This window comes from Nomascus leucogenys, chromosome 18, assembly GCF_006542625.1.
Source record: "Nomascus leucogenys isolate Asia chromosome 18, Asia_NLE_v1, whole genome shotgun sequence".
Classification (NCBI taxonomy): domain Eukaryota; kingdom Metazoa; phylum Chordata; class Mammalia; order Primates; family Hylobatidae; genus Nomascus; species Nomascus leucogenys.
In genome coordinates, this window is record NC_044398.1 from 41134923 (window position 1) to 41195870 (window position 60948).

Sequence of the window (60948 nt, forward strand, 5' to 3'; positions counted from 1 at the left end):
ATATACATACATTTAATTGAGGACACTGGAGAAATTACTACCAATTTGTACCAGTCAGGATAGGCCAGGTTTGATGATAACAAAGAAGCCCCAAGTCCTGGGGGCTAAAAGAACAAAGGTTTGCTTCTTGCTCAAGTGCTCCATCTACTGTGGGTTGTGGGAGAGCTTGGCTTGTATTTATCACTCTGAGACAGATCCATCTTGATACTTATTTCCATGATTGCTGCGGTGGGGAAGGCAGGGCTCAGTCAGGCACTGCAGCTGGGTGCTTCAGCCTGGGAGCTACACACATCATTTCTGCTCACCCTTCATTAGCTGTAGGCAGGCACTGGTTGTGCCTGACTTCAAGGGAGTGCGGAAGTATCCTTCCTGTGTACGTGAAATAGAAGAAATCCAGAACCAGTCCATGCAATGTAAGGTTCTACCACAAGCAATAAAAGTCAGTAAAATCACAGCATTGTGGCAGAAATAGCTAATTGCTTAGTCAATGTTCATTCTTCTCTACTTCCTAAGAGCACTCTTGTATGTCAATACCTACTGAAAAGTATCTAACTCTACAGATACCCTAATAGCTAAGTGGGGGACATATGACCCAATTTTGGGTGTTTGGATGGAATCAGAAGTCACTAGGGATGGAGCTTAAAGCAAAAAAACCTTTTTGGTGATCTGACAATGCTGGCTTGTGCCTTTGGCCTCTGTCCTTCCTCTGCCGTCCATCTTCTTCCTCCCGTCTTGGACCCTGGAAACGGTGGGAGCACAGCAGCCATCCTGCGATCCCAGCACAGGAGCCTCACTCTAAGGATGGCGGGGCAGGACCACTCATGGGGCCTGGTCTTGGTGATGGTGTTGAGCCTCTAGATCAGCCGTGGGCTGCTTTCCCCACATCTCTGCAGACAAATAAGCCAGCACTGTTAGGTTCTCTGTTACTTGAAGACAAACCCAATCTAAATGATGCAAATAAAACATTTTTATTACCATACACCATAAATAATGATGTATTCATACAGTATAATTCTGGGCATTTTAGAAATAGTTACAAAAATTGTCACATTAACATCACCTTTCAGGTAGTTAAATGGCATATAACTTTCTATAACGAATTTAGAACAATTTTTCTACAGGAAAATTGAGGGAAAATAAAATATTATCTACATTTAAGACCCACTTTGGGGAATAAGTTGTATGCTTTGAACTTCTTGTAAAACTAATCAATCTAACCTAATATCATATCCTTTGTAGGGACATGGATGAAACTGGAAAACATCATTCTCAGTAAACTATCGCAAGGACAAAAAACCAAACACCGCATGTTCTCACTCATAGGTGGGAATTGAACAATGAGAACTCATGGACACAGGAAGGGGAACATCACACTCTGGGGACTGTTGTGGGGTGGGGGGAGGGGGAGGGACAGCATTAGGAGATATACCTAATGCTAAATGACGAGTTAATGGGTGCAGGAAATCAACGTGGCACATGGATACATATGTAACAAACCTGCACATTGTGCACATGTACCCTAAAACCTAAAGTATAATAAAAAAAAAGAGTTGCATTAAAAAAAAAGACATTAAAGTTAGTTATTCAAACATTGATAGTGATAAATATAGCAGTAGTATCCATTCCTTCTCCAAGTAATCAAGACATTCTGGTTTATTGATGTAAATTATTTTTTAAACATGCAATTCATTTAGCAATACATGTATTGACAGCTGCACCTTCAAAAAAACTTACAAAACCAGGGAACACAACACTAATTTCTTACTAAACTAAAAGAAACTTAGCTGAGATAGTGTTTTGGAAATCATGAGGGACATAGCCTGCTCTTTGAAACGAAAACAAAAGCATTTATTGGGGCATAAAATTAAATTCATTATTTGGCAAATTTCTTGCTCAAATACCATGTCCACATGCATCACTGTCCCAGCAATTCTGTTTTGTCGTGAATTATATAGAACTTATTTTAATGTGTTTGCTTTACTTAAAAAAAAGAATGAATTATAGTAATCTTTTCATCATCCTTTCCTCACCGGAGAGGAGCTCTTAGCAGAGCTGTTCCAGGTATAAGAGCCCCACAGCAATCCTTCCACCTGTCTGAAATGCCCGTGCAGGATCTTGAGGGCCTCTGGCCAGCGTTTTCTTTTCTTTTCTTCTTCTTTTTTTAAATCTCCCCCATTCATTTAAACTTTATTTATATGAATAAAAGAACTCGAGACAATTCAGCTCAATTTTAATGTTTCCCAAGCATTATTTTGACCAGGTACTTAAGTTATGAACATTGACAGTGTCCATTATATAACCATACTTGAAGTTATTAAGGACTTAGCCATTTTCTAATATTAACCTATTTCCTACACTGCTTTTCACATATATGCCCATTAACAAATGGAATGTCTGTTACATTTATTGGCTTGTGAGTGTTTCTGGAAAACTGCAGTATGTGTGAAGGCCAATTTCCATGCTGGCATTGCATGCATCCAAATATTAATGCACAGAGGTGCAGAATTAGAGCAACAAGAGAGCATATTCAAACACTAGCACGCCCCATTCCCCTTTTTATAGCTTGTTTGCTTAGTACTTCTTAAAACAAAAAGAAAGACTTGAATTCAATGTTCAACTACCAAAGAAGGAGTAACAGCAGGACACATACTCAGGACTCGAATGAAATTGTAAGCACTAGCTGATGCAAAACAGTAGACATTGGTATATATACCTATATATATACACACACATATATATACCTGTATATATATATATATAATGTCTCTATATATGTATAGACATTGGTATATCTATATCTATATCTATATCTATACAACCTTATTATCTAAAACTCTTCTCAACCAGGGCCTTCCCAACAAATTGGTAACAACATGATTTATGTTGAAATATACACAAGAAATAAGAGTGTGTTCTTTGTCTTTGGGAATTTAAGAACTCAGACTATACAAATTTGAATTCAGGTCCATAGGAAGTGAGAAGCCTGTACTAAGCAACTGTGCTACATTTCTGCTGCAGTTAGGTTATTTTGGACAATTATACCTAAACAATCCTTGGTTTCATCCAGCAAAATGTATACAGTACAAACAGGAAAGCATGCCAGCCAGCTAGGGGTTTAATAACGCATGATTTTTATTCTCTTGCTCTGAAAACTTGTATCAAAAAAATTTAAACTACTGAAAATAACTCAAGATTTATGGGCCTCTTATGCTTTAAAAAAGAAAATAAAGGTACACACTAATTTGCTCAGATACAGCAGGCTTAATGGTTCTATATTTTGAAAAGTTTTTAAGAATGGTTTCTTTTTTTTTTTTTCTTTTTTTGAGACGGAGTCTTGCTCTGTTGCCCAGGCTGGAGTGCAGTGGCACGATTTAGGCTCACTGTAAGCTCTGCCTCCTGGGTTCACGCCATTCTCCTGCCTCAGCCTCTCTGAGTAGCTGGGACTACAGGCGCCCGCCACCACGCTTGGCTAATTTTTTTTATTTTTAGTAGAGACGGGGTTTCACCGTGGTCTCCATCTCCTGACCTCGTGATTCGCCCACCTCGGCCTCCCAAAGTTAAGAATGGTTTCTAATGTAGCAGAGGGAAAACATCCACTATCCCTTTTCAGAATTTAAATAGAGGGCAGTAAACATTCTTTACACCCAAAACCTATGGCAGCAGTTCAAATTTGACCAAGGTAAATGTAGAATGGAGATGTTCTAAACACAGCTAGGACTCAGCAAGTCTAACACACTAAAATCATGTGATTACATTTTAAAAGAAAATGCACAAAAACCAAATAGAAATTTTGAGATTTTTTTATTTGAAGGTAATCTTAATGCTATTAAATTCACAAATGCTAATTTAAACACCCAATCCTATTTACCTAAAACACACATTGCAAACACACAAATTATCTGTTCTCTCTACATGTCAGCACCCATTCATATCATGGTTTGGAAATGGGGAGAATAGATTCCCCTTAAACTGCAAGTCAGCAGGTGTTTCTTTACAGTTAACTTTAGCAAAATTTATACAAAATAGTAATTAACAATGATCTTCTTTACTTGTAAACTCACAAGGAAACACCTTCAAAACTGCATTTTGTTAAAGTTTCTGTACCAAAATGTAGAAAAACTGAACTATACAAATATTGAAAAGTTAAAAATTCCTTGATTTTTTATTCCTGGTACCACTACCACAATTTACAGGGCAATATACTTGATATAATGAAAAAGAAAAAGACAAAGCTACAACAGATAAAAGACCTGAGGAATGTTCATCTAATTGACACTATATTGCATTAATTGATAGCTGCACTTTTTGCAAACTGTGGCTATGACAGTCCTGAACAAGAAGAGTTTCCTGTTTAAGCTGCAGTAACTTTTCTGATTATGGATCATCGTTCCTTCTGTGACAGATTTTTACAGTTCCTCTAATGCATTTGGGATGACTGTCTCAAAGTAACCTGCAGCTTTCCTGACAACTCCTCGCTCTCTCTCCTGCTAAGAACTGTAGCCCTTTTCTGCTGTTTTTAGAACCTTCTGCTACCATATCCACCACTTCCACTACCAGATCCATAACCACCACCATAGGGACTGCCCAAGCTTCTTCCACCAAAACTGCCCCCTTTCATGGGTCCATAACTTGATTGCTGTTGTCCACTATAATTTCCAAAGTCATTATATTTCCCACCACCACCATAGTTACCACCGTCAACATTTCCTCCTTCATTGTAACCATCATATCCTCCAACACCGCCACCATATCCACCACTTTGGTTTCCATATCCTGGTCCACCACCACCATACCCGCCTCTACTACTATAACAAGGACCACTGCCATAGTTGCCACCATCACCTCCAAATCCATTATATCCACATCACCTCCTCCATAACTACCTCTGCTGCCACCACCTCCACCACCATAGCCTCCTCTTCCACCAAAGTTTCCTCCACGGCCAAAATTACCTCCACCACCTCCAAAGTTTCCTCCGCAACCCATACAATTGCCAGATCCATCTCCACGACCCCTCTGTGATCCAGCAGACTGCATCACTTGTTTAGCAAAGGCCTTTTTCACTTCACAATTATGCCCATTAATAGTGTGGTATTTCTGAACAACAGTTTTATCAACTGTATCATGATCATCAAAAGTTACAGAAGCAAATCCTCTCTTTTTTCCACTCTGCCTGTCTTCCATAACTTCTATGGTTTCAATCTTGCCATACTTTTCAAAGTAGTCTCTCAAATTATATTCTTCTGTATCTTCTTTAATACTGCCAACAAAAATTTTCTTCACTGTTAGATGGGCACCAGGCTTCACAGAATCCTCTCTAGAAACAGCTCTCTTTGGTTCCACTACACGCCCATCAACCTTGCATGGTCGAGCACACATTGCTGCATCCACCTCTGTAACACAAGAATAAGCCACAAAACCAAAGCCCCTGGAACGTTTTGTTTGGGCGTCTCTCATTACCACACAATCTGTGAGTGTGCCCCATTTCTCAAAATATTCTCTTAAACTATCATCTGTAGTTTCAAAGCTCAGATCACCAATAAACAGTTTTCTCAACTGCTCTGGTTCCTTTGGATCATGGCCCTCCTCCCCCTGGCGGCGACGGCGACGGCCGGAGTCGGGCTGGGGGCCACCAGGCGGCGGTTTTACCTCCATTTTGAGACAGGACTCACCTCTTCCAACTTGAGATCAATATGGGACCGAGAGGAAGGTGGCCAGCATTTTCATCTGGGCAACTCTGCCTGGATCAGCACACTTTCCCTCTGCAGTTCCACACTTACTCTGAACTTAATTGATAGCTTGTTGTGACTTCAGGAAAAACCACACTGTCTTGCAGTATCTCAATTGAGCCACTGACATGGACCTGGAAATGGCTTTTTAAATGGTTAGATGAGGCCGGAATGTATTTTTAGATCAAAAGTGAGGTAAGGAGGAGTCAGGAAAGATGAGAGTTGCTGGTAATTTTGGTGCTCTAGATGCCCTAGACCTGGGGATGGGGGGATGGTCAGGGATGCTGGTTGGAAAACATTTTTTCCTGAGCTGTGGACGACATTTCAATATTTCTCACTCCACATTTCTACCACTTTTGGTTGTTCTTGAACATTTTTTTGCATATTTTACTTGCATGCAAATATTCTCCCCAAATCTACTGTTTCAGTGCTAAGCAGCCCAGCTCCAGTACCGTCTTGTATGGGAGCTTTAGAAATCTCACCATCTTCCTGTGAGATACAACAGCTTTCTGTCTGTGTTTGACTCTGCCATGTCTTGAGCCTGCCCTCTCACTGGTCTGCCAGCTCTTAGAAGGCTGGCATCATTCTTATTCTTCTCTGACTGTCCCAGGTGTTTGGCACACTGGATGAACCTAGAAGGAGCTTCATGTGTGCCAGAAGCAGGATTGCTTTGAGATCCCTGGAGTTGTCTGTGGCCCTTGTAAAATTAAACGCCAAGAGAACCTTGGTTAACAGAAGAAATGGAGAAGGAAACTTCTAGTTTTCTATGCCAGAGGTCAGGGCATTGCTTCTCTGTGAATTGCTCTGACTTGATGAATTGAAACTTTCTTTACTTTTGGGCAGATAAGAGTAATTTGGGGGCAGATAAGAGCTTCTGGGAAGTTGTCATTGCAAATGACTTGGCAGTGATGCTGCTACACAATGGTTATACAGGACTCATTTTTTTCCCAGTTTGAGTTACTTAAAAAAAAAGCCCTAAGAATTACTTGATTTAAAAATAATAGGTCAAGACCTTCTGGCACTACTGAAACTTCTGAGTGGGCCTCAGATTGTTGCTTGAGAATCTATTCAGACAACCCAGCAGTTGGCAGATGTAACACTCATCATGCCTCTGCACTCTTTTGTCATTAGTTGATTACCTAACAAATATCAGCGGGCTGGGTGTGGTGGCTCAGGCCTGTAATCCCAGCATTTTGGGAGGCTGAGGTGGGCGGATCACGAGGTCAGGAGATCGAGACCATCCTGGCTAACACGGTGAAACCCCGTCTCTACTAAAAATACAAAAAATTAGCCGGGCGTGGTGGTGGGTGCCTGTAGTCCCAGCTACTCGGGAGGCTGAGGCATGAACCCAGGATGTGGAGCTTGCAGTGAGCCGAGATCGTGCCACTGCACTCCAGCCTGGGCGACAGAGGGAGACTCTTTCTCAAAAAACAAACAAACAAACAAACAAACAAACAAACAAACAAAAACAAATAGCAAGCATGAAGTTGTGTGCCTGAGTGAAGCCCTAGCAAAGGAATCAAAGAGCAAACTTTTACATGCAGGTCGGCAGCTGTTGGTGTGCTCCACAGGGAATTTACCTTCAGGGCACACTCGGGCCCCAATGTGCCACCATCACTGCCAACCTCCCTGCCCAGGGGAATCTGCTCCCAGGCAGATTCTCCCTCCTCATGCTGCTTGTCCTTCCCACCTCCCATTTACTTAAGTGCATCAACACAAAGCTGTCCAGGGACTCTCTCCTTTGTTCTGGAGATATCATTCTGGGAATAAAAAGGAGAGTGGCTGGGCCATGAACAGTGTGTGGGATGGAAAGTATCAGAAAATTCAGGTGTCTGTGAGGCCAGGGGAAGCCTCCTCTTTGGAGGCGAGGACACTGGCTCAGTCTGGGCTGTGTCCAGCCTCAGGGCCAGCTGGGAGCAGGTGTCATTTGCTCTTCATCCCACTCTGAATGGGCATGTGTGAATGCTGGTACAACAGGCTTTCTCAGGCTATTTTCAATTGTGTGCAGCTGGTGTTTGAAAGAGCATTGCATTTAGGAATAGGGCTACTTGATGCTCGGGGGGTGAGGAAGGACGGAATGAGAAGACTGTGGTCCCGGCCCATCCCAAACCACTGTGCAACACCCTGTCTCTGAGGTAGCCAAGAGTGGAAAGTGCCTGGAGTCCTGCATACCCTCTGCTGCTAGTGGCTTATTAGCCGTGAACATATTGCTGCCCGATTTCTGAGATAGCACTTGTCACATCCAGAGGAAGAAATAACTATCAGATGTGAGAGATATTGATGGTGGCAGAGGGTAGAGAGGGCGCTGGGGGAATCCCAAGGGTGAGTGTCGTCTGTGGGGCCCAGGCCCAGGCCCAGGCCTAGGTGAGCAGGCAGTGAAATTCTCTAGGATACAGGATGTAGCGATGCTAAAGGCAGCCATCACTGCATTAATTTTACAATGATTTTACTTATGTTTGCACCTGCACTCTGAGGGAGTTTCCAGGCTGGACGTGGTGGGATGTGCCTGTCTTCAAGGACCTGCCCTTCCACCAGGGGAGCCAAGATGAGCACTTACACTAAATTTGTATTTGCCACAGTGAACAGTTCCTACGCTCATGGATGGCACTGACTGTGATTTACCATTGGGGATGTTCCATCCTGAAGAGGGCCTTTCCTCTCCTTTGCAAAAGGATTTAAGAAGCAGAGAGAGACACATGATCCTCCCTAGCCCGTGGTCTCCTTGAGCCCCATGGCTGCTGATGCCCGGGCAGCAGGAATAGAGCTCCCAGGAGCTCTCCCACCCAGCGAGATTCAGGCCCCAACCCACAAGGCACAGCCCCGGGAGTGCGCTTACTATTCTAGTCTTTTTCTGAGCATCCTTTCTCTAGATTAGAGAAAATCCGTTTAAAGTAAATTAATGGTCAGATGACCTCTGTGAAACCTCTAAAATGATTTCTCATACCCATTAGGCTCAGCTCCTTATATCAGGCAGACAGGAACTGTATTTTAAATCTCTAATAGCACCTAGTATCATATTCAGCACAATAATTCTGATGAATAAATTTCTTTACCTTTCTTGGTGAAAATTATTCACCCTGAGGGCATCTGTTTGGGTCTTGAAAAAGGCATTAGATATTTTCTTTATATACTGTTTGCTACATGCACACACACACACACACACGAGTTATGAAATCCAATATAACATGAACATCCATGAACTTACTACTCAAGTTGAGAAGCTATCTCTGTGTTCTTCCAAGATCCCATTCCTCCCTTCCATGAAACCCTGAATTTTGTGTATATTATGGCCATAACTGTCCAGATGTGTATGTATCTCCAATTGTGTTGTTTAGATTCTACAGTTGCTGGCTTTGTTTAGGAGTGTGTACCACAGTGGTTACAAATAGTGGTTTTGGAATCAAACTGATTGTGTTGAAATCTCAGATGAAGCATTTACTAGTTGTGCAACCTTGAATGCATTACTTACCCGCTCTGAACATCAGTTTCTTCACTCCCAAATGGTGGTAATCCTGCCCAGCTCATCCCTCTCCTGGAGTTGCCCAGGGGATTGAATGGAATGAGACCTTGTCCATTTCTTCTTGGCCCATGATAGGCCCTCAGCTAAGGTTGAGGGTAACCCTTTGCCCCAGACATCCCTGGGAACTCCTGTCAAACACATGCACCCTTTACCACTGGCACCTACTCCAAGCCACCAGGCCTTAAAACAGCAGCAAACTAGGAACCCTTGGGATGAGCAAGAGCACCAGACTTAATTTATAGCCTTTCCTGTGTCCGCACAGGAAGACTAATGTGCCGGGCAGAGGACAGCAGATGCCATTACCAGATCATTACTTAGCAAGTTGCTTGGTCTTGGCAGGAAATGGTTCATCATTTTCAGATGAGTAGAGAGCTGCAGAACCTTGTAACTGTCCTCCCTCGTTCTGCACCCCTGTGGCAGATGGAATGGTCCTTGCCAAAGCTTTCTCTCCCATGGTGCCTTATCGAGATAAGTGACTGGGGATGTGGGATGGTGATGATCCACTGAATGCAAGAGCCCTGAACTCAGAAGGGGGCTGGGGTCAAAGGCTTCCAGGGCTAGAGAGTGAGGCCGGAAACCCCAAAAGATAAATGAGGACTTCTGGAACAAGATGAGAAGATCAATTAAGCTGTTTACTTCGAGCATGCACATAATGTTCCAGAAAAATCCACTTTGGCTGCCAAAGTAGCCCTTTTGGAATTTATGAAGACCCTTGCCAGGGCCCTCACACTGGGGCTGAGTGCTCAGGTCTTGCATCTGTCTTTTTTTTTTTTTTTTTGAGACAGAGTTTCGCTCTTATCACCCAGGCTGGAGTGCAATGGCATGATCTCGGCTCATTGCAACCTCTGCCTCCCGGGTTCAAGCAATTCTCTTGCCTCAGCCTCCCGAATAGCTGGGACTACAGGTACCTGCCACCATGCCCTGGTAATTTTTGTATTTTCAGTAGAGACAGGGTCACCATGTTGATCAGACTGGTCTCGAACTCCTGACTTCAGGTGATCCAGCTTCCTCGGCTTCCCAAAATGTTGGGATTACAGGTGTGAGCCACTGCCCCCGGCCGCATGTGCTGTTTTACAGCAATCCAGTGGGGCAAGATCACCAAGCTCACAAAGGAAGAACCTGAGGCTTCGGAAGCAAAAGTTATTGCCCAAATTAAAATACATAGTAAGAAGCTGATTTGATTCCGAACCAACATCTGTTTAACTTCAAAGCTCAGGCTGGCTCTATTTCACCATCCTGTGTCCCTCAGCAGGGTGACAAGTCACCATGAACAGGACAGCCACTGGCCGGCAGTGTCTCAATCACTGATTGTCCACTGTGCTTAAGCACCCACAGGGCCCTTGATGCTGAATAGATGGTGGATTTTTGGCCTTTTTGTCTGTCCCGAATCTTTAGAAGCCTGTTGTCTATGGTGACAGTGATTTCAGGTTGGCTAAGTTTGACAAGCAATGAGCAACAATACATCTGCTGTGTGTTTGTTATTCTACGTGCCAGGAAGACACAGAGAACGTCTCAACCAAATTGTCAAGGCAAGAGTCTTTCAGGAAAAGGATATGGCTAAGAATTCTAAAAGGGGTGGGGGTTGGTTTAACAAGAAGGAGCAGGGAAAGACTCCAATCTCCAATCTAAAAGATTGGTATAGGCATAAGATGTCAAGAAAATTAGCAGAAAACATTGTGTTGAGCCCTCAAGATTTGCTTGGAGCAGAGGAGACCACACTCCTGCAGCTGGGTGGTCAGGTAACTGGGTTTCTGACCTTACAGGAGCAGCCGTGTGACTGCACACCTGGCTGGGGCTTGAGGCTGGGGGTTGGGGAGACATGGTGACCCAGCGATCTACTACCGTTCAGCTGCTGTTTCCCCAACAGGAGCCCTAGGGTTGCAGGGAGGGGCTGTTGGTTTTGTCAGTCTATCGTGCTTGGGGTGAGGAAAATATTTAGGATATATTTTAAGTAATCTTAAATTAAAAATTAAAATTATTGTCACAAAACTGTATGTGATTCTTATTTTTGGATAGAGTTAAGAACTATTCGGCCAGGTGTGGTGGCTCACACCTGTAATCCCAGCACTTTGGAAGGCGGAGGTGGGCGGATTACTTGAGCTCAGGAGTTTGAGACCAGCCTGGCCAACATGGTGAAACTCCATCTCTACTAAAAATACAAAAATTAGCTGGGCATGGTGGCATGCACCTGTAATCCTAGCTACTCGGGAGGCTGAGGCATGAGACGAGAATTGCTTGAACCTGGGAGGCGGAGGTTGCTGTCAGTCGAGATTGCGCCACTGCACTCCAGCCTGGGCGACAGAGTGAGACTCAGTCTCAAAAAAAAAAAAAAAAAAAAAGAACTAATTTATTAGTATCTGTGGAGAGTAGATATAAGCATTTCTCCACAATTTTTTTATTTTTTCACTTATATCTTCCCATCCCTGCTTTAGTTCTCCCTTCCTCCCACTGAATTAGTTAAAAGACAATCCAGATTTTTATACCATTTCAGTCATAAATGTTTAACTATGTGTCTCTAAGTGAAGGAGACTATTTAAAAAAAATAAACATTTTACCATTATCAAACTAGAAATATGAAAAATAATTCCTAAATATCATCTAATATTTGGTCAATACTTAAATTTTTGTGATTCTCTTCAGGTGATTAAAAAAGGAAATAAACAAGTGTACACCTTATATTTGGTGTGTATGTACATATCTATCTATCTCAACCAACAGTTCTCCCTTCTTCTTTTTACTCCTTGTTATTTATATGTTGAAGAAACTAAGTCATTTGCCCTGCAGGATTTTCTACACTGTGGATTTGCCTGACTACACCCTGTGGTGCTGTTCCTCTATCTTGTTCTGGGTAAGTTAATAATTAGATCTAGAGGCTTGATCAGATCTGGAAGTTTTTGCAAAACTATTTCCCACTTATTGCTGTGTTCTTCCTCCTGCAGCTCACAGGGGCACTGGGAGGCTGAGGTCTCCCCTTTGGGATGTGTAGATTCATCAGTGGGATCAGGTTTTGTCAGCCTCCTCCATCCTGCAAGAAATTTCTCACCAGCTGTCCCCTAAGGATTTGGCAGCTAATCATGATCATTGCCAGATTCATTATTTTTATTAGGGTTATGAAGTGCTGATATCCTCACACAATAATTATTTCTGCATTTGTTAGCTGAAATAATCCTATGAATAAGAACTTTTGGTCATCAACTAATTAGTTTCCCCTGAAAATAGTTTGTACAAGAAAGTCCAGATAAATGTTCTATTCTTTCCATTTATATATCAGTCTTCAGAATAACAATTTGGTGTTCTAGCAATCTCCAGTGTGACCAATACTGTTATTATGAACTCATGGATTTTAACTTTGATATAGTTTGACTGGTTGCAATCATTTTTCTTTTTGATGCTTAAATTGTGCCATCCTCTGCCAGTGAGAATCCGTTTGGACTGGACTCTCTGTCTTTTTGACATTTCCCTGATAGTCTTAGTTAGCTTTCTTGCATCTCATACAATTTCCAATGAGACCTGGAATCAGACTTTTTTTTCCCCAGTGGATTCCTAGGACAAATATTTATAAACTAAAGCCTGGATACTACTTGGTTTTCATTGCTTCTGGGTATTTTTTTTTTTTTTTTTTGGAAATCAAGGAAATAATATTTTTACTGGGCTAGAAAATATGTATTTATTTTTATTTAAAAATAAAAGTACATCATGATTTTTACTTGCATTTCTGTTTCTTTTTTTTTTTTTTTTTTTTTTTGAGACAGAGTTTCACTTCTATCACTCAGGCTGGAGTGCAGTGGCACTATCTGGGCTCTGCGACCCTCTCTCCCACCTTCCTGCTCAAGTGATCCTCCAGCCTCAGCATGCCTCTCCCTCAATAGCTGGGGACTACAGATGTGTGCCACCACTCCTGGCTAATTTTTGTGTTTTTTAGTAGAGATGGGGTTTCACCATGTTGCGCAGGCTGGTCTTGAGCTCCTGAGTTCAAGCAATCCGCCCACCTTGGCCTCCCAAAGTGCTGGGATTATAGGCGTGAGCCACCGCATCCAGCCCTTTACATGTATTTCTAAGTCACATTTAAAATTACAGGGATCTTAACTTCTTTGAGTTAATGTTAATTTTCTTTACTTTTACACTAAAAGTTCTTGATTCCTAATAACATTGTGGTGACGTGTGTGTGTGTGTTTGTGTGTGTGTAGTTTCAAATAACAATGTCAACAGCACCACTTGTTATTAATAAAAAATAAGGCTACAGAATACTATTTGAAATTTCTCTGTATTCTTTTTGTCCTTAAGATATATTCCTGCAGGGATGAACAGTTCCATATCTGTGTCTTAAACTTACTTAAAGTAATTTTTCTCTTTACTTTCCTCTTATCTGGTCCAATGTCATTAAACACCAACCTAATATATAGCTAGGTTCATTTATTTTGTTTTGATTTGTAGTCATTTTTTCCCACTTTGGTTGAATTTTATTTTGTAACGATGTAACACATCCACAAGTTTCCAAAGTCAGAACTCTAAAGCAGGTGCCCTCCGAGCAATCAAGCTCTGTTCCTGTTTCCTGCTTCCTATTTTCTCCTTCTCTCACAGGTAATCATTTTTCAAAAATTGAGTTTTGTTTTCTTCATTTCACTTAAAAACAAAACAGGCACTCACATATTTATACTCACTTCTGTCTTAGACAAAAGATATCACACTACACTTGCTATTCGGCGCCTTGCCTTTTGTCTTTAATATATGCGGAGCTTTCTTGCTTCTTTTCACAGCAGCACAGTCCTCGACTGTGTGGGTGTATCACAGTTTATTCACATTGTCCCCCATGATGGACACTGGGGTTATTTATGTCTTTTTCTATTACAAATAGTGTTGTAGTAGGCAGCTCTGTGCCTGTATTGTTTGCATTTTTTGGTAACAAGTTGAATGAGCTTAGAAGTCATCTTAGTTATAATCTTCCAGGGGTTAGGTAAGTAGAATTATTCATTTAACATATAGGTATTTATTGATGTTTATTATGTGACAAAACCTGTGCTAGTTTTGGTGAAAGAGGGCTGGACAGAGTGATGAACAATACAGGCATGGCCCTGCCCTTGTGGGGCTTACAACATAGTAGAGAAAGCATGTGAGTAATGGTAGAAATAAATGTATAACTAAATGTGTGATGAACGACATGGAAGGAATGAAAAGAGTGAGCTAAGAAGGCTGAGATGGTGGTGAGCGGCCAGAGAAAGCCTCCAGAAGGAATGGCCATTAGGTGGGTGTCTGGAGGAAGAGGAAGAACAGACCAGGCAGAGATGCAAAGCAACGTCTGCCGGGCCAAGCCAGCACAATGGAAAAAGTTCACAGGCAGGAGAAGGCTGATGTTTCAAGCAGGAAAGGGCAGTGGGTCTACATCATGAGCAAGGAGAAGGGTGGCAAGGGATATGGTGCGAGGGCATGCAGGGTAGGTGGCAAGGATCTGGGGGGACTGGGAATCCATCTTAAGTTACAGGAAGCCACCGGAGAGTTTACACTAGTGGTGTGATCCAGTTCATTCTGTAAAATGCCATTCCGACTTCCGTGTCCAGAGGGACTGGGGAGGGATGGGAGTGGAGGCACAAAGACCAGGAGGGGATGGTTGCAGGAGTCCAGGAAACTGATGACGACAGCTTGGCTTAGGGTAGTGGGGTCAGGGTGGAGAAAAGGGAATGGGTTGAGCTCTTTTAGAGGAAGGGTAGATCAGAATTATTGGATGGAACTTTTGGACTGAATGAGAGGGAAGGAGGTGTCCACAATAACTCCTTGGTCTTGAGCACACGAACTGGCTTATCGACCTGGATGACTTTGAAAGAGGACTGGGTTGGGGTGGGGTGGGAGAGGCCATAAATTTGGGACATTTTAATTTGAGATCTGCAAGAAATCCAAATGGAGACACAGGGAAAGTCTCTGAGTACGTCTGTTGGGACCTTTGAAGTTGTCATCTGGAGGTTGCACGCATTCGGGATGGGAGGAGACTGCCCAGGGGAAGGGCAGTGAGTGCGAAAAGAGGGTCCAAGGCTTGATCCAAGAAATTCCAACATTGAGGAGCTTGGAGAAAAGGAGGCGCTGGTTGAGAAGATTGGATCATTGTTAGCAACAGTGGGAGTGAAAATTATTTTTTTCTTAATGATTTACGTTTACAACATTATAGAACAACAGTGATTCTGGAGATATGTAGTCTGACTCCCCCATTTAATTGAAAAGGAGTTGGAGAATTCTGAAGTTGCTGTCTGTTGCTTGCCAGCTAGCACAGCCTGCCCTGTACAGATAGTTTGACTCCAGAAAGAACACTGACCCCAGTTGGCTTGCAAATGCAGAAAATAAAAAGAAAAGAAAAGTTAAAACCACAAAGTGGCTCCCCTGGAGCGTCATCATACCCTTCTCCTGGGGTATAGCTCTCTGGGTATCCTTGTAGGGGCTCACTGGCCTGGGACTGGTGGCTGGGCATGGCCATCATTCATGTCGTTTGTTATAGTTTCTTCTTTTCCCTCCCTCTCAGTGCATGGCAGGACTGCTTTTCTCAGTCCCCTCGTGGTTGGTTATAGCCTTGTGGCTATTTCTGGAGAGTAAGTTATGGGTCGAAACGACCCTTCACCTCCAGACCAGAGCTTTTAATTGCCAGGGTGGGATTCTCTACAGTGTTTTGCCTTCTGGCACAGTGACTGAAATCTTGTAGATATTGACGGCCCCATCAGGCTGGATTCAGTTAGGAACAGAGCACCTCTGACAGCCTGAAATGAACATGCAGCATGAGCAAGATAGAAATCTTTTTTGTCTTAAGCCACTGACATTTAGAGGTTGTTTGTTACTACAGCATAACTTAGTCTATGCTGACTGACACCCTGGATGTTCTACTGTCTGCTTTTCAGAGGATAAATGGACAGTCTGTGTATTTAGTTCTTCAAGGACGAATAGATACTCTCATTTTCCCTGATTCCAGACTTTGCATAGTTTGCCAAATTAGGTTTTAACGTTGGAGATGCTGACACCCAAAGTCTTAACCAGAGGAGCTGAGGTTGCTTCTTCCAGACTTTTATTCTCAAATGAATATCATGCACTAAGGAGGGAGTATTGGGATACATCATGTTGGGCATTTCTCCCAGTAACATGGAGACCAGGAGACAGGCCTTCCTGAAGGAGGTGGTCTGAGGGAGATGGTTCAAAGTGTAAACAAACAAACAAGGAAGCAAACAACAACAAGCATTTGCCATCAGGAATAGATGAAGAGAGAGGAAGTGGTCAGGCCCCAAGGGGACGTTCCCGAAATGATGGTTAAATTTCCATGAGGTCCAGGTAACTGTTTCTTGTTACTTCATGCCTTTTTCCCCCGAAAGGAACTGGAAAAACAACAATTTCCTCCTCATCCAGTAAGAGAAAGAACAGATCTAACAAAAGCGAAAGGAAGCAACTCATCTCAAATTGGAGACAAATAAAAAGAGGACTGCAGGGGCTTTCTCATACAGAGGGGTGCCCGGAACTTCACCACCAGGACTGTGAGGAATCAGGAGTTCAGGCAGCCTGCCCATGTCTGGCCTCTGTGATTTCTAAGAGAAAACCCAGAAGTAAATTGTGTAATTTGCCAAAATAGGTTTTAATAGATTTTAATGTTGGAGAGGAATGCTTATACCCAAAGTCTTAACCAGAGGAGCTGAGGTGGCTTGAAGGATGCCCTTCTCCCACAGGCCCCCCTCCCCAGTCCCTTCTTAGCCCTGTCAGGAGCTTTAAGTATGTCTGCCAGCCACTTACTGCCAGCCTGCAAATCCTTTGCTGTTTCTACGGGGAACTCAGCCGCTAAGCACACTTAATGGATTCAGTTTTGGAGTGGCCAGGATTTTGCTGTGTGGCCAGATATCTATAAAGAAATGCATCTCCGAAGAGAGTGACAGATGTTCCATCTTTGTTATATATGAGTTTGTGAGAATAAAACCTTAATGAGGGTGATTCTTAACTGCTTGGACTCTGGGAGGCAGCTTAGCTTTTTCACACAAGCTGTTGAAATCTTTCTTAAATGTTGAGATACCACACATCTTTCCTGCCATGGTGGCTGGGTCTTCTTTATGCCAACAGGCAGGGGTCCCAGGGAGGGAGAGCTGGGGGAGGGCTCCCTAAAACTTTGCTACTCTGCTAGAGGTATAACCACAGACAATTGATGGGCAGAGTTCACCATCATCACCTGACCTCTTCCTGTAGTTTCCAGGACACACTTCCTGGTTCCTTCCTCTTAGCCACTGGTGGGGCTTACCTTATAAATGGCCAATAACAGAAAATGCATATAACATTTGGGATAAGACAGCAATAGTTCTCAGTTCTCCACTCAATTTTCCCTGTCCTGCATACCTAGCAGGTTGTGAGGCCAACAGAGACACTGGAGGTGGGAACACCGTGTACAGTGGGAACCCATGTTCCTTTGTCGTTACTGCTGCTGGTGGTGGCTGCAGTTTAGCTAGGAGAGCTAAAAGGCAGAACACCTAAGAGAGTGGAAAGAGCCATATCCAAACCTCATAGTTACGTAATTACAGTTTTATATAATAGGTGCAGAGGAGAGCTGTGCCATTCCCCTGCCTGCTCCCTCTGCCTCCCATAGTCCTACTTTTGTTAATCCTTCCTGAGACACCAACCCCCAGCTCATGACACAGTGGGGCAAAAGGTGGCATGAAGGCTGTGCTGTCTGAGATTTCAGAGCCCCTTCAAAATGGGTTGATGAGTGATAATCAGGATTGAATTCCGTGGTTGTCAGTTACAAGCTGTGTGGCCTCTGCTAAGGGACTAAACCTTTTTGAGTTGTTTTCCCCTCTATCATATAAGATGGGGTTGATAATCATAGCACTTATCTCTATAGAGTGGCCATAATAGTTAAATGGAATAATGCATATAGGGTCCCTAGCCTGCTGCTTTGCATATAGCAATATATGCTTATTATTTTTGTTTTGAAAAAGAGAAAGTGAGAGAAGAAAAGATAGGTGTGTTAGTCCATTCTGGCTGCTATGACAAAATACCACAGACTGTGTGGCTTATAAACAGTAGACATTTATTTCTTACAGTTGTGGAGGCCAAGAAGTCCGATGTGATATTTGGTGAGGGCCCATTCCCTGGGGCATAGGTGGTGCCTTCTGGCTGTGCCCTCACATGGAGCAAGGGGCCGGCAGCTCTCAGGGGTCCCAATCAGGACCCACACTCAGGACCTAGTCACATCCCAAAGGCCCCACTCCTAACACGATCACATTAGCTTCCAGCATGTGAATTTTTGGAGAGCACGAACATTCAGACTACAGCGGTGGGAGTGGCACATGATGTGATGGGTAGATTTTGTTCCTCATGAACCTTAAAAAGTTCCACAGAATGCATCTGACTCTCTAATCTCAGAAACTGGTGGTCCAAAGGGGACGTCACTGTCTTTAGGATCTGTGACCCCGCTCCACCTAAGTAGTGACTGCTTTGAAGAGGAACTTCTGCTAAGAGCTGGATTTATCAGCCCCTCAGACAGTCCTTGGACGGTGCAGGTTTTGGGGGGCTTTTGACCTCCCCGAGGGGAGGAAGTGGGTATTGGTCCAGGACAATCCTCCCTTTGTGTCTGCTGGCAGATGCCAGGCTTGCACATACTTTTTTCCTTTTTCAAATATGAGCAAACATTAAAAAGAAGTTCCCATGAAATAGCTCTGCAGTTCAGAGAGAATAACATGTTATCTGGAGGATGGAGGACTTAGAGAAAGAGCAGATCTCTAAAACGTTTTTCTGCAGGAAACAGAAGAATGTTTTATAAAACATCTGCCTGGTGTCCTCAAAAAGGCAAGAAGACTGGAATTCCATGAAATGCGAGCAAAATGCCACAGAGAAAACATATGGATTCTAGGAAGGGTGGAGCCAAACGTGAACCCCTATGACAGAGTTCAGGGCTCTCCCTGCCGTGCTCACTGTTGCCTTTGTGGGAGAGCTGTCTATAGGAACCACATGTAGGGGCAGGGGTGAGCTGCTTCTACAAGGCCACCTGGTCACAGAGCCATGACAGGCACTGCCCCAGAAACACAGGACGTAAACCACTCAGCACTGAGCTGGAACCTCCTGTCACCTCTACCTCTAGTTCTAAATTTATCCCCTTTTTAATTTTAATAAATTATCCAAATTTATTAATATAAATATTTATTTATATATATTTATATATATATATAAATAAAAAATAAAAAAAAAATCACCCTGCACCTGACACATGTTCCTCGAGGAAGCAGGTTGATTCCAAGAGAAAGGGGAAATCATTTGAAAATCTGGACTTGGATTCTCAATAAAATGTAAGATGTAAGTTTATGAAAGAGAACAATCTTTGACAAGCGGTCCATGGACTTAAAATGAAAAACACAGTTGCCAAAAAATAAAAATGGCACAGAAGACACAATCAGCAGATTGGGTGATGCAGAAACTTGCCTGAGCAAAAGATTGGCTGGTCATTGCCATGTGGCTGTTAAAGCACAGCACAGAAGTCCTCCCACAGGAAAAGAAGAATTATAGAGGCACACAGAAGATGTACATTAAGATGAGGCACCAAGGTTCGATCCAAGAAGTGCAGATACTCCCAGTGAAGATCACAGAAGGGGGCACACAGCCGACTGCGGCAATGCACAAAGCTACAGAACCGCAGACGTGGGTCCCGTGCAATGTTCGAGAGTTTCTCAAATGGAACAAAACCAGAAACAAATGGCAAAAGGGTAAGCAGGCACACCTTGAAAACCCCAGAATACTTAAAAAAAAAACAAACTTATGATATCACAGAGAAAATCAGCACTGCAATTACAGAGTATTTAGAGAATAATAACCAAAATTTAAGAGTATGTGGCTGAAACTTAAGGAACATATTTATTTTATTGAAACTCTTCCAGAAACTGTTGCAGAAAGGAATAAAGTTTCCTAATCTCCTTAACAGAGATGGCCTAAACCTGATAAAAACATAATAAAAATAACATTTAAAACATAAAACTATACCACAATCTCCAGGATGAGTGCATTCAGTGTTATAAAGATGTCAGCTCTTTCCACTGATGTGCAAACTTAGTATAACTCTAGTCAATAGCCTAACTTAATTTCTTTTCAGAACTTAGCCAAGGGATTCTAAAGTTTATCGGGAAATGAAACATGCAAGGAAAGCCAAGAAAATTCTGGAAAAGACAACAATTGTCTGGTAATTGCTGTAGCTATTAAAGAGTATCACCATGTTTCAATGATCAGAATAGCCTTGAGCCAACCCCAGGGGAGACTGATCAATGAGGAGAGGCAGAGCAGAAACATGCATCCAGAAACAGATGCATATATGCAGGAAGACTCCTAAAATTAATAAAAATGGTGTTTAAGTCAGCATAACCAGGGTTTATTACTCAGTATGATACATTAGCCCAGCTCATTACTTATTTGGCAAAACACTGGCAACAAAAATTACAACAGTAATAAGTATCAATCTTTATCAGATTGATTATATGTAAAATAAAAGAGCCATAAAAACATTAGAAGGAATTGCAGGATAATAATTTTGTAATTTTAGGCTGGGGTAGGCTTCTCAAACCAAGATTTTAGAGTCAGAAACCTTAAAGGAAAATGTGATAGAATTGACTCAAATTAATGAAAAAAACTCTTCAGAATTGAAAATATTATAATAAAAATTTCAAATAAAGCTGAATTGGGAAAAATAAGACAGAAGATGAATATTACCAACATGCACGGAGCTTTGCAAACCGATATGAAAACTACCAACACTCTAATTGTGGTGGGTGCTGTGGTCCATACCTACATCCCTCCTTCAGGACTGAATTCCTGTTCCCCAGCTGCCAAGAGGTTGGCAGCTAAAGGCTCACAGTGAGTCCTTTCCCAGAAATTGACCTCTGCTGAAGAAAGCTGCCTCCTATAGGGTTGAAGGCCCCCCTGAGGGGTAGTCTGCCTCCAATGTGACCCACCTCTACAAGGCTGTCCCAGCTCCAGGGCACCCCTGCTGTGGGCTCTGTGCCTCTGTCTCCACCCTGCCTCTACCCTGCCTCTGCCCTGCTGCCCTCCCTTCCTCCAGGCATTGCTCTGAGAGCCCCAGACAGCCTGCATGCACATCTCTGTTTCAGAATCTCTTTCCTAGACAACCTGACCTAAGAAACCAACTAGATAAAAATGGAAAAGCGACATAAGCACAGATCACATACACAAAAAGGAAAAAAAAATCCTAAACAAGATGGTCAATTAGCATTGAACATGTGCAACAATGCCCAGGTGGAGTGAAGCAACATGAGAAGCAGGGCTGTTTGGGAAGGTAATGAACACAGCATTTCTGAATGGAAATTGGGCAGTATGTGTGAAAATCTAGAAGATTTTTCTTGGGAAATCTCTTATGAATTTATCCTAAGGAGATAACTGTACAAACAGATGTATTAGCCAGGATTCTCCAGAGAAACAGAAGTGTGTGTGTGTGTGTGCGCGTGTGTGTGTATGTGTGTATGTGTGTTTATAAAGAGATTTTTATTTTGAGACAGGGTTTCACTCTGTTGCCCAGGCTGGAGTGGAGTGGCATGATCATAGCTCACTGCAACTTTGAACTCCTGAGCTCAAGCTCTTCCTCCCTTAGCCTCCCAAGTAGCAGGGAGTACAGGCCTGCATGACCATGTCCAGCTAATTAACTTTTTTTTTTTTGGTAGAGACGAGATTTTGCTATGTTGCCCAGGCTGGTCTTGAACTCATGGCCTCAAGCATTCTTCCCTCTTTAGCCACCCAAAGTGCTGGGATTATAGGTGTTAGCAACCATGCACAGCTTTATATAAAGAGATTTATTATAAGGAATGGGCTTACATCATATGGAGGCTGAAAAGTCCCTAGATATGCAGTTGGCAAGCTGGAGAGCCAGCAGGAGAGCCCTTGGTGTAGTTCCAGAGTCTGAGTCTGAAGGCAGGAAAAGACCGAGGTCCCAGCTCAAGGTAGTCAGATGAGAGGCGTTTCTTATTCAGCCTTTGTATTCTATTCAGGATTTCAATGGATTGAATGAGGCCCAGCCATGCCGGAGAGGGCAATCGGCTTTACTCACTTTACCAACTTGGATGTGAATCTCATGGAGAAGCTCCCCCACAGACACACCCAGAATACTATTTGACGAAATGTCTGGATATCCTGTGGCTCAGTCAAGTTGTTACATAAAATTAACCATCCCAACAGGTATGCACAGAAACATTAGTTGGAGCACGGCAGTTTGTGTTCATTCACAGCACCCTGGGTACATAAATAAATCCACAGCCAAACAAAGGAGTGCGCCGAGGCTGCAGCAAAGCAAGCAGGAGGGCGTGGCCCAGGAGATGTGAGCTCCCATACTGCTCGCAGCACTGGGACCCAGCATCCCCCTCAGCAACAGCCCAGAATACGCAGGGCATCGAGAGCCCTGCCCTGCAAAGGGAGGGCAAACCTCCCATTCCTGGTGCTTTAAGTGGACCCAATCCCTGGCTGGAACTTGAAGGCAGGCCACAAAAACAGACTGTTTCCAGCCCTTTACTTCTCGTACTTGTCTCAGCCCACCTGCTCACACCTTACCCTTCGGGTTCCTAACCCCACTATCTGTACACAGGTCTTATATTAGCATTTTCCCCCTGGCCACTCAATTTGATGCATGCTTAGATTCACTTTTGGGGCTTCATGAAGTTCCGACTTTCTTTGGGCACTGGACACTGCATCGTGGTATTCCTACGTTCTTTGCAAAAACTTCCTTACTCCAACCCACGTCTCAAGGACCTCCCACCCATGACTGTGCAGAGTTGGGGATTTGACCTAACCCAGCAGGCTGGCTTCTCCTGCAGATGCGCCAGGCATCCCGTCACATAGTCAGCGTGCCTGCTTCCGGAGAGGGACCACTCACGGTGTTGGGCTTCCTTCTGAGCTCAGCCCTGAGATGGTCCTAGGAGTTTCTATCCCCACATTCCACCTGGAACTCTCATGGTCCTTGACAGCCACAGGTTTCCAGTGGCAGCCCATGAGGCCTCCAGATAGGTGGCAGGGACTGAAATACTTCAGAGCTTTTCCAAGGACAAAGATCAGCAATTTGTTTTTAAAATAAAAAGTCAATGTTAAAGTGAAGTTGGCATCAGGTAATTGAGATGCTATCAGGATCCTGAGTGGGGACTGAACACATGCAACCACACCGGGTAGAATTTTTAGGCAATTGCTGACTCATTTGAGAAAACACAATGGGTAAAACTGTTTCCCTTGTGACCGCTGGAATTTCTGCATTTTCAGAGGTTTTCTGTATTTTCATAGGAGTCCCATTTCTTTTTAAGAACCACATCACCAGTGCCCCATTAGTTAGCTTTCCACCCCAACAGGCTGCTCGCTCTTTTGCATTTCCCTCCCCTTCTCTTTTAAACCAATTAATTTAAAAGCTTTACAAAAACAATACATGTTAACGTGAAAAATTAAAGCAGTACAGAAAACTGCAACACAAAAAGGAAAAGCTCCTCTGCCCTCAGCTCTTACACTCCTCAGAGGTGGCCACCATGAACACTGGCTTATTTCTAGAACTTTCCCTGCATAGACACTCAGAGAAACATAGATTGATAGACTGATTTATGCAAAGATGGCTGAATAATGATGTTTAATGCTCTGTTACTTGCTTTTTCATACTTAATTTATGCTAGACATGATTTCGCAGCAGTTGTCAAGGAGGTCTATCACCCTTTTCGACATTTGCATTTTGTCAATTATAAATAACAAATTAATTAATTAAGAAACACTTGCATTTGGTTCTACTGTAGAAGTGTGCCATCATTTGTTTAAGCAATATTCCACAGATTGACTTGTAGATGACTTCAGAGGCCTTCATATTAAATGTTCCAGTAAATATCCTCAGGCATGTGTTTTTAAAGAACAGGGCTAGTGTATCAACAGGAGATTGTTTTACAGGTCTTTATAAAATTAAACTGTTTTCACTGGTATAAAAATTTAATAATTGTCAAATAAAATGTTGCTCTTTTAAAGTTTCTTCTCATTATCAAATGACACTTTTTTTTTTGTCTCGGTCTTCTATAAACCTGCCCTTAAGCTGTGACAAAATTAATTAAAAAAAATCGATGTTGGTCCATGGGATCCATAAATTCTTTTTATAGATCGTTTAACACAATTCTATGTCGTGGGCGAGGCTCCAGGCTGGTGCGCAGCAGTGCACTCCTGGGTCTGTGAGTGGGCATTCCTCAGAATCCCCGCAGCCTGACCTGCTGCCCTTTGCTGGTTTCACTTGAAGCTATTATTCCAATTGACTCACTTTGGCTGACATCTGGATGCGTTTTATAACAGACTGTTTTCATAATTCCACAAAAAGTTTCTCAGGATTAATACTTGTTTATTTTCATTTTCCACTGGACCTTAAATTAGATAGCAGCCAATACTGGCACAACCCCTTACTGGAAGCCATTTTACCTAAGTGGAGGGGATGGCAAATCCATCTAACCTTGGGTTTTCTGTTGCTTTAAAACCTCTTGCCAACCAACTACTCCAGAGTGGCTGTCAAATCAACCAATAGCAAAATATTTGGGGGTATTTGTCGGTTAGCTGGGGTAGAAGCAGCCAGATGTGTGGAAGGTCATGCGGTTACCTTCCCCGTGTAAGTAGGGGCCGGGGTACCCATGGACATGTGTGCATGTACAACATAGGTGCATGTACAGCCAAGCATACAGGTGCCAAGATATTTTATTGGGATATTATGTGTTTTCTTCTCTCTGTTGTAGGTATTTTTTTCCTCCGAAGATTTTTTCTTTGCTTTTTGAGATTGTACTTTCAAAGACATTCAAGACATCCAGATTTTAAATTCAGGGTGTTAATCCAGGGTTTTGTTTTTGAAGACCTGGGATCATTGAAGGGATTAAGTTAGATTTTCCTAGAGGAAAGAGGCAAGTGACTGCCTTTGAATTTAAGGATTGTGTGTATACGTGTGTGTGTCTGTGTGGTGGGGAAGGGGGTTGTTTGTCCTTTAACATTTGTTCTTTTAAGGTTTCTTCTCATTATCAAGTGACACTCTTTTTTTTTGTTCTATAAACTTACCACTGAGCTGTGATAAAACTGATTATTTAAAAAAATCTGTGTTGATCTGTTGTGATCTATAAATTATTTTCTTAAGATTATCATGGGCACAGCTCAAGGCTAGTGGTAGAAGAGCACCCCTTCCCAGCAAATTAAAAAGCCTGTTATTTTTGCAAAAGCATTAGACGCTTTCAACAATGTTGTCAAGAGCCTTTCTTAACTCTTTGGTGACTGGTCTGAGTCAGTCACAGGTGGAAGGTGTGATGTGATCAGACAGGCCCTGACATTTCTTGTGAACTCATGAAATCCTGCATCTTTTCAAAATGTGCAATTTTGTTTTTGCAATTAATTTTTATTATCTTCACACTGTGTTGGATGATCAGAGGATTATTATTATGCCCTGCCCCAGGGGAGAGTATTGCAAAGGTACATAGGGCATGAACGTGGGGAGGGCAGGAAGTGTGCCCAAAGCGTGCTATAGCACAATGTGTGTTCCACTCCTCATACAGCAATGAACTGGTGAAGGAGTTAAAATCTTATTGATTTCCAAATGATCAACAGTTTTTAAAAACATAAATATGCAGCATGAGAGCCTACATTTGTACAAGTGTATGGTTGTGTGTGTGTGTGTATGAACATGCTTGCATGTATGTGCTCACAAATGGGGAGGAAGCACAAGAGACAAAAGGCAATGGTTTGTTTCCTTTTCGAATTTAGGAAGTATGTTCAAGACAAGGAATTTCTTTTTCTATCTTCATCAGACTACTGGAAAATGGAATAAAAATACAAACCATAAACTTTAGGCACTCAAGTTTCTGTGTTAAATGTAGCATTCAAATGTTATTCCAAACCTCTATGGTCATAAGATTTCTATATTTTAAGTTGGGTGGTACAATACTAGCTCTAAGTAGGCGGTAAAAGTTAAGGAAATGTATTGTAATTTCTAGAACAATCACTCCAAATGTAATGCAATGAGGTATTGCTAAAAAGCCAACAGAAATATTAAGGTGGAATTCCAAACACTTCAAATAAACATCAAGGAAAGCTGAGGATAATTCATTTAAAGTGTCTAGGGGCAGATAACAGGCCTTAAATGAATGGTTAAAGGAAAGTCAGCAGAAGAGAAAAGCAAAACAAAAACAAAAAGAAAGCACTCTGTATTTCCTCTCCTAAACATTTTTTAAAAAGTAGCTTGCAAGATATAGAGAAAATTCTTTTGGAAGAACACTTGCCTAAGTAAGGTACCTAAATATCTTACCTAAATAAGATATTTTCAAACAACAAATACTGATACTTTTAAAGAAATACAACCACAAGCTATGCAACTTAGAGATCAAAAAATGAGAGGCAAGGAGAATTGATACATGGAGAGGAACAAGTATAGCACCTCGGGACTACTGAGTTTATTAGAATTGATGTTGTCAAAAATGGAACTGTCATATGGATGAGATTTTAGAAATTATACAGTATGCAAAGGATGGAGGGGGATTTGAATACTATGGTAAGTACAAGCAACAGGCAAATGTGTTCCAGTGCACCACTGATGCATTTCAAATGGAGAAAAGAGCACTTTGGAACAAAAAAATTATAGTTAGAAAGGATTTTTAAAATAGTTTTAAAAAACTTTCCGGAAATGACAAAAGATCTGAATTGTTAGATAAGAGTGCTTATCATGTCTTAGGAAAAAGAAAGTAACTATTCACCAAGACATGTTCCATGGAAGCGACTATACTTCAAAAATGAATATAAATCCTGTCAGCACCAGAAAGAAGAAAACCATTTATAAGGGGAAAAAGATCATTCTTGCTCCAAATTATCCCAACAATATTGGGGGAGGAAAGACAAAAGGGAGTGAGAGAAAAAGATTGTGATCCAAGAATTCTGTATATTTGGGTTGCTAGTCATCTGAAAAAACAATGAAATAATTTTCAAACAAACAAGAAAAAAATTAATCCTTCGTAATATACTCGTGACCTTTCTTGCCATGCTAATATGGAAAGCTTTGGATAAGCGTAGTGTATTAGTCAGGGTTCTCTAGAGGGACAGAACTAATGGAATAAATATAAAATTCAGCTTGTTTGGTTTCTCTGAACAACGCTGTAATAAGCATTGGTGCCTCATTTTATGGGCCCTAGAGGATACCTACATGTGATGATTAATATTGAGTGTCAGCTTGATTGGATTGAATGATACAAAGTATTGATCCTGGGTGTGTATGCCAGGGTGTTGCCAAAGGAAAGGGGAGTTTATTAAGTATTAACTCACACGATCGCAAGGTCCCACAATAGGCCGTCTGCAGGCTGAGGAGCAAGGAGAGCCAGTCCGAGTTCCAAAACTGAAGAAATTGGAATTTGATGTTTGAGGGCAGGAAGCATCCAGCACGAGAGAAAGGTGTAGGCTGGGAGGCTAGACCAGTCTCTTGTTTTCACATTTTTTTCTGCTTGCTTATATTCTAGCCTCGCTGGCAGCTGATTAGATTGTGCCCACCCAGATTATGGGTGGGTCTGCCTTTCCCAGCCCACTGACTCAAATGTTAATCTCCTTTGGCAACACCCTCACAGACACACCTAAGATCAATACTTTATATCGTTCAATCCAATCAAATTGACACTTAGTATTAACCATCACATGTAGGTATCCTCTAGGGCCTGTAAAATGAGGCACCATGGATAAGGATCTTTGGACAAAAATGCTTATTACAGCATTGTTCAGAGAAACTAAACAAACTGAACAATTTTCACTAAGGGAACTGTTAAATAGGTTCTGTTCATCCATAGCATAAACTATAATGCAGTGGATAAAAAGAGGAGAGAGAGAGAGAAGTAGCAGGATTTCCATCTGATATTGTTGAGTGGGAAAAGTAAAATGAAGAAAGCACATACAACATACCTACCATCCACTCATAAGTCTTACATATTGTATATATGTACATACACATATACAAAGATGAATGGACATTTGTAGATGATTTTGAGAGCAGGGGGCAATATGGAAATCAGCACAATTGGTTATTAGCATGGATGGCTGGAGTGTGGGGAGGTGGGATTAGAGGGTGATGTGGGTGTAGGGAGGAAGGATGAAACAAAAGGCAGAGAAAAGGAAGTAGGAGAAAAAAAGGACTGCAAAGAGAAATAAACAGTATGTTTTATGTATTCATGTAAAGATATACATGCATGCCTATAAGAAGACATGAATAAGACATTACATGTATTTTTCACTGAAATATATAGAGAGATTTTTCCATTAACTTTTAGCATGTTAATATTTTGCCAATTCACTTCAGAATTTTTAAGAACAATAATGTCAAGCTCAAAAGGCCTTACCCCTTCATTCCTGCCTGCTCCTCAGCAGCACTGCTTTTCCTTAAGCTGGTATAATTCATTAACATTATTATTGTATAATTTTACTACATTTGGATATATCCGTATACAAATGGAATCATATTTCACATATATTTTGCTTCTTGATTTTTACATTTGGCCTTGTGTTTTTGATATTTATCCCTGTAGATGCATATAGATCTAATTTATGTATTCTGTTGCATGATATTCCATTGTATGAATAAACTACAACTTACCCATGCATTTCCTGACTGACAGCTATGTTGTGTACATTTTTTTCTTGTTAGAAACAATGGCACAAATCAATGTCTTTGTACATGTTACTATATATATATGCGTGTGGGAATTTCTCTAGGGTACAGGCACACATGCATGTTTGCATATGCCCATGTACATTATATGTTATGCTATGCATATGCACATTTGTATGTGCACAGTAGAAGCATGTGCAGATGCACATGTATATGCTGCATACACATATGCATTCATATGTGTACATGTATACATGTGTGTTTCACAGGTACACATCATGTAACATGGACTAATTGAAGATGCATATATCTTGTGAAACAGCACTTGCCATCATAGGAATAGAATGTATGTATCACACCCACATGCACACACACCTGCCTAGGAGGGCAATTGCTGCATGATACGAGACATACATCTTCAACTTTGCTGGTGGCTGTTGCCACGTGACTCTTTTATTGCTTGTACCACTTGCTGCACCCACAAGCAGTGTGTACCCTGCTATACCCTGCATGACACTGGTATTTTTGGACTTAACGAAAAATTTCTAAGCAATCCAATGGATAATAAAACTTGTATAAATATCTGCTGTACATGTTAAAATATATTAAAAATATCTAAAAGTAGTATTCTTGACTCGAAGACTATGTGCACTTCCAATTTTGACTGAAAAATTGATATTTTGTAGGTCAAAAAGGATGAAATATTGACAATGACATGGAATTCAACCTATTGCCAAGTGGTGCTCCCATTGTGTGGCTGTGGTCATTTTCTTTTTCACAGCTTTGCTGATTCTGAACATTTGGTTTTATGTGTTGTTTGCTTATACTTTCTTATATTTTACATTAGTTTGATCATTATCTTTATCTTCTTATTTTATTAACTACTTGAAAAAATTTCTTTGTGCATTGTGAATACTTATTCATTGTCATGTGTCTTGTTAGTATATTCTCCCAGCTTTTATATTGTTGTTTGATTTTGATCATGTGGTTTTGCAGAACTATGCATATCTTACATAGTAAAATGTGTTCATCACTTCCTTGATGATTAATTAATTCTGGGCATGTGTAGAAAGCCTTTATTTATCCCAATATTATAAAAATACATTATCTACTGGTACTTTTGTGACTTCTTTTATTATGTTTAAATATTTGCCACAACTGCCAAAAGATTTGGTATAAGGACTTAGGTAGGAGACTACATTCCTTCTCCTTCCCCTGCCCTGCCCTCCAATTGAGCCTTTTTTTTTTTTTGGGCATTGCTTGCTTATGGCTCTGAAATGTTACATTTATAAAATCCAATACTTCCATTTATCCTTGGTTGTGTTTCTGGATTCTATCCTGTTCTATTTCTTTGACTATTTCTGCACTGGAATCACTGGATTTTAATCATTCTAGCCTTTAACATCTGACTAAGCCAAACTTGCTACCTTACCCCCCTATTTATTTTTCTGATATATAAAAAAATCACTAAGTTTCTAAAAAGGAACATGTTTGGAATGTTTTGCGATTGCATTAAATTATTTATCACTACATGACATATTCTGAGAGTTCCTCTTCCAGACAAAAGTACATCTTTCACTTTACTTCAGTCTTCTTGTTTGTCTCTCAAGAGAGTGGGTGAGTCCTTGCTAAACAAAACAAAACAAGACCCAGAAACTATAAGGGAAAAGACTCATGCATATGAGTACATAAAAATAAAACTAAAATTCACCAATGAAAAATATGGCAGAAGTTAAATTTAAAAAAAGGTCAAACTGGAAAAATACGTGCCAAACACGTCAGAAAAAGAACATGTCACTAATGTAAAGCCAGGGATTACAAATCTGTCACCAAAATGCCACACTCAGTGGAAAAATTGACAACACACATGGCAGTCCATAGAGAAAGAAAAGACTAAATAATAAAGAGACAGCATAGGATTGCTCACCACTGAGCCTGGAAAAAGGTAAACTATCTCATATTAGCCAGTGTGGCAAGGTAGGGGGAGGGCCTCTGATGCTTTGGGAGAGCAACTTTGTGCAATGGCAAGTGTGTGGTATTACCTGTAAAGGCAAAAGACGGAACGCACCTAAATGCCAATCTAGAGGGACTTGGGAAAATGCACGATCATTCTTCCCTAAAAGAAAATACAACCCAGTTTTGAAAGAGAATGGGTGAGTCTGAATGTGCTGAAATGTATTGTTATAGCAAAGAAACTTGGATTCAGAAGAGTAGGCACTGACTGCTCTAATTTGATATGAAAAGGATATGAATGCAATGAACACAAGTGAATACATGGGCTTATATATGTGTAAGATGTCTGGAGGCCCAGAAAAACTATTCATGATGGTTACCTCTTGCAAGGAATCTGGGGGTCTGGTTGTGAGGGAGATTTGCTATCATTTTTAAATATTTAGATTTTTTTAAACACACGCTTGCCTTACTTTCAATAAGTAAATAAAAGAGGATTGGATGACACCTTGAGAATGCATCTGATGTATGAAACATCCATGTTTGTTAAACAAATATAATAGGACATCTCTCTTGGAAATCAATTATGATTTGCAAAGTTGGCCCCCTAAGTTCCTAAGTTTTGTAAAAATTTGAATTCAATCCCATTATACTTTTAAATTTGGGGAGCAGGTGGTTAGCAATCCAGATGTGAGAGGAACTGCATGCCAGCAGTCACTTTCAGTTTTAAGGAGAGAGGCTGACTAACCTCGGTGAGAGGGCCCTTAACAGAGAATGACAGATGTGGCCGAGAAGAGAAAGCCGCAGACACCACTTACAGCTTTTCCTGTCACACAGGGACACTTGCTCGGCCTCTGCTCCTTTTCCTTCGGCCTCTTAGGGATGCACATTTTTAAATGATTCTCTGCTACTCTTCTGCACTGAGAATGACTTTTGTTTCTAACCTCTTTGGTATAAGATTTTCAATTATTTCTTCCACCCTTCGTCTGACCGAGGTTGGAGTCTATTTCTTCTTCCTAGATCTTCCCACAGTTTTGGCTGTGAGGCCATTGTGGGAGTTCCACAGAAAAAGGTTGCAGCCTAGTCACTGAGCAATTGCTCATATATCCTTTGTGAGTTCCGAGAGTGCTGAGAGCTTTCCAGAGTAGTCTGGAGATAACACCCTGGACCTGTCCACGCTCACTTTTGAAACAAAGCAGATGTGCCATAATTAGTGGTGGGTTCCATATTTTTTGGAAGACGTAATTTTTTTTCCGGAAAGAATGCACAGAACAGATGCATTCCACTGCAGCAGGCTGAGTGCTGTAACAGGAACATGCACAGAAGTTTATGGGAATGGAGGTGAAGGAGACTGGGAAGGGAACAAAGGAGGAGGATGAATTCTCCAAGTGGAAAGTAGTCCCAGAACAGAATTAGAGAAGGCAGAGGTATGAGAGAGTGGAAAACAGCCTCTAATGGAACAGGTCGACTAGGTTAAAAACATACACGTAAGAAGCTCCCAGGGGCCTCTGCACTAACAAGGGATCTTGAGGATATGAGAGTGATGGGGATGTTTTCCACTCCTTCCCTTCTGCTAAGTCACTCCCTTTGGGCGCAGAGAGATCTTGCTCTAAAGTGCAGTTCCTACACTCACCAGGTGTGTGTCAATATGGAAATCTCTCCCTTTCTAGAGACTCCACTTCCTCATCAGCAAAATGTAAATATTTAGCACGAGTTTCACAAAATCTTGTTCCTGGCACGTAGTAGTTGCTCAATAAATATAAACTATTGCCCCTAGAGGAGGTGAGTATGGTTCTGGGTCCCTGGCTGCTTGGGGCAGGGACCACTGAGGATGAGATCCAGATGTTCCTTGTCACCAATGCTGTAGGAATTAAAGAGTCTTTACAGCCCCTTAGTCCCAACATGTCCATCTCCTTGAGCTGAAAATAATCAAATTGAGGCTGACAGGGAAGTCTCCCCAGGTTGCAGAGTTCCTGTGGGCGAGCCTCCTCCATCTGGGGGACACCTGCACACCTGCAAAGTGCTCTGACCTGGGGACGGTGATGGTGTTGCAGTGAGAGGGATCCAGACCTGCCCTTCGAGAGCCTGCCTTCTCTCTGAGGGTCAGGTAGATGGCTTGCTGGGGAGGGCCACCATCCTGGGCGTGGATAGGGTGGAGGGTCAGGAGAGGCCTCACAGGGAGGACTTATGCTACAGAGGGGTTATTTTCCTCAGGACTTAATAGGAATAAAACACCTAAGCTAAGTTTTAAAGTAAGGCCATGTGCAGTGGCTCACGCCTGTAATCCCAGAACTTTGGGAGGCCGAGGTGGGAGGATCACTTGAGCCCAGGAGTTCGAGACCAGCCTGGGCAACACGGCGAGATCCTGAAAGTTAGGAAAGTTAGGCTGAGAGGGTCGAAGCCCAGCCTGCCTGGTGCTCAGGCCACCCCTGAGCCCTGGATGGGGCTGCCCGGGTCCAGGGGGAGGGTCTGGAGTGAGCGGCAGTAGACGAGCTGGGGCCAAGGTGAGCCCAGGCCTTCTTGGGTGCCTCTCTCTGGACCTGGCCCCCCTATGGCAGTGATTTCCGGTGGCTAGAGGGGCAGGGCTGGAAGCACAGAGAGGTGCGGTGGGGGACCGCGCCCCTTGTCGGGCCAGGTGTGGAGTGCAGGAGGCCTTTGCAAAAGGCACCTTGCAATGCACTGACAATTTCACAGCGTTTATGATTTATAGCCGGAGAAAGTCAGTCGGAGTGGTCACCAAAGAGTAGATTAATGATTCCATTATCACACATCTTAGGTTTTTAGCTTTCTGGAAACGAATGTTCTTTCCTTTAAAACATGACGGCTGGCCTTCTCTGTGAATGGTGGGCCTCCTAGCGTTTCCTCTGGAGCTGGTTTCTGGTGCTGGTGCGCCTGTGAGATGGGCAGAGGGGCTCTGCGGCTGATCTGGAGTTTCCAGAAGCAGCCTTGTGTGTTTTTCCATTGGATGTGACATTCCATAACTAAGAGATTAGTGGACCCTTTATTATTCTCAGTCTTCCTAAAATGATGAGAGGAATTCCTCCCAGACTCTAGAAGATGCTTTGGAATGAGCTAGAGAGATTTTAAAAAATAATCTTGATGAGGCTTTACAAAAAGAAAGATCGATGGCCAGGGCTTATGTGCCATGTAAATTGACACTTGAGACAAGCTACCTGACAGCCATACTCATTCAAAGATGAATAAAGAGAAAAAGAAAATACACTGTGCGTCCTGGGAAGAGCTTCTGGGGCTTAATGGAAATTAGGAATTACCCTGATAACTAGGGGAAGGTTCACTGATAAGATTAGAAGAGAAAATTTCAGAGTAAAAAAAATTAACATATTTGGAAAAACACAAGAAACCGTGAATAAAATGCATTAAAAAATCCTATAAGTACTGTGGCACTAAAATTTTAGTTAGAAAATTGGCAGAGCAGTGTGCTGGTAAAAAAAAAATTTAATTAGTGATTAATTACATACTTCTAACTTAATCTAAATTTAATTTCTAATTAAAATTAGGAAAAAAATGCCCACAAATATATCAAGCTAATTTTAGCCTCCTGTCTGCCAGAGAGCATGCACAGGGCTTTGAAGTAAACAAATTCTGCTTGCAGCCAACTTATCGTGTAAATTTGAATTCAAGAAAATAATATTTACATGCACGCAGGAGCCTGGGTAGTTTTTTGTCTCCAAGCCCTCCCTGGAGCTTTCATAACTATCTGATGAATGCATCAAGGAAATGTCAGAGAAGCTGTGGTGAAGGTTCAGTGATGTAAGTGAATAATCGGAGTGTCCACGAGCCTCCTCTCAGCCCCTCTCTCCTAAATCTACTAATTTACCTCCTCCAAGGCTCTCATGTCCACCTCCACCCCCTCCCTGACCCCAAATCCAAGCTACAACCTGCTAGATTTTTGAGACTTCTGACTAGTCTCCAAGGTCTTTCTTGGACTTCAGTTGGGGAAGAGAAAAGTAACACACAGGCGTGAACACATCACTCCAGCCTAGAATGTCTCTGGGGCTCCCCTTCCAGCCCTGGGGTGGGGGCTCCCCTTCCAGCCCTAGGGTGGGAGCTCCTCTCCAGGTCTTGTTTATCCTTGGTGCTTCTGCCATCTCCAGTGCTTTCCCTGACCCCTGTCCCCTCCCTCCACAGTAGCCATTTCCCTGGGGAAACCTCTCTGCCCATGCGCAGCCCACGCCAGTCTCCACTCTTCCAGCAGCTGGCACTGGGCCAAGTGGTCGTGCATCTAAACCATGGCCATCCCCCTCATTTGTCCCCGGGCATGGGGAGTGGTCTGCTCATCATCCTAGCCTTAATGTAGCCCTTGGCCAGTATGTAGTACCTGTTCAGTGGTGTTTGTTGAAGGAATGAATGAATCCTGCAGGGCTGTGTTGCAGTTGTCCACAGGCTTCCCAGGACTCCACCCCACTGGGCCTGCGTTTTGCTGTTCCTTGAGTTCTCTGCATGGATTGAGTGTGCACCGATGCTGTGGGACATGCCAGCCACACTGAGGTCTGGCGGGCAGTTTGGGGATGAGCAGGTCCCATCTTGACCTCATCCTTCAGTTGGAGGGCCACCAGCCGCATGAAGTTTTCTGTAAAATCCTGGGGTTGGGGTGGGGAAGGTCCGATTTCTTTCCTGCTCCCTTGGAGCTTTGTGCAAAGCCTCAGTATAATACTGCTCACTGAATTGTATATATTTTAATGTTAGTTTGTGCCTCATTTTACTGCCCCCTGCTTTGCACCGCCCTTCACAGACATGCGCAGACACCGAGGGGATGCCGAGAGGGCTGCAGCGGCCTTTCTGGAGAGAGAGATGGCAGCTGAGGCTGAGGGCCGGCCGGGGCAGCAGAGTGGGGCTCTAACCTGTCTCTGCAGAGTCACCCCATTTTCAGCCTGCAGGGCAGGGAGGCTGCAGAACATTCTTTTCTAAGATGGAGGCAGGTTTATTGACCTTCAGGTTCCTGGAACTCTGTGATAGATCCCACAGGCTGGAAAGTGTGGTGACTTGCCCTCAGGGGGCTTCCAACTTAGAATGGGAAGGAGGAAAGGATTCCTTGTGCTCTAGAAGGCTGTTAAAATTTCTGTCAAATGCTCTGGTAGAGGCAGTTTCAGAGGTCCAGGAGCACAGAGAGGAGGAATATTTTACCTCTCACTATAAGGGCTGGAGCTGGGGAGGCTTGTTGTGGAAGACATGGCATAAGGCCAAGAAAGAGAGAAGATGAGAACAGACAAAGGCCCCAGCAAAGGTAGAAGAGCCAGGGAGTAGTCCTATGTTGGGAGCACAGTGTCCCACAGAGTGGCAGGAGGTGACTTCAGGTTGTAGCAGATAAGTTGGGGCCTTCAGTGCTGGCCTAAGGAGGCTGAACTTTCTCCTGTGAGTGAAAGAGGAACAGGTGAAGATATTCTACCTGACGGTGGAGTAATGGCTGCATCAAAGAGAGGAGACCTGCGGAGAACCATGATGAGTTCACGTGCGAGGGTGGTCGAGGGCAGGACCCTAGGGCAGGAAAGAGCTTTGGGGAGCAGAGCGAAGCCTCCCCTCACTCCAGAGTGAATGACTTGGGAGGAGGAGGAGGCTATGCTGAGCAGATGCTGCAGTCTGAGCTCAGGCCCTCCCCGTGCCAAAAGACAAATGAAACTTCTATGACTTCATCTTACTCAGAGACTGAATCTTCCAGGAGTAGTAGACACAAATTTTCCCCTGTCTGTCCCTGTGCCTTTTGTGCAGATGCAAAAACATGAATCCAACTCATGCTCGAGAAAGGTTTGTTCAAGGAGCAGACAGATCCTATAACTTGCAAAATTGATGAGTTTGGGCTAACATCACTGGGTTGCTGCTCTGAGAGTTCTAGAAATGCTATAAAAAGACAGCTTAGAAAAGCGGTGGAAACATAGGCTCTGGAGCCAGCCTTGACTAAGTTCAATTCCCGGCTCTACCACTTAGCAACTTGTGACCTTGGGCAGTTACTCAGCCTCTGAGTGCTTCAGCTCTTTCGTGTGTACAGAGCAACATAATAGTATCTGTCTTCTACAGTTGGTTCAGTGATTAGAGCTGGGCCTAATCAGCACTGTGTATAGAATTTGGTTTTTACTTTCGTTTGCTATTGCTGCAGAATTCAAATGGTTCAATGTTGATAAAACCAAGGTAACAAAGGGGAGTTGAAAAGAAAATAATTTAATCATAAATCCAGCTTGTATATAAAATTAAACATGAAAAAAGTCTGGGCTAGTAAAAACAGAGTTTCTGGCAGAAGCATTATTTTCCATTGTAAATACCATGGTTATTAAGTCCTTGTGTGATTTTTTTGGCATGTTTTCATTTTTGGAGGATATTTTTAATAGTTTTGTTTCCTTCTGACTACCCTTACATGACTTCATAGTGCTATGTAGGGGAAATTATGGGAGTAGAGAGGCCTTAATATAGAATATTAAATGCATGGACTCAGAGTGTTTTAACAGTGTTGTCACTGGAGTACTCAGAATGCTGTTTCTAGTGAGTTTTTGCCACACTTACAAGTTGTGACATTTTCCAAGAAAAATATTACATTTTAGAAAGTCATACGGAAGGAGTCATGATTTGGATTATATTTTACATTATATTATATGTGTCTTTTGTTTTTATAACTTTATTTACTAACTGACTTTTATAAAAAAGAAATTTTAGCACACAGTAAGAATATCTGGCATATTTAGAAGGCTGCATTTGGTAAGTCATTTTGGACTACTTAGAGCAGGGGTCCGCAACCTACAGGCTGATACTGGTCTGTGGCCTGTTAGGAACTGGGATGCACAGCACGAGGTGAGTCGTGAGTGAGCATTGCCACATGAGCTCTGCTTCCTGTCAGATCAGTAGTGGCATTAGATTTTCATAGGAGCACGAACCCTATTGTGAACTGCGCATATGAGGGATCTAGGCTGCACGTTCTTTATAAGAATCTAACCAATGCCTGATGATCTGAGGTGGAACTGTTTCATCCTGACCCATACACCCTGCCTGTGGAAAAATTGTCTTTCATGAAACTGGTCCCTGGTGCCAAAAAGGTTGGGGACTGCTGGCTTAGTGTAATTGTGACATAAACAGAGAACATTATTCCTATGATTTTATTTAAAATGTCTGGCTCTCAGATCACTGTGAATATGGTCTATTCAGACTATGAAAGAGTTAAGGTTAACAAGAGATTGAAAATTTACTTCATTATAAAATTTGGCTATGTTTACCTGCTTTCTTTCAAAAAACTCAAATTAACCAGATATATGATTCCAAATATCTAGGCAATGCCCTTAGGTATGCAAAAGTGGATTTTTGTAATTGCCTTACTCTTGGTTGGAACTGTATAGACACGTCTTTGCCTCGTCTACAGTCCCACCTAGCAGCAATGTTATTTATTTTATTTTATTTTAGAGACAGAGTCTCACTGTCATCCAGGCTGCAGTGCAGTGGCAGGATCTTGGCTCACTGCAACCTCTGCCTCCCAGGTTCAAGCAATTCTCATGCCTCGGCCTCCAAGTAGCTGGGATTACAGGTGAGCGCCACCATGCCCGGCTACTCTTTGTATTTTTGGTAGTGGTGGGTTTTCACTATGTTGCCCAGGCTGGTCTCAACTCCTGGACTCAAGTGATTTACCCGCCTCAGCCTCCCAAAGTGCTGGGATTACAGTTGTGAGCCATGGTGCCTGGTCCCACTGTCAGTTTTAAAGGGCTGTAAGTCCTCTTGGGCAAGCACTATGCTGAAAGTTTTGTTCCAAATGCTATTGTTACTCTATTTTTCACCAAGCTGATCTGTTCCATTAGCTTGAAAAGACACCTTTTCATATGTTTGGGTTTGCCTTTGATGGCCTTCTGCCTGCCACAAGCAATCCTCTAGAATATGGGCCTGTGCTTGGCTTTTCTACACAAACATGAACAACCTTAAATTACTGGGTGACATTCATTGCCTCCTGCCAGCTAGAGACAGAGGCCCATCCTGGTGAGAGTGGGACCTTGAGCTCCTCTCGGCCTTGCTTGGGCCTTGGTCCAGGAGGTTATGGGAAGAAACTGGTTTAAAAGCTGACCTCATGGGTTCACTATTCTTATGTAACACTTAGGAAGAGCAGAGACCCACGCGGTTCAGTCCCAGAGCAATGCTGTGGTCAAGAGAACACAGTCCAGCTACCAATAGTTATTTCAAAATAATTCAAGCTCTTTGTTTATATTTCTTTAAAAAAAAAAGAAAAAAGTCAAAAAAAGGAAGGGGAGGCCGAGCTGGAAACCTGGCTTTAAGTCCCCTTTGTTTCCCCTCAGGGGTCCCTCAGGTGGGCGCCTGCTTGGAAACCTCTCCACCCTTCCAAACACCCCCCTTTTTAAAAAATTTTATTATTATTATACTTTAAGTTTTAGGGTACATGTGCACAATGTGCAGGTTTGTTACATATGCATACATGTGCCATGTTGGTGTGCTGCACCCATTAACTCGTCATTTAGCATTAGGTATATCTCCTAATGCTATCCCTCCCCCCTCCCCCGCCCCACAACAGTCCCCGGTGTGTGATGTTCCCCTTTCTGGGTCCATGTGTTCTCATTGTTCAATTCCCACCTATGAATGAGAACATGTGATGTTTGGTTTTTTGTCCTTGCGATAGTTTGCTGAGAATGATGGTTTCCAGTTTCATCCATGTCCCTACAAAGGACATATACTCATCATTTTTTATGGCTGCATAGTATTCCATGGTGTATATGTGCCACATTTTCTTAATCCAGTCTATTGTTGTTGGACATTTGGGTTGGTTCCAAGTCTTTGCTATTGTGAATACTGCCGCTATAAACACACATGTGCATGTGTCTTTATAACAGCATGATTTATAATCCTTTGGGTATATACCCAGTAATGGGATGGCTGGGTCAAATGGTATTTCTAGTTCTAGATCTCTGAGGAATAGCCACACTGACTTCCACAATGGTTGAACTAGTTTACAGTCCCACCAAAAGTGTAAAAGTGTTCCTATTTCTCCACATCCTCTCCAGCACCTGTTGTTTCCTGACTTTTTAATGATCGCCATTCTAACTGGTGTGAGATGGTATCTCACTGTGGTTTTGATTTGCATTTCTCTGATGGCCAGTGATGATGAACATTTTTTCATGTGTTTTTTGGCTGCATAAATATCTTCTTTTGAGAAGTGTCTGTTCACATCCTTTGCCCACTTTTTGACGGGGTTGTTTGTTTTTTTCTTGTAAATTTGTTTGAGTTCTGGATATTAGCCCTTTGTCAGATGAGTAGGTTGCAAAAATTTTCTCCCATTCTGTAGGTTGCCTGTTCACTCTGATGGTAGTTTCTTTTGCTGTGCAGAAGCTCTTTAGTTTAATTAGATCCCATTTGTCAATTTTGGCTTTTGTTGCCATTGCTTTTGGTGTTTTAGACATGAAGTCCTTGCCCACGCCTATGTCCTGAATGGTATTGCCTAGGTTTTCTTCTAGGGTTTTTATGGTTTTAGGTCTAACATTTAAGTCTTTAATCCATCTTGAATTAATTTTTGTATAAGGTGTAAGGAAGGGATCCAGTTTCAGCTTTCTCCATATGGCTAGCCAGTTTTCCCAGCACCATTTATTAGATAGGGAATCCTTTCCCTGTTGCTTGTTTTTGTCAGGTTTGTCAAAGATCAGATAGTTGTAGATATGTGGCATTATTTCTGAGGGCTCTGTTCTGTTCCATTGGTCTATATCTCTGTTTTGGTACCAGTACCATGCTGTTTTGGTTACTGTAGCCTTGTAGTATAGTTTGAAGTCAGGTAGCATGATGTCTCCAGCTTTGTTCTTTTGGCTTAGGATTGACTTGGAAATAAGGGCTCTTTTTTGGTTCTATATGAACTTTAAAGTAGTTTTTTCCAATTCTGTGAAGAAAGTCATTGGTAGCTTGATGGGGAGGCTATAAATTACCTTGGGCAGTATGGCCATTTCCACGATATTGATTCTTCCTACCCATGAGCATGGAATGTTCTTCCATTTGTTTGTATCCTCTTTTATTTCATTGAGCAGTGGTTTGTAGTTCTCCTTGAAGAGGTCCTTCACATCCCTTGTAAGTTGGATTCCTAGGTATTTTATTCTCTTTGAAGCAATTATGAATGGGAGTTCACTCATGATTTGGCTCTCTGTCTGTTATTGGTGTATAAGAATGCTTGTGATTTTTGTACATTGATTTTATATCCTGAGACTTTCCTGAATTTGCTTATCAGCTTGAGGAGATTTTGGGCTGAGATTATGGAGTTTTCTAGATATACAATCATGTCATCTGCAAACAGGGACAATTTGACTTCCTCTTTTCCTAATTGAATACCCTTTATTTCCTTCTCCTGCCTGATTGCCCTGGCCAGAACTTCCAACACTATGTTGAATAGGAGTGGTGAGAGAGGACATCCCTGTCTTGTGCCCATTTTCAATGGGAATGCTTCCAGTTTTTGCCCATTCAGTATGATATTGGCTGTGGGTTTGTCATAGATAGCTCTTATTGTTTTGAGATACGTCCCATCAATACCTAATTTATTGAGAATTTTTAGCATGAAGGGTTGTTGAATTTTGTCAAAGGCCTTTTCTGCCTCTATTGAGATAATCATGTGGTTTTTGTCTTTGGTTCTGTGTATATGCTGGATTACATTTGTTGATTTGCGTATGTTGAACCAGCCTTGCATCCCAGGGATGAAGCCCACTTGATCATGGTGAATAAGCTTTTTGATGTGCTGCTGGATTCGGTTTGCCAGTATTTTATTGAGGATTTTTGCATCAATGTTCATCAAGGATATTGGTCTAAAATTCTCTTTTCTGGTTGTGTCTCTGCCAGGCTTTGGTATCAGGATGATGCTGGCCTCATAAAATGAGTTAGGGACGATTCCCTCTTTTTCTATTGATTGGAATAGTTTCAGAAGGAATGGTACCAGCTCCTCTTTGTATCTCTGGTAGAATTCAGCTGTGAATCCATCTGGTCCTGGACTTTTTTTGGTTGGTAAGCTATTGATTATTGCCTCAATTTCAGAGCCTGTCGTCGGTCTATTCAGAGATTCAACTTCTTCCTGGTTTAGTCTTGGGAGGATGTATGTGTCGAGGAATTTATCCATTTCTTCTAGATTTTCTAGTTTATTTGTGTAGAGGTGTTTGTAGTATTCTCTGATGGTATTTTGTATTTCTGTGGGATCGGTGGTGATATCCCCTTTATCATTTTTTATTGCATCTATTTGATTCTTCTCTCTTTTCTTCATTAGTCTTGCTAGCGGTCTATCAATTTTGTTGATCATTTCAGAAAAACCAGCTCCTGGATTCACTGATTTTTTTGAAGGGTTTTTTGTATCTCTATTTCCTTCAGTTCTGCTCTGATCTTAGTTATTTCTTGCCTTCTGCTAGCTCTTGAATGTGTTTGCTCTTGCTTTTCTAGTTCTTTTAATTGTGATGTTAGGGTGTCGATTTTAGATCTTTCCTGCTTTCTCTTGTGGGCATATAGTGCTATAAATTTCCCTCTACACACTGCTTTGAATGTGTCCCAGAGATTCTGATATGTTGTGTCTTTGTTCTCATTGGTTTAAAAGGACATCTTTATTTCTGCCTTCATTTCATTATTTACCCAGTAGTTATTCAGGAGCAGGTTGTTCAGTTTCCATGTAGTTGAGCGGTTTTGAGTGAATTTCTTAATCCTGAATTCTAGTTTGATTGCACTGTGGTCTGAGAGACAGTTTGTTATAATTTCTGTTCTTTTACATTTGCTGAAGAGTGCTTTACTTCCAACTATGTGGTCAATTTTGGAGTAGGCCAAACACCCCTTTCCTACTTGAGTATTCATTTGTCGATCCAGATTCTGAATAAATGAAGCCGCACAGAATCTACCTGGCAGAAAGGAAACTGCCTGGAGGCTAGGGCTGAGGGGAGGCCCAGAGCAGAGCAGGCGCGAGCCTGCAGTGAGCAGGGAGGGCAGGCTGGGGACGTTCGCCACCTTGAGCGCCTCTGCTCCCGGCAGCCCTGAGACTCCAGGCTCCCCTGTTCTTCCCTCCCAGAGACCCTGCGGGTCTTCCCCATGGGGCTCCCTCGCAGCTCGGGGAAAGGGCGGGCTGCGTCCTCAGGACCTTTCTCAGCAGACGCAGCAGCGCATCCCAGCACCTCCTCCAGGAGCCCCGCCACGTCCTGCCACCCGGACTTCCCCACAGCGCAGCGTCCCCTTGTCCCCTCAGGGCTGGAACAGTGGTACCCACAGACAGTGCAAAAGGGAAGTCCATGTTGCCTTTCCATGCAAGCTGTAGGGCGCTTAGAGCTGCTGGGGGAGGAAAAGAAAGAAGAAGAAGAAATACAGTTAAGTGTGATATGGGTACAAAGAAACCCACGTGGAGCTTCCGTGGACCTAGACAGGAGCCCCGGGACACGTGCACTGGGCCTGCGTCATCGCCTGCCTTCAGCGGTTTCCAGACCCTCCAGAGCACCCTCTCACCACCCGTGGCCCTCCCGAGGCTCCCCTCACCCCCACCCACCCCCGAGGCCCTCCCGAGGCCCCCGGGCTCGCGTTTCTCTGAGTTGCCTGCGGCTGAGTCCAGGTGCGGCCTGGGACTAGTGTCCGGGGGGTCGTTCCCAACTAAGGGGAAGAAGGCTTTTCGTGAGCATCTAAGGAGTACATCCTCATTTTGTCTTCTCACTCTGTTCACCCAGCGCGTGTGACCTGGACCCAGCCCGCGGCGCACAGACCCCGGCTCTGGGCACCCCCGGTGAGGGCCTTCTGCCCCAGAGCTCCACACGGCACCAGCCTGCACGCTCCCCCAGCTTCAGTTCATTTGCTGCTGTCCTGACAGGCCAGTCGCCTGAGCATCCATGCTGCCAGGTGACAAACCCAGGCAGGCAGAGATGTACATCCTTTACCCAGGGTGACACGATGTGGAGCTGAATCCAAGTTCGGGAGGCTGGTGATGGTGTCTGGGCTCTGACCGCGCAGCCGTCTCACAGTGAAACAAATTGGGAACTGGCCTTGTCCTGAGTGGCCTTAGGACAGTGCAGTGGCCTGCAGCCTCCTGTCCAGTTCCCACCATTGACAAGTGCATCAATGTCCCACAGCTGTGCCACTAGAGGCTGTTTGACTGTGGTAGTTTCACATGTATCTGCTTAGTCCTCTTTTGCCAGACTTTATGCTTTTTGTGCCAGTTCCAATTTAGGTAAAAATTCTGGAAATTCTCGGTTATCCTACGTGGAGGAAGGACTTAGCAAACTCACATCCAACACCCTGACCAGGGCCTGAGAGCAGCAGCCTCTCCGCGGGCAACTCTGTTACTAGGACTCTGGGCGTGAGGGGAAGGGGAGGGGGCAGCTCTGTTACTAAGAGTTAGGGACCCCAGCGGAGCTCCACTGTAAGTGAATGTCTAGTTCGACTATATTTTCTTGTAGAATCATTAACTCCAAAAGAATTGAATTGAATGATGTACAATTCACAAACACACGACTTTACCATCTCACCAGAAACACTCTTACCACAAGGACACTAAGTTGATTCTGTAAAATGTGGGAAATATGATGCACCTCGCAGCCTTGCAGGCTCCTGTTTATCTTTCCTTTTCTCTTTTTTAGGATTAGAATGAGTACATGTAAAGTGCTTAGTGTAGGAGCTGGAGGAGAGGGTAGACACTCAATAAATAACAGCAATCGTAAGTGTACAAAGCGGGTCATGTGCCTGGCATTGCCCCTCACCCCTGCCTCCCATTCTAAGCAGCCTGTTGAGCACTTGGTAATTCCTCACTTGAAAGAGATTATAAAGAGGTTTTTTTCTGGTTTATATTTTAAAAGATTTTTTTTATTGTGGTAAGATGTACATAATGTAAAGTTTGTACATTCACATTGTTGTACAACCTCACCACCATCTATCTCCAGAACTTTTCCATCATCTCAGACAGAAACTCTGTCTCTATTAAACACAGACTCCCCATTCTCTCCTATCCCTAGCCCCTGGTAACCACCAATTCTACTTTCTGTCTCTCTGGGTTTGAGTACTCTAGGTATAGGCTATAAAGAGTTTTGATCAACACAAACCATAATAAACCTTAAACCTATAGAATTTAAGTAAAGGGTTGGTTTCTCCCATGTCTTCACACAGCTATCTCCCTTCACAAAAGTTTCTAAATCAAAGAAGGAAAGTAGGGACTCCTTGTCTTGGGTCTGCAAGACTTTCCCAGCTATGAGATCGCTCACCAGCCCACCTTGAGACTCTTAGCTTCAGATCTTCCACTGCTCCACTGTCTCCTCCCAGCTCTTGCTGCTCGTCCAGATGCTGCAGGATCAGCCATGTCCCAAACTTGGTCCCACTGGGAAAAGGTGCTCAGTTTTTCCCAGCATTGCTACCATTTGCTTTTTCTGTTATTTCTCCCACAGGACATAAGCATGTACTCTCTGGGTAATAGAATGTTCTTTCACATTGTCCTCAGTTAAACCCTGGTCAACCAGTGCTTCCCTGGAAGTGACCAATTAATTCATCCAAGGACTAACTATCAGAAATAGACTTGCTGGAAATCATCATTTATGATTCAGTTTCCAAGCAAATCAGGAATTGTGGATCAAGAGTGTGTCCAAAGGTCCAAACCCTTTCCTTAAATTCTATAGGTGTTGAATTGTTACATTCAGGTCAGACCTCTCATCCGATGCCTGATGTAGTATTATTCCTAGTATTTGCCTGAGAATGGAAGCTTTCCACTTAGTCACAGGAGTCAGACTTCCACCTCCCCCTGTACTTTGTAGCAGAGGCAGAAAGAAAGAAGGAGGAAGAAAGGAAGAAGGAAAAGAAGGAAGGAAGAGAAAAAGATGCCTTATGGCAAAATCCAGTGATGAGATTTCCATTTTTGGCAAGAGCCAGAAAAACCAAACCAGTGTAGAACATCTAACAATGCTAGATAGAATATTTAAAATAAATCTTTAAAGATGAGTGGTTAGTCATATGTGAAAATAAAGAATGTCCCAAAAGCCTGGAAGTGATAAAGAGGTTCAAAGCTGGAAACAGTAAGTGAAACTGGAAAGATAAGAAATTGTCATCCAGTTTTTGTCCTGGGAGTAGGGTGGAGGACAGGCAATTAATATCCTCTTTAGAGGGAGGGATCTGGAGCTGGGCTTTTTACAGGTTCTAGAATCTAGAGCTGGGATGTGCAAACTACAGCCTGTAAGCCAAACGCAGCCTACTACCTGATTTTGTAAAGTTTCATTGAAACACAGCTATGCCTTTCCTTATCATATTATCTGTAGTTGTTTTTGCAAAACAAGGGCAGAGTTGAATAGTTGCAGCCATATGGACCACAGAAGAGAAAAAATTTATTATCTGGCCCTCTATAGAAAAAGTTGACTGTGATTCTTGAGTAACAGAGTAGGGAAAGACACTTGCCTGACTTGGTTTTGTATTTATGTGGAGGGAGAGAATAAAGGGAAAAAACAATCAATCCTTAGAATCAAAAAATTCAATAAAACTGAGGGAGGACATTACAAACAAACCAAACCACTGCCAAAAATGAAAGAGGGCACAATTACAAATAGAATTGAGATTCAAAAGGTAATAAAATAGAATATATTGAACAACTTTATGACAATCAATCTGGAATCAGGTGAAGTAGAAATATTTACAGGAAATATAAATTACCACAACTGACTCCAGAAGAAATAATAAGCCTGAATCATCCTATGTTTATGAAAAACATGAATCCTTAGTTAAAAAAATCTGTCCTTAAGGAAAACACCAGGCTCAGTTAGTTTTATATGCCAGTTTGAATACTCAGAGCTGAAAATTCCAATCTTACATAAAGTCTCTGAGAGTTTCACAGTAAGACTAGAGAACCAATTCATATAACAAAATCAACTCAAAATGGATGAAAAATCTAAATGTAAGACCTGAAAGAGTAACACTTTTATTTAAATTTAAGTTTAAATGGTCACAAATTTAAATAGTTAGGGGCTACCATACTGGACAATCCCACTCTGAAATCTAGAGGAAATGGGAAAAGATTCTTGCTATTGGTATTTTGTTGCCATTGCTTCTTGTTATGACCTCAAAAGCACAGGCAACAAAAGCAAAAATAAACAATGGGATTATCAAGCTAAAATGCTTCTGCACACAAAAGGCAACAATCAACAGAGTGAGGAAACAACCTGCAGAATGGGGGAAAATATCTGTGAACCATATATCTGATAAGGAGTTAATATAAAAATATATAAGGAACTGAAAGAACTCAATAGCAAGAAAACAAGTAATCCAATTTTAAAAATTGGGGAAGCACCTGAAAAGACATTTCTCAAAAGATGGCATACAAATGGTCAATGGGTCTATTAAAAAAATGCTCAACATCATTGATCATCAGGGAATGCAAATTAAAGCCAGGATGAGACATTACCTCACATCTGTTTGGATGGCTATTATAAAAAATATAAGAGATTAAAAAGTGTTTTTGAGGATATGTGGAAAAGAAAACCATTGTAAACTGTTGGTGGGAATTTAAATTCATACAGTCATTTTGGAAAATAGTATGGAGGTTCCTCAAAAAGTTAAAAACAGATCCGGATGTGGTGGCTCATGCCTGTAATCCCAGCACTTTGGGAGGCCGAGGCGGGTGGATCACGAGGTGAGGAGTTCGAGACTAGCCTGGCCAATATGGTGAAACCCGGTCTGTACTAAAAATACAAAAATTAGCTGGGCATGATAGTTCTAGCTGCTTGGGAGGCTGAGGCAGGAGAATTGCTTGAACCGGGGAGGCAGAGGGTGCAGTGAGCTGAGACTGCGCCACACTCCAGCCTGGGTGACAGAGCAAGACTCCATCTCAAAAAAAAAAAATTAAAAACAGAACTACCATATGGTCGAGCCATTATGCTTGTAGATATATAGCCAAAGGAAATGAAATACTTATGTTGAAGAGGTATCTGCACTCCCATGTTCACTGCAGCATTATTATCCATAGCTAAGATATGAAAACAGCCTAACTATCCATCAACAAATAAATGAATAAGAAAAATATAGTATATATACACAACAAAATACTATTCAGCCTTTAAAAAGAAAGAAATCCTGTCATTTGCAACAAGGATAAACCTGGATAACATTATGCTAAGTGAAATAAACCAGGCATAGAAAGACAAATACTACAAGGTCTCACTTATATGTGGAATCTAAAAGAGTTGAACTCACAGAAGCAGGGAGGTGGTTACCAGGGGCTGGAGAGTAGGAAACAGGGAAGATATTGGTTAAAGAATGTAGAATTTCAGTTAGGAGGAATAAGTGGGAATTCTACTGTGCAACATGGTGATTATAGGAAACAACAATGTATTATATGCTTGAAAATTGCTCAGAGAGTAGATTTTAAATTTTCTCACCATCAAAAAAGATGTATGAGGTTAATTAGCTTGATTTAGTCATTTCACAATATATACATACATTAAAACATCATGTTATACACCTTAAATAAATACAATTTTGTCAATTAAAAAAAGTAAAAACGAGAAATAAGATTGGAGTGAAATAATTAGAAATATAATTACTCATAGATACATTATTGTCTATATGCTAAATGCCACAGAATGTACAATGGAAACATTAAATTGATAAAATATGTGTCTGTTGTTTCCTGACTTTTTAATGATCGCCATTCCAACTGGCATGAGATGGTATCTCACTGTGGTTTTGATTTGCATTTCTCTAATGACCAGTGATGATGAGCTTTTTTCATATGTTTGTTGGTCACATAAATGTCTTCTTTTGAGAAGTGTTTGTTCATATCCTTTGCTCATTTTTTGATGGTGTTGTTTTTTTCTTGTAAATTTGTTTAAGTTCTTTGTAGATTCTGGATATTAGCCATTTGTCAGATGGATAGATTATAAAAATTTTCTCCCATTCTGTAGGTTGCCTGTTCACTCTGATGATAGTTTCTTTTGCTGTGCAGAAGCTCTTCAGTTTAATTAGATCTGATTTGTCAATTTTGGCTTTTGTTGCCATTGCTTTTGGTATTTTAGTCATGAAGTCTTTGCCTATTCCTATGTCCTGAATGGTATTGCCTAGGTTTTCTTCTAGGGTTTTTGTGGTTTTAGGCCTTATGTTTAAGTCTTTAACCCATCTTGAGTTAATTTTTGTATAAGACGTAAGGAAGGGGTCCGGTTTCAGTTTTCTGCATATGGCTAGCTAGTTTTCCCAGCACCATTTATTAAATAGGGAATCCTGTCCCCATTGCTTGTTTTTGTCAGGTTTGTCAAAGATCAGATGGTTGTAGATGTGTGGCATTTTTTCTGAGGCCTCTGTTCTGTTCCATTGGTTTATATGTCTGTTTTGGTACCAGTACCATGCTGTTTTGGTTACTGTAGCCTTGTAGTATAGTTTGAAGTCAGGTAGTGTGGTGCCTCCAGCTTTGTTCTTTTTGCTTAGGATTGTCTTGGCTATGCAGGCTCTTTTTTGGTTCCATATGAAATTTAAAGTAGTTTTTCTAATTCTGTGAAGAAAGTCCATGGTAGCTTGATGGGGATAGCATTGAATCTACAAATTACTTTGGCAGTATGGCCATTTTCACAATATTGATTCTTCCTATCCATGAGCGTGGAATGTTTTTCCATTTGTTTGCGTACTCTCTTACTTATTTGAGCAGTGGTTTGGAGTTCTCCTTGAAGAGGTCCTTCACATCCTTTGTAAGTTGTATTCCTAGGTATTTTATTCTCTTTGTAGCAATTGTGAATGGAAGTTCACTCATGATTTGGCTCTGTGTTTGTGTATATTATTATTAATGTACTATTACATTATTAGTGTATAGGAATGTTTGTGATTTTTGCACATCGATTTTGTATCCTGAGACTTTGCTGAAGTTGCTTATCAGCTTAAGGAGATTTTGGGCTGAGATGATGGGGTTTTCTAAATAAACAATCATGTAATCTGCAAACAGAGACAATTTGACTTCCTCTCTTCCTATTTGAATACCTTTATTTCTTTCTCTTGACTGATTGCCCTGGCCAGAAGTTCCAACACTATGTTGCATAAGAGTGGTGAGAAAGGGCATCGTTGTCTTGTGCCAGTTTTCAAAGGGAGTGCTTCCAGCTTTTGTCCATTCAGTGTGATACTGGCTGTGGGTTTGTCATAAATAGCTCTTACTATTTTGAGATACATTCCATCAATACCTAGTTTATTGAGAGTTTTTAGCATGAAGGGGTGTTGAATTTTATTGAAGGACTTTTCTGCATTTATTGAGATAATCATGTGGTTTTTGTCATTGGCTCTGTTTCTGTGATGGATTACGTTTATTGATTACATTATGTGGAACCAGCCTTGCATCCCAGGGATGAAGCTGACTTGATCGTGGTGGATAAGCTTTTTCATGTGCTGCTGGATTCAGTTTGCCAGTATTGTATTGAGGATTTTCATACTGATGTTCATCAGGGATATTGGCCTGAAATTTTCTTTTTTTGTTGTGTCTCTGCCAGGTTTTGGTATCAGGATGATGCTGGCCTCATAAAATGAGTTAGGGAGGAGTTCCTCTTTTTCTCTTGTTTGGAATAGTTTCAGAAGGAATGGTACCAGCTCCTCTTTTTACTGCTGGTAGAATTCGTCTATGAATCTGTCTGATCCTGAGCTTTTTTGGGTGGTAGGCTATTAATTACTGCCTCAATTTCAGAACTTGTTATTGGTTTATCCAGGGATTCAACTTCTTCCTGGTTTAGTCTTGGGAGGGTGTAGGTGTCCAGGAGTTTATCCATTTCTTCTAGATTTTCTAGTTTATTTGTGTAGAGGTGTTTATAGTGTTCTCTGATGGTAGTTTGTATTTCTGTGGGATCAGTGGTGATCTCTCCTTTATCATTTTTTATTGTGTCTATTTGATTCTTCTCTCTTTTCTTCTGTATTAGCCTGGCTAGCAGTCTATCTATTTTGTTAATCTTTTCAAAAAACCAACTCCTGGATTTACTGATTGTTTTGAAGGGTTTTTTGTGTCTCTATCTCCTTCAGTTCTGCTCTCATCTTAGTTAATTCTTGCCTTCTGTTAGCTTTTGAATTTGTTTGCTCTTACTTCTCTAGTTCTTTTAATTGTGATGTTAGGGTGTCGATTTTAGATCTTTCCTGCTTTCTTCTGTGGGTATTTAGTGCTATAAATTGTCCCTGTAAACATTGCTTTAGCTATGTCCCAGAGATTCTGGTACGTTGTGTGTTTATTCTCATTGTTTCAAATAACTTACTTGTTTCTGCCTTAATTTTGTTATTTACCCAGTAGTCATTCAGGAGCAGGTTGTTCAGTTTCCATGTAAATGTGTGGTTTTGAGTGAGTTTCTTAATCCTGAGTTCTAATTTGATTGCACTGTGGTCTGAGAGATTGTTTGTTATGATTTCCTTTCTTTTGCATTTGCTGAGGAGGGTTTTACTTCCAATTATATGGTCAATTTTAGAATAAGTGCTATGTGGTGCTGAGAAGAATGTATATTCTGTTGATTTTGGGGTGGAGAGTTCTGTAGATGTCTATTAGGTCCACTTGGTCAAGAGCTGAGTTCAAGTCCTGAATAGCCTTGTTAATTTTCTGTGTCATTGCTCTAATATTGACAGTGGGGTGTTAAAGTCTCCCACTATTATTTTGTGGGAGTCTAAGTCTCTTTGTAGCCCTCTAAGAACTTGCTTTATGAATCTGGGTGCTCCTGTATTGGGTGCATATATATTTAGGATAGTTAGCTCTTCTTGTTGCATTGATCCCTTTACCATTATGTAATGCCCTTCTTTGTCTTTTTTGATCTTTGTTGGTTTAAAGTCTGTTTTATCAGAGAGTAGGATTGCAACCCATGCTTTTTTTTTTTTTTTTTGCTTTCCATTTGCTTGGTAAATATTCATCCATCTCTTTATTTTGAGCCTATGTGTATATTTGCATGTGAGATGGGTCTTCTGAATACAGCACACCAATGAGTCTTGACACTTTATTCACTTTGCCAGTCTGTGTCTTTTAATTGCGGCATTTAGCCCATTTACATTTAAGGTTAATATTGTTATGTGTGAATTGGATCCTGTCATTATGATGCTAGCTGGTTATTTTGCCCGTTAGTTGATGCAGTTTCTTTATAGTGTCAGTGGTCTTTACAATTTGTTTTTGCAGTGGTTGGTACCAGTTGTTCCTTTACATGTTTGGTGCTTCCTTCAGGAGCTCTTGTAAGGCAGGCCTGGTGGTTGCAAAATCTCTCAACATTTGTTTGTCTGTAAAGGATTTTATTTCTCTTTCACTTATGAAGCTTATTTTGGCTGGATATAAAATTCTGGGTTGAAAATTCTTTTCTTTAAGAATGTTGAATGTTTGCCCCTGCTCTCTTCTGGCTTGTGGAGTTTCTGCCGAAAGATCTGCTGTTAGTCTGATTGGTTTCCCTTTGTGAGTAACTCGACCTTTCTCTCTGGCTGCCCATAGCATATTTTCCTTCATTTCAACCTTGGTTAATCTGACAATTATGTGTCTTGGGGTTGCTCTTCACGTGTAGTATCTTTGTGGCGTTCTCTGTATTTCCTGATTTGAATGTTGGCTTGCCTTGCTTGGTTGGGGAAGTTCTCCTGGATAATATCCTGAAGAGTGTTTTCCAACTTGATTGCATTCTCCCTGTCACTTTCAGGTACACCAATCAAACCTAGGTTTGGTCTTTTTACATAGTCCCATATTTCTTGGAGGCTTTGTTCATTCCTTCCCTTTCTTTTATCTCTAATCTTGTCTTCAAGCTTTATTTCATTAAGTTGGTCTTCAATCTCTGATATCCTTTCTTCCGCTTAATCCATTCTACTATTGATACTTGTGTATGCTTCACGAAGTTCTCGTGCTATGTTTTTCAGCTCCATCAGGTCATTTATGTTCTTCTCTAAACTAATTTTTCTAGTTAGCAATTTCTCTAATCCTTTTTTCAAGTTTCTTAGCTTCCTTGCATTGGTTTAGAACATATTCCTTTAGCTCAGAGGAAGCCTACTTCTGTCAATTCATCAAACTCATTCTCCATCCAGTTTTGTTCTCGTGCTGGTGAGGAGTTGTGATCCTTTGAAGGAGAATAGGAGTTCTGGTTTTTGGAATTTTCAGAATTTTTGTGCTGGTTTTCCCTCATCTTTGTGTATTTATCTACCTTTGTTCTTTGATGTTGGTGACCTTTGGATGGGGTTTTTGTGTGAATGTCCTTTTTGTTGATGTTGATGCTATTCCTTTCTGTTTGTTAGTTTTCCTTTGTTAGAAGGAAAAATGTCAGGCCCCTCTGCTTTAGGTCTGCTGGAGTTTGCTGGAGGTCCACTCCAGACTCTGTTTGCATGGGTATCACCAGCAGAGGCTACAGAACAGCAAAGATTGCTTCCTGTTCCTTCTTCTGGAAGATTTATCCCAGAGGGGCACCCACTAGATGCCAGCTGGAGCTCTCCTGTATGAGGTATCTATTGACCCCTGCTGGGAGGTGTCTCTCAGTCAGGAAGCACGGGTTAGGTACTCACTTGAGGAGGCAGTCTGTCCCTTAGCAGAGCTCGAGTGCTGTGCTAGGAGATTCGCTGCTCTCTTCAGAGCTGGCAGGCAGGAATGTTTAAGTCTGCTGAAGCTGTGCTCACAGCTGCCCCTTCCTCCAGGTGCTCTGTCCCAGGGAGATGGAATTTTATTGATAAGCCCCTGACTGAGACTGCTGCCTTCCTCTCAGAGATGCCCTGCCCAGAGAGGAGGAATCTGGAGAGGCAATCTGGCTGCAGTGGCTTTGCAGACTGCGCAATTTGAACTTCCCTGTGGTTTTGTGAGAGGAAAACTGCCTACTCAAGCCTCAGTAATGGTGAACACCCCTTCCTCCACCAAGCTCAAGCATCCCAGGTCAACTTCAGACTGCTGTGCTGGCAGCGAGAATTTCAAGCCAGTGGATCTTAGCTTGCTGGGCTCTGTTGGGGGTGGGATTTGCTGAGCTAGACCACTTGGCTCCCTGGCTTCAGTCCCCTTTTCAGGGTAGTGAGCAGTTCTGTCTCACTGGCATTCCAGGTGCCACTGGAGTATGAGAAAAAACTCCTGCAGCTAGCTCAGTGTCTGCCCAAATGGCCACCAAGTTTTGTGCTTGAAACCCAGGGCCCCCGAGGGAATCTCCTGGTCTGCAGGTTGCGAAGACTGTGGGAAAAGCATAGCATCTGGGCTGGAGTGCACCATTCCTCACAGCACAATCCCTCGTGGCTTCCCTTGGCTGTGGGAGGGAGCACCCCTTGTGCTTCCTGGGTGTGGCAATGCCCCACCCTGCTTTGGCTTTTTCTCTGTGGGCTGCACCCAGTGTCTAACCAGTCCCAATAAGATGAGCCAGATTCCTCAGTTGGAAATGCAGAAATCACCCGCCTTCTCTGTTGATCTCTCTGGGAGCTGCAGACCAGAGCTGTTCCTATTTGGCCATCTTGCCAGCCACCTCCATAATCATATTTTTCTAATTAATAATATAAAATATGCAATTATATATATATTTGGCTGGCCATATACATGTGTGTGTGTGTGTGTGTTTATATATATATATATATACGTGTGTGTGTATATATGTGTGTGTATACACACACACACACACATACACACACACACATAGAGAGATGGATCTATTTCTCTATGGCCAGTCAAATATGAATACTTTTTTTTTATCCTATATTTCAGTTAATACTGGTAATTTATCTTTTCCCAGGAAACAATTTTGATTTCATTCAAGTTTTTCTTATTACCAGATGGTCAAACATAATAGTCCCTTACAATTGCTTTAGTGCCCTTTGTGTTTGGAATGAATTTTCCTTTCTGATTTCTAATTTGGGGATTGTTTCCTCATTTTGTTATTTATTTATTGACTCATTCCATAAATAAGTATTGAATGCTTAACATATAGTTATTATTGTAGGTCTTTGGAATTGTGTGGGATTTATTGTTTAGTTGGGGAGAGATAGACAATGACCAAGTGCCTTAGTCCATTTTGCATCGCTGTAAAAAAATACTTGAGACTGGGCAATTTATAATGAACATAAATGTATTGGCTCACAGTTCTGGAGGCTAAGTCCAATACCAAGCCACTGGCATCTGTTGAGGGCCTTCTTGCTGTATCATCCCATGGTGGGAGGTGAATGGGAGAGAGAAAGAGAGAGAGACAGAAAGTGGACAAAGTCACCCTTTTATAAGGAATTCACTCCATAAATAAGGGCATTAATCTGTTCATGAAGGCAGAATCCTCATGGCTTAATCTTTGAAGTTAAATATCTTAATACCATTGCAATTAAAATTTCATCATGAGTTTTGGAGGGGACCCATGTTCAAACCATAGAATTCTGTTCCTGGTCTCCCAAAATTCATGTTGTTCTCACATACAAAAGACATTCATTCTATCTCAGTAGCCCCCAAAGTCTTAACTCATTCCTGTATCAACTCAAAATTCTAAATCCAGAGTCTCATCAAAATTAGACATGAGCAAGACTCAAGGCATAATTAATCCTGAGGCAAATTCCTCTCCCTCTGTAAGCCTATGAAATTAAACAAGTACGTGCTTCCAAAATACAATGGTGGAACAGGTATAGGATAGACATTCCCATTCCAAAAGGGAGTAACAGGAAAGAAGAAAGGGGTAACTGATCTCAAAGAAGTTCAAAACCCAGCAGAGTGAACAGCATTAAATCTAAGACTTCAGAATAATCTTTGACTTCATATGCCATCTTTTGGACACACTGTGATGGGGATTGGGCACCCAAGGCTTTGAGGAGCTCCAGCCCTATGACTTTACTGGACTCAGCCCAAAAGCAGCTCTCTCGGGTTGTAATCTTTTACCTGCAGTTCGCCTAGGCTGGTGTTGCATGCTGGTGGCTCTACAGTTCTGGGGTTTTGGAGGTGACCTTGCCTCCATGGCTCCATTAGGCCTAGTGGGGACTCTGCAGCAGCTCTGTCTTCACACTTCTCCTGGGCATTGACCGAGTGGAGGCTCTCTGCAATGACTTCACTCCTGTGTTAAGTCTCTGCCTGTGACATCCTTTGAAATCTATATGGAGGCACCCATGCCTTCTCAGCTCTTGCATCATGTGCACTTGCAGAATCAGCATCACATGGATGCTGCTAGGGTTTATGGCATGTACCTTCTGAAGCAGCGGGCCAAGCTGTACCTGGTCTATTTGAGCCATGGCTGGGGCAGCTGAGGAGCACGATACTGGAATTGGGAAGCAGAGACTTGAGGCAGCCCTGGGCAGTGCAGCCCAAAGTCTGGAGGGTGCCCTAGGCCTCTCTTTTGACATACGTCCGTCCCCAGGAAGGATCTGGCACTCTGGACCTGTGATGGGAGGGATGTCACCAATAATGTCTGAAGTGCCTTGGGGGTCATTGATGAACAGCCTCTGGCTTCCTTCTATCCACATGAATCTCCTTATCAAATGGTGTGTTGGCTGCACCATTGGTTTCCTCTCCTGAAAATGCTCTTTCATCCTCTATCACATGGCCAGGCTGAGAATCCTTCAAATCCCTAAACTGTGTTTTTCTTTTAATTATACAATTTTGTCTTTAAATAATTTTTCTCTTCTCAAAGTTTACTATACGTAGTTATGAGAAGCCCCATAGCATCCTGAATACTTTGTTGCTTAGATATTTCTTTGACCAGGTATTCTAGTTCATTTCTCTTATATTCTGCCTTTCACAAAGCACTTGGTGGGGACACAATTTAGCTGAGATCTTTGCCACTTTATAACAAGGTGGGCTTTACTTTAGTGTTGGGTACCTTTTCTCTCATTTCAACTTGAGACCTCATCAGAATTGCCTTGACTGTCCTTATTTCTACCAACATTCTGATCATGACCACTTAGTAATCTCTAGGAAGATTCAGACTTTCCCTACAGCCCCTTTCTTCCTCTGACTCCTCCCCAGAATTGCTCTTAATGCTCCTTTCATGGCAATACAAGCTATTTCCAGTCAGCTTCTCCAAACTCTTCCAGCCTCTAACCATTGCCCAGTTTCAAAGCTGCTTCTACGTTTTCAGGTGTTTGTTATGGCACAACTTCCACTTCTTGTTAGCAATTTTCTGTCTAAGTCCATTTGTGCTACTATAACAAAATACTTGAGACTGAGTGATTTATAATGAACAGAAATTCACTGGCTCACAGTTATGCAGGCTGAGAAGTCCAATATCAGGTGTCAGCATCTTTCAAGGGCCAGTCTTCTTGCTGTATTATTCCAAGGCAGAAGGGAGATGGTAAGAAGGTGAGAGAGGGTGAGAGAAAGAGCGAGAAGAGAGGGTAAACACACCCCTTTCTTTTTTTTGAAACTTTTGTTTTTGGTTCAGGGGAACATGTGAAGATTTGTTACACAGGTATACTCACATCACAGTCTCTTTTTAGTTCTCTGTGGTGAAACATTAGCACAATCATGAAATTCTTTTTAGGGGCTCTGGTGTGTGAGGGAGGGGCTGCAGAGCCTCCTGCTCAGAGCACACTTTCTGGAGGCTGTGCACTTCACAGGCTGGTCAGAGAGGTGGACAATGGGCTGCTCAATGACCTGTAACACGGATGCCAATAGGTCAGACAGTGACCCCGAGCCTGGCAACACACCAATTTAGTGTCCAGCAGTGAGCTCCCAGCCCATCCAGCCCCAACCTGATTGAGCTGCACAGGGGTGAAGGTATTTCTCTCTGATCCCCCACTGAAGCGCCCAGAGCATGAGAATCCCTTAATGTTGTACAGATTATTACATCACCCTGGTATTAAGCCCAGAACCCCATAGTTATCTTTTCTGAGCCTCTTCCTCTTCCCACCCTCCACCCTCAAGTAGACTCCAGTGTCTGTAGTTTCCTTCTTTGAAACACACCCCTTTCTAACAAACCCAATTCCATGATAACAGCATTAATTCATTCATGAAGGCAGAGCCCTAATGGCCTAATCACCTCTTAAAGCTCTCACCTCTTAAAACGGTTATAATGGCAATGAAATTTCAAAACGAGTTTTTGAGAGGACAAAGATTCAAACCATAGTACCAGGTAAACATAATGTTATAATTCTGTACTTTTAAGTATTATTAACAAAACCTGAACAAGACAAGAGATATTTTTGATAATGAGGACATCTATAAGGAGGCATCCTCTTCCATTTAGCAATTTCTGCTTGATACTTAATGGTGGATAATTTGGCACATAGAGGATTATGACAGACACATGTTTATTATGGATTATGTGTTTCATTATTATAATATGGAATTTTAATGCCTTTTAACACTTTAAAGCCAATTAGCTTTGTGATATTGTCATGGAAGCCCCTGCTTTCTTCCCATTTCTATTCACATGGGTCTCTGCACTGTCCCTCTCTGTTCACCTTCCTGATTACTTTGCTGGGAAACTCTCATTTATGCAGCACATAGTAATTTTCACTCCAGTTGCATTTATCTTATTTGCATACATTTTTATGGCAGACGTACTTGCTCTTACTTTCATCCTCTTATGCTCCATTTTATATTTCTTCCAGTGGTTATTTGTATTTTCCACATTTTGCTAAATGGTCTATAGTTTCTTTGCATTTTCTTTTTTGTCCTAGTAATATGGTAGGCACACAGTCTCTCTCTCTCTCTCTTTTTTGAGCCAGAGTCTCGCTCTGTTGCCCAGGCTGGAGCACTGTGGCACAATCTCAGCTCACTGCCACCTCTGCCTCCAAAGCTCAAGTAACTCCCCTGCCTCAGCCTCTCGAGTAGCTGGGATTACAGGAATGTGCCACCACGCCTGGCTAATTTTTGTATTTTTAGTAGAGACGGTTTCACCACATTGACTAGGCTGGTCTTGAACTCCTGACCTCAAGAGATCCACGTGCCTCAGCCTCCCAAAGTGCTGGGAATTACAGGCGTGAACCACTGCGCCTGGCCACACTGTCTCTTTTTAGTTCTATGTGAGGCAATGTTACGACAATTATGAAATCCCTTTTGGGGGCTCTGGCATGTGAGGGAGGGGCTGCAGAGCCTCCTGTTCAGAGCACACTTTCTGGAGGCTGTGCACTTCACAGGCTGGTCAGAGAGGTGGACAACAGGCTGCTCAATGACCTGTAACAGGACTGTTGACAGGTCAGACAGAGACCCCAAGCCTGGGAACATACCACTTTAGTGTCCAGCAGTGAGCTCCCAGCCCATCCAGCCTCAGCTTGATTGAGCTGCACAGGGGTGAAGGTGTTTCTCTCTAATCCCCCACTGAAGCATCCAGAACATGCGAATCTCTTAATGGAGGCTGCCGTGGCTGAGCCCCCCCTGGTGAGGGATGCTTTGGACTAAGAAGACAGCTGTACCAATGGGTACCACCTGAAACCTTTGCACCACCACTGCTGGTGAGCTCACAATGCCAGATCTTCGACTCCAGGTAGTGAGGACTGTTCCATGTGTTTTCCAGTGTCTCAGTGTGCCCCCACCCTGCCTAATGTGGGACTGTAACAGCTTTGCATGTGCAGCGCAGTCAGGGAGGATCCTGGGAAACAGGCACTGCCTTGCCACTGCTGTCTTCAGTGCAAACCAGGATATTCCCAGGAGCACAGACTGCATGTGACTATGCCCCTTTTACCGAGCACACTGGCCCGTGGCAGGAGGACTTGCTGCCAAATAATGGCTTGGAGTCCAGGGGACTATGATCTAGGCCACAGTGGGAGGTGAAGAGGGTGTGAGCTGAGGCGCCAGGTAGAAGGGAGATGGTGCACTCGGGGGCTCCCTGGGGGGTCAGGGGATGGGCAGTGGGGCTGGAGGAGTAGGAGGGGCTGGATCTGACCTGAGAAATGCACTTTTGAGAACCCAGATTGGAGAGACAGCGTCTGTCATGAGGGGACCATTGTAATACAAGAGGAAAAATGTTGGAATGAATGAAGGCTGTGGAAATGGGGAAGGAGAAGGGGCATGTTTTAGAACTCTGAAAGCAAGAAACATGAAAGGATCAGGAAATGGATTGATGGCCAGGCTGTGGGCGGAAATGCCAGGGAACCTGGGAGCTGGTGGTGCCATTTGCTGCAGAAGGAAGCACGGGGGTTGGGCAGGGCATCGAGAGGGAGGAGTCTGGAGCCAGAGCGGCCTCATGCGAAGGATCAGGACAGGGCAGGTGGGAGCCACAGACCTTGCCACCACTGGGTTCTGGGGCTGCCCCGTGAGTGGTTCCCTGCATATAGTGTGAGAACCGGGGAGGGCGAGAGCCCCAGAGCTGCCAGGGCCTGTCCTCATGGAAAGCAGCTGTGCCAGTGGCTGCCAAGGCCAGAACTGCTTCCAGGAGACACAGCTGAGGAAGACGAACAGGAAGAATGAATTAGTGAAAGAAAAAAAGGAAGAGCAGCAGGAATGAATGGAGGAAAGAAGGAAGGAGGAAGAGGAAGGGACTTGGACTGCTTCCTCTGGGCTGGGGGAGCCGTTCGTATTATATGTCCCACACATTATCTTATTTACTCCTTGGGATTTTGCCTTCATTTTAAAGATGAGGAAACAGAAGCCTCATGGGGATAAGCAATGGCTGGGCCAGAATCAAACCCTGGCAATGGGACTTGTGTCTCTTAGCTCCACTGCCTCTAAATGGAGGTATGAATGAAACATGGGGGATAGATGGACAGCATGCTCTCTTACTGACTGCACGTATCATAACAAAGTGATTGTGTTCTGAGTGGTCCTTCCTGGATTGATCTGTGCTGTTAGAAGTCAGGACGGGGGCTACTCCTGGAAGATGTGGGGGCCAGGCACACAGAAGGCTTCTGTGGCGTGAGTCACACGTGTCTCAAGCTGGGTGCTGGGGGCCGGGCCTGTGGTAGGGGAAGTTTCTATAATGTAAATCTGGAGTCCTACTGTCACGGCATCTTTGGGTAATTGAGACAAGGGCTGATGCAATCAGTAGAATAATAGAATGTGTCACTGAGTTAATGGACACAGTGTGCCTGGAATGCACATCGCCCTAAACCGGGGGATAGATCCACTGCCATGGGAGTGGAATCTGTTAGAATCCTCCAAGTTCCATGGGGCTCGAGACTCCAGTGCCAAAGTGGGATGGGTTTGTGGCTTCAGCTCTCTGAGACACAGCTGCCAGCCTCCCCTTGTCCAGCTGGCTTCTTGAAGGTTGGGATCAGAGGCTGATCCATGCACAAGAGCTTCTGGACACAGATTCTTTGGCTCCAGTCTTTGGTTCAAACAAAAGGCATTTTCATAAGCCTCTGTCTTCTTGCCCAGCTTTGAGTAAGTTCAGTTCAAATTCTGAGTTGCTTTTGGCTCTGGT

At 42.5% G+C, this 60948-nt stretch overlaps 2 pseudogenes; both read right to left on the reverse strand.

Annotated features, from left to right (window-relative positions):
* Nucleotides 1-4439: 4439 nt before the first annotated feature.
* LOC100607721 lies at nucleotides 4440-5655 on the reverse strand (annotated as a pseudogene).
* Nucleotides 5656-39083: 33428 nt separating this feature from the next.
* Nucleotides 39084-43619, reverse strand: LOC101176162 (annotated as a pseudogene).
* Nucleotides 43620-60948: the final 17329 nt, after the last annotated feature.